This window comes from Henckelia pumila, chromosome 3, assembly GCF_033568475.1.
Source record: "Henckelia pumila isolate YLH828 chromosome 3, ASM3356847v2, whole genome shotgun sequence".
Classification (NCBI taxonomy): Eukaryota; Viridiplantae; Streptophyta; class Magnoliopsida; order Lamiales; family Gesneriaceae; genus Henckelia; species Henckelia pumila.
The window spans coordinates 190,288,261-190,360,349 of record NC_133122.1 but is presented as its reverse complement, the minus strand read 5'-3'; the positions used below and the strand labels follow the sequence as shown (position 1 = coordinate 190,360,349).

Below are 72,089 nucleotides of genomic sequence, written 5' to 3'. Positions count from 1 at the left end.
CCTTCTCCTACTGCAATAATTGGCTATTCTATCTCACAATCTCCAACATACACCATCTAATTTCTTTGCTCATCATCTTTTCAAAGCAGGTCGGTCTCACCACATTGACAAGGGGCGCGCCTCGCTTCCAGTTGTTGTGAGTTCTAAAAAGGGGAAATGGTTGCTTATCTACTCTTGTCGGACTCGTTTGGAGTAAGTTCGTTCTTCTTGTGATCATAACTTGATTTGGGTGGATCATATTCAGCAATTAAGTCTATTGCGGTGTGTGCATATTGAAGTCTTGTGTGATTAATCAATCTGTGGAGGGTGGATTCTATTGGATTATATTTGAAGCTATCATTGTTGTTTGTTAATTGTGGAGTCTATTCAAGTTTGGGGGAGTTGTGGTTGTTGCAATTTGGTTCATTGTTGTGGTTCAGTTGTTTGCATTCTAAGTGTTTGAATAATGGCACCAAAAAAGAAGCTAAAATCTGTTGCATCATCTTCTACTGCCGCTCCGGAGCCTGAACCGGAGCGTTTTTGGAATGAGATTGCAGAAGAGAATTATCAATGATGTCTAGGGAAAACGATACTACCCGAGCGTGGTTTTGATACGACCACCGGATTTGGGAATGATGAGTTTATGAGTCCTATAGGCCGGGCTGTCTCTGGTCGTCAATGGCTAAAATTTGCTCAGCCACCACATGATGCAGTTGTCCCATTAGTTCGTGAATTTTATGCGAACTTGAAAGTAAAACACATGCAGCTTAAAGTGCTTGTCCGCGGGAAGTTGGTGCCTTTTGATGCTCACACGATTAACACTATGTACAATCTCCCGCCAGTGTTTCAAGATGAGTACGCGGAATACAGAGCTAATGAAGTAGATTACACGGCGATTCTGAGCCGTATATGTATTTCGGGCGCGGAATGGAGAATGGGCCGTGATCACTTGCCTTCCGAATTGAAGAAGACCGAACTGATTCCTGATGCTAAGCTGTGGTATAATTTTGTGTGTGGTAGGCTTAAACCAACTGACCATGAGAATGCGGTGACTCGCAAATGCGCTATTCTTGTTTACTATATTTTGGAGGGCAAAGCTATTGATATGGGATAGATTTGCCAAGCAACGATTCAAGGTGCGGCGGCAGGTAAGATGACTGGCGGGTTTGCATTGCCGGCACTTATCACTGACCTTTGTGAAGAGGCGGGAGTAGAGTGGAGCCAGAATGAAGAATTGCTGAAAGCTACTACTCCTATTGTTTGTCACGCTCCATTTCGTATGGTGTCGACTTCTGAGCAAAGAACGCGCGCTGAGAGGCGAGATTTTAATGAGAGAGCAGCTGCACGACGAGGCCCTGCCACTCAACCTCAGGCCCCACCTGTTGCGCCCGACCGTGTTGCTATTCTGGAGGACGAATTGCGATTGCACCGTCAACAGTTTCGGACATTTCAGCAGACTACTGGTGTCTTTATGGACTACACAATGGATTTACAGATGCTTTGCGACATCAGTTTCCACAGGCTGCTAGTTCGGCTCACCCATTCCCTCCGTATCCACAGTGGCCACCCACTTTTGGCCCTTCCGATCCTGCTCACGATGATGCTGCTGGTGATGGCAACGACCACTGACGGTCGTTGTTTGTGGTACATGTCCTTTATGCTTTCTTGTTTTAATTCATTGAGGACAATGAATGTACTAAGTTTGGGGGGATTGTGTCCTTTTTGACATTTTCTGTTTTTGCTTTTGCTTTTGCTTTTGTTCTGTTTTGTGTTTTCTTTTAGTTGTTGATTCTTAGGAGTTGTGTTATGTTGGTATGTGGCTGAATTTGAGAAAATTATGTAGTTGTGGTTTTAGGTGAATGCTGTTGAGAAGTCATAATGAAATGGATTGATGGCCAATGGTGTTAACTTTTTGTTTTGTAACTGAAATCCATGAATACCTGCCTAGCTGACAAAATTTTGAAATAAACGGAACCAAGTGAACAATTGAACTCCTATACACTCTGGGATTTTTCTTGAATCTGAATCTTGAGACAGACAAACATAAAAATGATTGAGGCATTGTTTGGACTTTTTGGGCCTGAATTTTATTGAATCAATGTATCCTTAGTTGCCCAGTTGAGCCTACACGTTTATTAGTACATTGAGGTACGGAAAAATCTGAATTGTTGTGAAAATCATCTTTTACTGCTGATGATTAGTCTTTTCTGCACTGATTGGAATTTGTATGACTTAATTGTGGATTGAGACTTGTCTAGAACTATTTCGGACATCCCTCGAGGCGAAATACGGGCATAACTGTGATTAGAAATGATTTAGGCAATTTTTCTGAAATCGTTTGAGCCTTTCAAGCTACCCAGTAATGCATGAATCCCTAGTACCTTGCTTGAGCTTTATTGAAAATCGAATGGCATGCGTGTAAACGTGTGATAAACCCCCATTCGTCATTGTTTCAAGGTCCTACATTGACTACCTGATCAGCCTATACACTATTTTCTACCTTTAAGGGAGTAATTTGAATACTAATATGTTATATGATCCTAATTTTATTTGTGAAAATGGAATGGTGTGGTGGATGCATTGAAAAGAGAAAATGAAAAAGGTAGTAAAAAAAATGTGGTTGAAAAGTTGTGAAAAAAAAAGGAAAAAAATTGTTGGTATAAAAAAGAGAAGAATGAAGAAGTTGAAAAACAAAAATCAATGAAGTGAATTGAATTAGAAGTGAATTTGTGAATGAAAAAGGAGTTGAAATTAGAGCATGCATCAAATTACTCCTTATTTTGAATTCTTAACCCTTTATTTGTAGCCATGAGCCAGGCCTGACATTATAAGCTGATTAAGTCCTATTGACCGAGTCACAATTGCCCAATATACTAGTGGAGAGGGGTTGAAAGAATTTAGCCTATGGATTGTTGATTGAAACTTTTAATGATTATGAATTCTTGATCGAAACACGCACACACTATTATTCATTGCATTACCCTAATTGTGAGTGTTTTTGATGATACCTCCTTGAATTTGATCCTGTGCTACCATAAAAGTCCTCATGATTTGTGAATGTTTGAATTGATTTAAGAGAAGAGTATTTTGAACTGTGAGTTGCGGGGTTTCTGAGTTTATGAGGTTGAATTATTTTTCTGGCTAACTTATTTTTCAAGTGTTAGTAGGTTAGATATGATTGGATTTAAATTTTTTTGAAATTCCAAACTGAGGTCAATAATCCATAGTAATTCTTGATAGTTATCGTTCTTGCATTTGAGTGGAGTTTGTGTTAGTTTTGCTCAAGACGAGCAAAAGATCAAGTTTGGGGGAATTTGATAAGTGCATTTTATGCACTTAATTTGTATATGGCTTTACTTGACTTTTGGAATTTATTGGTAGATATTGCGTGAAATTGTTGTTGTTTTTGTGTTTGTAGGAAGTTATGGACTTTGATGAGAATTTAAAGGAATTGAGCCTAAAAGATGGAAGTTAAAGGAAGAATCAAGATTGAAAAAAGAGAAGAAAAAGGCCAACTTTGAAGTGAAGGCGCGCCCGCGCTGAATGAGGGGCGCCCGCGCTGTCATTGAGGATTTTAAGAGGAGAAGCCGAGCAGAAGGCGCGCCCGCGCTGCCGAAGGATTTTTTGAGCGAAGTGGAGGCGCGCCCGCACCGCTGAAGAAGGTATTGAAGAGTGTAGTTGCAAACTTAAGGCGCGCCTGCCCTGTTCCCTACGCGCCCGCGCCATCGTCTGTGAGGAGATTTAGAGTCCAAGTATTTATGGAAACTTTGGGGTTTTCTTGGGATTATTTTTGGACGATTCTTAGGTCATATAAAAGGAATTTTTCTGAGTCATAGAGCCATCTATCAGCCGCCAATACATACAATATTGGTATAAAAAAGAGAAGAATGAAGAAGTTGAAAAACAAAAATCAATGAAGTGAATTGAATTAGATGTGAATTTGTGAATGAAAAAGGAGTTGAAATTAGAGTATGCATCAAATTACTCATTATTTTGAATTCTTAACCCTTTATTTGTAGCCATGAGCCAGGCCTGACATTATAAGCTGATTAAGTCCTATTGACCGAGTCACAGTTGCCCAATATACTAGTGGAGAGGGGTTGAGAGAATTTAGCCTATGGACTGTTGATTGAAACTTTTAATGATTATGAATTCTTGATCGAAACACCTGTTGGAACACGGTCGTTCTCCAGATCGAAAAAGAAAGTGATACCCAGTGCAGCGGAAGTTTTAAAATTTTATATGGAACGATTCCATATGGGTATAAAATTCCTACGATTAAAATTAATAACATAAAATTTAAACAATATAAATTTTACCTTAAAATCTCGAAGCGAGATTATGGACACCAACAGATTAATCTGCTCTTGTTGTATATCCCAGGAACTGATGAACGAACGTTTCTTCAATCAGGTCCACGAACGGAAATTTAATCCCTCTGATAGACTGCACTAGAAAGTCTATTAGAAGTTTCTACGAAGAAAAAATTAACAGATTTGATCCGTTAAACCAGACTGCAAATTCAAAATTCACAGGCTGGATTTTTCGAACAGAGAGAGGAGAGGGGGCGGCCACACCTAGAGAGAAAAACTAGGGTTTTCGAAAATTTTGTGACCAGTTGTGTGTAATTTCTGTACTGCAATAACTTATTTATAATATGGGCTGCTAATAGCTTAGGGCCCATTAGTCATAAGTTCAAGCTTGACAAGCAAAGCCCGCATGTTCAGAAATTAATATAAAATTCATCGTGACTCAGATTGATAAACCAATTTTACCAATGTGCACAGAAACCATTTCTGCATCTTTTAAAGTCAAGATAAATTTTCTGAATCCGAATTCAGTGGTTTCCAAAAATGTCCATCACTATGTCATTTTAGGAAATATTACTCCCTCTACTTTTAAATAAGAAGTCCCACTTCTTTATTCACTAAATTTAACTCTTTAAATTTAATTATCTCAACGGGGATTAAAAATCCATTACTTGTGTGACCCTCAATGGTTTAGGGATACAGCTAGCCGTGGGCTCACAACTCCTTGTGACTCGAAACAACAATTTCCGACTTGCCCATCGAATCATGGTAAGAGCGCCTAGCAACATCGCCCCATGATTCCTTAGGTATCACTGATAGTGCCTGCAAGAACCAATAGATTTTGGTTAGCGTACAGTATGGTCCTTTCATCCATATATCCCGATCGAATCAACAACCATTGGTAAATCGAGAGTCATTCGAGATTCGATAACTATGCAATGCATATTGAAAATCAAATAGTGACATCGCATGTGCTACTAGGAAACCAAGTAACCTAAAACGCATCATGTACTCTGGCCAGAGATTCGTCACACTAATATCTCCTCAGATTGCATAGGATATCCACACTCGCAAGTATGTGGTGAATCCTTGACAACAAAGCATCGACTCCTATATGTGTCGTAACTGTACCAAATCCCGACACCTGATGACTCCAATAGAGTCGGTAAACGAGTCAAAATACAGTACTAGCATATAGAGTCTCAATGATGTTTCAAGTAGTAAGGACTAATGGTGTACAATCAAAACCGCGGACTTTATCCACTCGATAAGTGATAACCACTTGGAAAGTCCAGATAGGGTAGTTCGATCATTCATCATATGAATATCCATTTGCATGCTTTGAACATCTCTATGTTCTATACCAATGAAACGTGGTACTTGGCATGTAGTGGCCCGTATCCAAAACTAATGATTAATGAGTAATGAGTAATTAAATCGTATAATCATGTCGGGATTAAGTAAAACATGATTAAGGAAATTCCAGAAGGGTTAACGGATTCCAGAAATGGATCCAGGACACTCGAAAATGGCTTAGAGGGTTTCATGACTCGAGTGGGATCGGAACCACCGATCCAGGATCGGAGCCTCCGATCTTGGTGAGTTCGGAACCACATCGGAAGCAGGGAGATCGGAACGTCCGATCAGGATCGGAGCTTCCGATGGCTGTCGGTGACAGGTGTGTGGTTGCATGTGGACCGAATTGACACGTAGCGAAACGTCCGATCAGGATCGGAGCTTCCGATGGCTGTCGGTGACAGGTGTGTGGTTGCATGTGGACCGAATTGACACGTAGCAAACGGAGCTTCCGATCGGGGGAACGGAGCTTCCGATCTACACGTTCGAAGCTTCCGATCGAGGAACGGAGCTTCCGATCGATGCCTATAAATATGAGGTCTGAGCTCCTCATTTCTTGCCAATTCCAAGTTCCTCTCCTTCGCCTAGTAGCTCTATTTTAGGGCTTTGGGTACTCTTATTTTAGAGTTGGAGTAGGGAATATATTTTTAAGTATAGTCAGACAGTGTCTGACATAGTAGCGGAGCAGTGCTCGAGTAGCGGAGCATCGCTTGTGTAGCGGAGTAGTGCTCGAGGCTGTGGAGCAGCAGCTGGGGTGTGCCCCTAGTTGCGGGATAGTCGCCATCAGTGGGCTGACGACGGACGCAGGTATAGCTATGGTCTCCTTAAATTATTTAGGAGTATGCAATAGCTTAGTTAAGGCTTTTAGCGCTTATTGAATGATGCATGGGCGTTTGCATTGTAGACTTGATGATAGGCTTGGAACCTAGAGTGGGACTACTAGACTGCCTTAGAAAGGTACGTAAGTACTGACTGAGATTGCCAGCGGATATGCATGCTTATATGTTGCATTTATGTGTTTGCATGTTATTATTGTTATGCGGCATGTGCATATCATCTTGTGCCTGTACATCTGTATATCTTTCGAGATGAGCCAGTTAGGGTTGCTCAGCCCTGTTAGGATGTTTGATATCGAGTACCCTTAGGTACTGATACCTCGAGGACTCCGCGGTCCGCGTCCGGGATTCGGGAATGAGTGGTCGCACACAGTGGTTAGCTACCCCGATGTGACGAGCTTATATCCCAGGCGCCAGTTTGAGCAGTTTGTATACAGTTATCCCAGATATGGATACCCTGTCATTTGCATGCATCATATTTGTATGTTTATCCGTATTTGCGTATTGAGCTTAGAGCTCACGTTCAGTCTTTTCTGTATATCTGGACACCCTATTCGACGGGGCATATTTAGGTGCAGGGTTTGAGCACCAGGAGCTTGGAGTAATCAGTGACCTTGAAGACAGCAGGATTAGCTGTAGGTTTTATTTAAAGTTATTCGATTGGGCTGTATGATCGAATCTATTTAGCCGGTTGTATTTCGCCGGTCTTTTTGTATTTACGTCTTCCGCAGCGATGTTATTTACTGCATGCTTTATTATGCTCTTATCTCTGATTAGGTAGTGGATCCGGGATGGGTCGCTACATGGCATCGCAAATGCTAGTATCAATCTCGAGCGGTCCTTATCCTTATTAACGGATGGCTCAATCGGCTAGGAACTGTTTAGAATATACAGTGACTATAAGATGTGTTTCATGATAGCCATCCCCATGTGCTACCACATCTTACATACACTATAGTATATTCAAGGTCTTCATCTAAACATTTTATAGTATGTCACAACATAATAATATGATAAAAAATAAAGTAAATGCCATTATAAAAGTGTAAATTATATTAAACAAAATATTGTTTATACATTGAGTCATAAAAATCCCTTAGCCACAAGTTGGCTCACCGGGCACCCACTCTTTCAATCTCCCACTTGCCCTAAAGCCAACTAGTCATACTACGTAGTCCCATTGCTTTGCGATGTTTGTCAAATAATGGTCCTGGCAAGGGCTTAGTAAGTGGATCAGCGATATTGTCTGCAGAGGCCACTCTCTCGACAGTGATGTCTCCTCTTTCCATGATCTCCCTGATGATGTGGTCTCAGTACGTGTTTGGATATTTGATGAGACCTTGGTTCCTTTGCCTGAGCAACGGCACCCGTGTTGTCATAGTACACCGGGACTGGACCAACAGCTTCAGGAATAACGCCCAAATCTTGGACAAAATTCCTCATCCAAACGGCCTCTTTAGGAACAGCTGATGCCGCAATGTATTCTGCCTCAGTGGTGGAATCCGCTGTGGTGTCCTGCTTGAAACTCTTCCAAGAGACGGCACCGCCATTGAGCATGAACACAAATCCAGAGGTTGACTTCGAGTCATCCACGTCACTTTGGAAGCTAGAGTCGGTATAGCCTTCCAATTTCAGTTCTCTTCCTCCATAAACCATGAATACATTCTTAGTTCTTCTCAAGTACTTAAGAATATCCTTCACGGCTTTCCAATGCATTTGACCGGGATTGGCTTGATATCTGCTCGTGACACTCAGAGTAAATGCCACATCCGGTCTGGTAGATATCATCCCATACATGATACTCCCTATGGCTGACGCATATGGTATGTGTGTCATTTTTTCTATCTCTTCGTCAGTCTTGGGACACATAGACTTGGATAGAGAGACTCCATGATACATAGGTAGATGTCCTCTCTTGGACTCATCCATTGAAAACCTTTTCAATATAGTGTCGATGTAGGTAGCTTGAGTAAGTCCTTTCATTCTCTTAGATCTATCTCTATAGATCTGTATTCCTAGAATATAGGATGCCTCACCCAAATCATTCATCGAGAATCTACCTGACAACCATATCTTTGTTGACTGCAACATCCCTACATCATTCCCAATGAGTAAGATGTCATCAACATAAAGTACTAAGAATGTCACAGCATCCTTAACTACTTTCTTGTACACGCACGGTTCCTCCGGGTTCTTGATGAAACTAAAATCCTTTATTGTTTCATCAAATTTCTGGTTCCAACTTCTTGATGCTTGTTTGAGACCATAAATTGATCTCTGAAGCTTACATACCTTATGCTCGCTTCCCATGGATGTGAATCCCTCAGGTTGCATCATATAGATCTCTTCCTTAATGTTTCCATTAAGAAATGCAGTCTTCACATCCATTTGCCATATCTCATAGTCATACCATGCAGCAATGGCAATAAGGATTCTTATGGACTTGAACATTGCGACTGGTGAAAAAGTTTCATCATAGTCAACTCCTTGTCTTTGAGTATAACCTTTTGCCACCAATCGTGCCTTGTAGGTCAGTACCTTTTCATCAGGCCCAAGTTTTCTCTTGTAGATCCATTTACACCCTATTGGAACAATTCGATCGGGAGGATCTACTAAAGACCAAACTTGGTTTGTATGCATCGAATCTATTTCCGACTGCATAGCTTCAAGCCATAAATTCGAATCCGCATCAGAAATTGCTTCCTTGAAGTTTCTTGGATCACATCCAATGTCGGGTTCACTTTGATCCCCTTCAAGAAGAAGACCATATCTAATAGGAGTCCTAGAAGTCCTCTCGGATCTTCTAGTAATAGGCGTGTCTTGTGATGATTCTTGAGGTATAGAATCGTTATTTTGCTCGGGTTCTTCTTGAATTTCTTCGAGTTCCACCATCTTGCCTTCCTTATCCAATAAGAACTCCTTCTCCAAGAAGGTGGCATTCCTTGAAACAAACACTTTTGTTTCAGTAGGATGATAGAAATAATATCCGATTGAATTCTTCGGATATCCTACAAAATAACATAAGGTGGATCGACTATCCAACTTATCTCCCACTGTCTGCTTCACGTAAGCAGGACATCCCCAAATCCTCAAGTACGAATACTTAGGAGCTTTGCCATTCCATAACTCGTATGGTGTTTTGTCCACTGCTTTAGTGTGGACGTTGTTCAACAACAATACCGCCGTTTCAAGAGCATAGCCCCAAAACGAAGGTGGGAGCTCAGTGAAGCTCATCATAGATCGAACCATGTCCAACAAGGTTCGATTGCGATGCTCCGAAACACCATTCAGCTGAGGTGTCATAGGAGGAGTCCACTGAGAGAGAATCTCATTCTCTTTTAGATAATCCAAGAACTCGGTACTTAAGTATTCTCCACCTCGATCTGATCGAAGTGCTTTAATACTCTTACCTAGTTTGTTTTCTACTTCAGCCTTGAATTCTTTGAAATTTTCAAATGATTCAGACTTATATTTCATCAAATATAAGTACTCATACCTAGAATAATCATCAGTAAAGGTAATGAAGTAGGTGTGACCAAATTTTGTACCAATACTAAATGGTCCGCAAACATCTGTATGGATCAAATCCAATAGATTTTGACTACGCTCTGGCTTCCCTTTGAAAGGAGATTTAGTCATTTTTCCTTTGAGGCAGGACTCACAAGTAGGTAGAGAGTTAATATCAGACATATCAAACATGCCCTCTCCCACTAGCTTGTTCATCCTCCTTGAAGAAATATGACCTAGCCTAGCATGCCAAAGGTTTGCCGGGTTTTGATTATCAATTTTCCTTTTATTTGTTGTTACCGGTTTATCAACATAATTAATTGGAACGTCTTTTAATTTTAAGTTATATAGATCGTTTTCAAGTTGTCCACATCCAATTAAACATTCATTCTTATAAATATTGCAAATCTCATTCACAAAATTGCAAAAAAAACCATCTCTATCAAGCATAGAAACAGAAATAATGTTTTTAATCAAGTTTGGAACAAATAAAACATCTCTTAAAAGTAACTTAAAATCGTTCTGCAAAATTAAATAAACGTCTCCCACAGCTTTGGCTTCAACTCTAAAACCATTTCCGAGCCTCAGCTGGGTCTCACCCATCCTAAGCTTGCGACTTCTTGTCATCACCTACAAATCATTGCAAATGTGAGATCCACATCTGGTATCCAATACCCAAGAAGTAGTATTAAGTGAAACATTTATTTCAATATAAAACATACCCTTCGCAGTTCGCAACTGCTCAAGATATTCCTTGCAGTTACATTTCCAATGACCGGGTTTCTTGTAATGATGGCAAACATCCTTGGATTTTTCCACGTTTGAAGCCTTTGTCTTGTTCTTCTTCTCGGGTCCGGTTTTCTTGGATGGGGCAGAACGTTTCTTACCCTTTGTACTTGGCCCCTTCTTAGCAGAAGAAGAGGAGCCCACCAAGAGAACCGGTTTATCCTTCTTTAAAGTGGCTTCATAAGTTACAAGCATATTGACCATCTCTTCAAGGGAGGCCTCTATCTTGTTCATATTGAAATTCACCACAAAACCGTCAAATGATGAAGGAAGAGAGAGAATTAATAAGTCCACATTGAGTTCATGCTCCAATACCAATTCAAGCGTTACCAACTTCTGAATGAGCCAAATCACGCGTACCTCATGATCACGGACCGAAGTCCCTTCACGCATGCGACACGTCATTAACTCTTTTACAGTAGCGAACCTTTCAGCTCTCGATTGAGCCCCAAAAAGTTCCTTGAGTTGTGCGTGAATGTCAGCAGCATTCACGGTATCCTCAAATCGCCTCTGGAGTTCATCAGACATCGAAGCTTGCATATAGCATTTGGCCTTGATATCATGGTCCCACCATTTATCAAGTTTGGCCAACTCTTCCGGACTTATATCAGCTGGTGCTTCCTTCGGAGGAGATTTTTCTAACACGTAGAACATCTTCTCCGAGGTCAAGACAATCTTCAACTTACGGAACCATTCCGTATAGTTTGCGCCAGTCAGTTTGTTTTGTTTGAGAATAGAGAATAGTGGATTGCGCGAATTCATCTTAATGAAATACTGAAAAGAAATAGACAATAATCAGTGATTGTTTAATTAATTTACTAAGACATAAAATAAGGCGAAATTTATTTTATGAATCTCACTCCCACTATTTTAACGATTTCACTACCCTCTAGTGAAAACGAGAAATATTTTCTTTAGTGGGAACATGGAGTCCAATTGACAAACTATAGTCCCGAATAATATCAGCCAACCATAATTTTCAAATGGTAGAGCCCAATTGCTTCCAAAGCAACCTCCATGTTTTTACCTCATGTCCAATAAGGGCCCAATAATATGACGCCGTTTATTGTGACACGTCAAGATGACCCATCAATATTAAGTTGTGATGGACGGTCGCCATGTGGATCCCCAATAATATGAGCCAATCTCATGGGAGTTCCATCCAACTTACAACATATGTCGATCCAATGTACAGCTTTTCGACGAACGGGTCCCCCAATAATATGAGCCGGACCGTATCCGCGGGTAGCATCTCATACATTGATCGTTGATGGAAGGTAGGAACATTTAAACAATATTTAAATGCCCTTTTGTTTATCTTGATATCAATTTTAAATCATATTTAAAATGAGGGATTTTAATTTCGAAAATTTGTCTCATTATTTAAAATTTGTATGCTTGCGGGATTCATACAATTTAGTCTAAACATGCATACAACAATAATATCATATATTATTTTAGGATGATCGATTTCATTACTAATTGACCCGTGGTTGCCAATCATGAGTCTAAGTCCAATCCTAAGTAATATGCAAGTATGCAATGCAATCCTATTACATTGAGCTTCCAATTTACATTTCTTCGGTCTTTATTGTCTGCTGGGCCCACCTTTGTCTTCAAATCTTCATCTCCCACTAAGTCTAAAATTTACAATAAATTTCGATGACAAGCAGGGGATACATATTTAAGGGGTGGGAACAGGCCATAAACCAGGCCCACTTTTATTACATATGACAATTCATATTGGGCCATAAACCAGACCCATTAATAAATCCAACAACAATTAAAACCAAATGTAAACAACCTAACATACACCTATAATATTGGTCATGGCAATCGATCATCCTTATCCAATAATATTTAATTCAAATTAATTCATTGGATATCATGCAATGACAATAAATTTAAATAGATAAAATCATATTTCATATATAAAATCTTATTTTATACATAAAATCATATTTTATCTAGTTTATCCATAAAATCATATTTTACATATAAAATCCAATTTTATACATAAAATCTTATTTTATTATCAATTGTACCAAAGTTATTAATTTTATAGATTTAATTTATTGGATTAAATTTATAAATTATCAAAATTCAAAATTTATCCAAAAATTAATTTTCTTAAAAATTTTGGGCTCAAACAATTTTGACCCATTGCCTCGTGGACCAACTGAAACAATTTTCAATTGGGCCAAAAACTGGGCCCAAAACCATTTTGGGCTAGAATTCATAATTCAAGGAAAAATTTATTTTTAATAAAAAAAATTTCTGGGCATCCCGGGCTGCCTGCCCGTCGCTAGGCTTGACTCGTCCAGCCCAGCTGCGCGGGCTAGGGCAACGCTTGCCCTGGCTCGCGCAGGGCTGCTGCGTGCAGCTCGCTGCCTTCGGGCAGCGGGCAGCCCCGAAAATAATTTTTTTTTCTTTTTCGTTTTATTTTTCTGAAAAATCGAGGCTTTGTACAATCGATAAAATTTTAATCGTAAAATCCGAGAACAACCTGTCTCTGATACCACTGTTGGAACACGGTCGTTCTCCGGATCGAAAAAGAAAGTGATACCCGATGCAGCTGAAGTTTTAAAATTTTATATGGAACGATTCCATATGGGTATCAAATTCCTACAATTAAAATTAATAACATAAAATTTAAACAATATAAATTTTACCTTAAAATCTCGAAGCGAGATTATGGACACCAACAGATTAATCTGCTCTTGTTGTATATCCCAGGAACTGATGAACGAACGTTTCTTCAATCAGGTCCACGAACGGAAATTTAATCCCTCTGATAGACTGCACTAGAAAGTCTATCAGAAGTTTCTACGAAGAAAAAATTAACAGATTTGATCCGTTAAACCAGACTGCAAATTCGACCAAGTAACCTAAAACACATCATGTACTCTGGCCAGAGATTCGTCACACTAATATCTCCTCAGATTGCATAGGATATCCACACTCGCAAGTATGTGGTGAATCCTTGACAACAAAGCATCGACTCCTATATGTGTCATAACTGTACCCAATCCCGACACCTGATGATCCCAATAGAGTCGGTAAATGAGTCAAAATACAGTACTAGCATATAGAGTCTCAATGATGTTTCAAGTAGTAAGGACTAATGGTGTACAACCAAAACCGCGGACTTTATCCACTCGATAAGTGATAACCACTTGGAAAGTCCGGATAGGGTAGTTCGATCATTCATCATATGAATATCCATTTGCATGCTTTGAACATCTCTATGTTCCATACCAATGAAACGTGATACTCGGCATCGCAAATGCTAGTCTCAATCTCGAGCGATCCTTATCCTTATTAACGGACGGCTCAATCGACTAGGAACTGTTTAGAATATACAGTGACTATAAGATGTGTTTCATGATAGTCATCCCCATATGCTACCACATCTTACATACACTATAGTATATTCAAGGTCTTCATCTAAACATCTTATAGTATGCCACAACATAATAATATGATAAAAGATAAAGTAAATGTCATTATAAAAGTGTAAATTATATTAAACAAAAGATTGTTTATACATAGAGTCATAAAAATCCCTTAACCATAAGTTGGTTTACCGGGCACCCACTCTTTCAACACGCACACACTATTATTCTTTGCATTACCCTGATTGTGAGTGTTTTTGATGATACCTCCTTGAATTTGATCTTGTGCTATCATGAAAGTTCTCATGATTTGTGAATGTTTGAATTGATTTAAGAGAAGAGTATTTTGAACTGTGAGTTGCGGGGTTTCTGAGTTTATGAGGTTGAATTATTTTTCTGGCTAACTTATTTTTTAAGTGTTAGTAGGTTAGATATGATTGGATTTAAATTGTTTTGAAATTCCAAACTGAGGTCAATAATCCATAGTAATTCTTGATAGTTATCGTTCTTGCATTTGAGTGGAGTTTGTGTTAGTTTTGCTCGAGACGAGCAAAAGATCAAGTTTGGGGGAATTTGATAAGTGCATTTTATGCACTTAATTTGTATATGGCTTTATTTGACTTTTGGAATTTATTGGTAGATATTGCGTGAAATTGTTGTTGTTTTTGTGTTTGTAGGAAGTTATGGACTTTGATGAGAATTTAAAGGAATTGAGCCTAAAAGATGGAAGTTAAAGGAAGAATCAAGATTGAAAAAAGAGAAGAAAAAGGCCAACTTTGAAGTAAAGGCGCGACCGCGCTGAATGAGGGGCGCCCGCGCAGTCATTGAGGATTTTAAGAGGAGAAGCCGAGCAGAAGGCGCGCCCGCACTGTTCCTTGGAGCGCCCGCGCCGCCGAAGGATTTTTTGAGCGAAGTGGAGGCGCGCCCGCGCCGCTGAAGAAGGTATTGAAGAGTGTAGTTGCGAACTTAAGGCGCGCCTACCTTGTTCCCTGCGCGCCCGCGCCGTCGTCTGTGAGGAGATTTAGAGTCCAAGTATTTATGGAAACTTTGGGGTTTTCTTGGGATTATTTTTGGACGATTCTTAGGTAATATAAAAGAAATTTTTCTGAGTCATAGAGGGATAATTCCTAATTTAGTCCCTCATTTAAGGTTGTCTTCCTAATTTGTCATCCGTTTTTTTTCGTTGACCCAATTTAGTCCTCTGTTTTTCAACGTTTTTTCGCAATTGATCATTCCGTCCAATTAAGTGTTAAAACTAACAGATTTATCTGCTTAGCCCATTGAAGCTTTGCTTCTCACCTCTTCAACTAGTCAACTCATCTTCATCAATTTCATTCTCTCCCATAAACCCTTAATTTTCCAGACAACATAATCGTTCCGCTTCGAATTTTCCAAGAATGAAATTATAAGCATTTGTTTGCAAATTCAACACAGGACATCTTTTCTACTTCTCGCATCGATGGTCTGCTTTTTGTGCCTAGTTAAGCGATTCCTAGACCCAATGTATCTCTAATTTCGCTACTTTGAGAAGCCCAAAGTCCGTATATTGAATCCAATAATTATATATTTTCCATTAAAAATCCTTTTACCAATCCCGATTCCCCGAAACATTTTGAGTGGTGTCCAAATCCCCAATTCTCTTGGCTTGAAGCCATAATTTCACAAATTCATCAGTTACGCCCCTCACAGTTGCTCCAGTCGTCGCCGCAATGCCATGACTGGTCGTGCGCCGCCTCTCACCTTCCTGCGCACCTCACACTAGCCGTAGTTCATTCTATTCTTGCAACACATGCAGTTCTCTCCTTTGTGCTCGTGACCAACTTAGCTCGCTTGTCACTGTCATCGCGTACGGGCCAATGAACGCGAGTCACCCAGGCTTTGCACTTCCGCTGCCGCAACCCCAGCCAACTGGTTAGCAAAGTTATGACGTTGACCAAAGAATGAAATTGATGAATATGGGATGACCGGTTGAAAGGGTGAGAAGTAAAAGTTCAACCGGTTAAGCTGGTAAACTTGGTTAGTTTTAACATTAAATTGTACGGAAGGATCAATTGCGAAAATATCATATATGCTGAAAAACAAAGGACTAAATTGGGTCAACAAAAAAACGAAGGACCAAATCAAAAAACGGTATAAAATGAGAGACTAAATTGGGAATTATCCCATAGAAAAAAAAAAAACTTGTCTGTATATTTAACATCTACAATTTAAAAAAAAATAATCCCTCCGTCTCGATTATATAGTTTTACTTTTTTCACATAAATTAAGAAAAAACTATTGAGAAAACAAATTTTATACAAACTTACTATTTTATTCCTACTTAAATTATTAAAAAATGATTGCATAATTTTTAAAATGTAGTTAATAGAAGTATATTAGTAAAAGAGTGTAAAAAATATTATTAAATATAATATATGACTATATATTTAGAATAAACAAAAAAAAAAACTTAAATTATATAATTAAGACGAAGTATATATAATGCATGCATTCACTAACACAAAACGCAGCATCTAACTTTGGGCGTTCCAACTCCCAACCTCTTCGGCTTTTAATTTTCTTGGTCAACCGTCCAACACACAAGCTACGGGGTTCCCACCACTACATGCATGCTTTGTCATTATTACTTTATGCGACTGTTTTACGTACCTAATATTTTCTTTCCTTTTTCAATCAACGTCATCATTTATTAAAAACGACGGTTTTTCTAACTTCAATTTATAAGAAATAGACATCTAGATTAAAAAAATATATATTAAAAAAATTAAATTTTTGGTCATCTATGTTTGTTATACTATGTGACATTTATATCATTAAATTTTAATCTTATTCACGTAACTTTTAATTTTTGATACTTTTAATCATTATCGATCGACATAATATCTATCGACATAGTTGATATAGTACTTCAAACGTCGATAGGATATCAGTCTGTCTTGATGTCGCATATGTGAAACATGAAAAAAATGATTAAAATTATTTAAAAAATTATATAACAAATTAGGATCGATTGAAATTCAATTTAAAAGTACATAAAAAAAAAATCAAAACCACACATTTAACAAATATACAAATATACAAGACAGTCCCTTCTATGATAAGTCAAAAATGAAATTAGCAGCGACTCTTCTGCACTATGATCGTAGACTTTTTTACATTGCAAGACTACTATTGGTACTATATATCAGCAATTATGCTTCATTAAATAACTGTCAGATATCATTTAGTTCAACATTAATTATATATATATATAATTTTGTAAAACATATACTTGAAAAATATGTGGAAACCAGATGCCAAAGCCATGTACATATATTGAGATTCGTGTCAATGCAAATCCCAAGGAGGATTAGTTAAGCATCAAAAGGACAAGAAACAAAAGCAATAGCACACGACAAATTAATTAAAGAAATATAAATAACCCCACCTTCTCCTTTTTACAAAAAAAGTTATATATATATATATTTCAAAATTTTACAATACATATTGTACCATACAGACATATTCAATCCGAATGGAGATTATTTGTCCCGTCCCGGTTCCCACACTGTATAAATCACTCAAATCCACCATTGACCATACTTGTTTTTAGGTACTATTTGGTTCGTGAATAAATAATATTTGGATAAATAATAAAATGTAATAAAAATAAATAAATAATAATAGTTAATAAATTAATTGATTTGATTGATAAATTATTGTTGATTTGATTTGATTTTGATTTGATTAAATTTTATATAAAAATGATAAATTATTATTTTGTTCTTTTAAAAATAAATAAAATATAAATAATATTATTTATAGGGGTAATATAATAATTTAAATTTAATGATTTGATTGATATAAGATAAATAGTTAATGATTTGATTGATGTAAAATAAATAATTAATAGATAGATAAATAATATGATGAAAAAAACGAGTGATTGAATATGATAAGTTATACATGAACTATTTATACTCGAGCCAAATGGAAGGCAATAAAACGCTAAAATACATATAATACAAGTTGATAATCGATCGTACAAATTAAGAAATAAAAGAAATCAACTCATAACCTCGGCCGAAAAGATGCCATTTGACAAATTAAGCCATAAACCCCAAATATATGTCGAGTGTTACTCATATGCTATAGCATAAATTCAATCGAGTAGGTACGTACCATGCACGAGATATATATTGTAATTTAGATTAAGAAGACTCTAAAATCATGTTACTAATATTGGTTTCAGCAATTGAGGGAGAATGATTGTGCTCGCCTTCATAGGTGACGATTAGCATTGTTGGATCGTCCAAAGCTCTCTCCACATGTTTTCGGGCCGGGCACCCTCGAACACTACTGCACTTGTAGTAACCTCTGCAATTATTTGTTTTTAATTTCTATGTTCGAAATCATAAAGTTGTTAATACCACAAGCTTTAAAAAAAAAATAAAGAAAGAAAGGGCAGATTATTATATCATCAAGTTTTGGTTTGGGGTTTGTGAGTCTTCTTTAATTCATATTACACAATTAAATAACAATTCATTTAATTAATTATACACATGAAAATATTTCAAATCAAATCTATTTCAATACACAAAACCAATGTTGTTTCTCTCTCCACAGTTAAAGGATACTTTTTCTGTTCGTTCAGGGAATTAAGGCAATTTTGAATGCCCTTAGTTAAACAGCTATATTGGTAGATTCGGTTGATGAAACACCATCTCACTTCATTAACGTGTACGTGATGTGTGAAAATGCTGCTCAACTAGTCAAATAGAAGTTGGATTTTTTGTTATGCGTTTCCCTCAAAATTGCCAAAAAAAAAACATTTGCTTTTCCATTGACAATATATATATAAATAATGAAATGACTCCTCGATCTGTATCAGAATCCCATGCGTCCAAAATTAGGGATTTAATTAAAGATTACTATAATATTTAATTATGATCAGAAAATTTAAAGATTTAACACTTGTTTGATCAAAAGTTTGGTTTATAATTTTTTTTTTTAGTTTTAAAAAATATAATATAATTAATTAGCACAAATATCTATATATTAATGATGACTAATGTTTTAAAAAAATATATAAAAATGCCATAAATAAAAAAAAATATTTTATTACTGGAAATGAAGATGCGTTTGGTACCTAGGATGTGGGGAACCTTTGATGGGTTTCTGGCCGTATTTTCTCCAGGAATAATCATCGGGTGGAATATCAGACATCTTCATGCTAATCGCAGGGATCCTGATCACCCTCTTTAATTTCAGTTTCCTGCCATTAAAATGAAATATATATATATATATATATATATATATATATATATCAAAGCTAAATATTATGCTGATGATCAAGAGTTTAAAAGGTCTTGTGCGCAAATACTCACTTTCTTTTTGAACAGTGGCAGCGGCCGGAGGAGGCACTGCACTTGCCGGAGGCGGCGTTTTCCGACGAAGTGCATTTCCTTTTAAAAGAAGAACAAGAAGACAGAGGAGGCTTCGAAAGACTACTAATCATGTGAAGCGCCGAGGAAGAAGATGTTTGCTGTGGCTTGGTTTGAGCAAGATCGCCGCCGGCCAAGGACGATATAAACGAAACCATTGGAGAGTAAGAGAAACTAGTCGTCTTAGACCCCGATTGTTTGCCATTTGTCTTCAGAACATATAAATCTGGCGGTGGGACTTGTTGAATTGGTGTAGGACATGAGTAGACTAATTTGGCATAACTTTGAGCTTCTGCTCGAGGGTAGTTTTCCATAACCACAGAATTAGGAGACGAGTCCGGATTACAAGTAGTTGTAAGAGGAGCTCTTCTGAACCGAGCATGGCCGGTTCGCGTCCGGCCAAGAAGAGATATAGCTCTCTTAAACTTGTTCACCGCAACATCCGCCACCGCCGCGTAATCCATCTCCATTTCATCTGGCTCTGACTTGAACAGGTTCAAAAGCTTTTCAACACTTTGCAGGCCAGAAGCAGCTTCTTTCTCAGCGTATTCTTCTGACGACTGTGATACAAAACTACTGTAATTCATCATGAGCTCCACAGCCATGGCGATCAGAATCTGTGTTTCCCTTTTCGATCGGTCTCTAATGTAGAGAGTACAAAAGAAAAAATAATAAAAAAAAGGAAGGAAACAAGTCTGAAATGGGAATAGAATTTATTAAAGTGAAAACGAAACCGGAGACTATATTGGTGAGTTAAAAATTAAAAGAAATGGAGTGGATGGTAAAGTAAACAGTAGGCCACTGACCTGTGCTGTCACTTTATCTGCATCGTCAAATTTAGGTGAGAATAAAGAAAGAATATCACATCTTGGATCATATTATAATTATATCCAATCTAGCTTGTGCCACAATACTGGCTCACAAATGCAAATCTAGACAATACTTTTTATTATTACTGTGTTAAATCACATTAATAAATTCCTTCTTTCAAAATTATCACCTACGTATAGTAGTTCTCTAATATTTCAATTTGTTTAAGAAATGGTCACATGATGAACTTATGTTTCAATCAAGACAAAGGGAAAAGGAAGAAACTATGCATCCAAGACCTTGACCTTTTCGGTGTAAGGGTCCAGTTGAAACATTAATTAGGAATCAGTCGTACCCTATTATTTCAACCCAACTGAGATTATGCATGATTCAAATTATATTTATGAAGTTGATTAATTGAATTTTATGTGTAATAGATCAGTAGTTTATACCTTTATGGGAATATATTAAAATGGAGAAAAAAAATTATGAAAATTTACTCTCAAGTTTAAGATATCGATGATAAGTGAAAAACATTTAGGAAAGATATGATAGATAATATAAAAATGAAACAACGTTGAGAGAGAAAGCGAAGAGGTCAAACATGTGACTACGGATGCCGTCCCGGCCCGATACTCATATATTGAAAGACGTGTGTGGGGATGAATGATTGGTGGTTTGTGTTGACTTTGAATAAATGGAGAGCTGGACTGGGAAATCGGATCCCTAATTCCCTATTCCCTCCATCAACTCCACTCTTGTCCTTTTCCTCTTGGTTTCACACTATTTTACTACTTTGATGACTTTCGTTAATTTTAGTTTTTTTTTTCAGTCGCATTATTAGTATTATTGATACTTTATTCACCTTTTATTCCACTCTGGATCCTTGACTTCTAAATTATGAGAGATATTCAGGATGGATTAAACCGTTTCTTCTTTTTTTCTTTTTTTCTTTTTTTTTAATCATAATATTAGGGGCGAGAGATTTTTTTGCTTTTCACATTAAAAAAAAATTTATAATAGACAACGAATAAAATTCGTTGCCTATAAAAAAGAAAAATTGTAGTAATCTTAATCTCGTTTTTGCGTAATTAAAATAGCTAAACATGTTTAAAATAATAAAGTATGATTAATTGATTTTAATATGATAAAACAAAGTGGAAAAACGACTCCAGAATGTTCCGAAATGGTCCGTAGGATAAAATGGGCTCGAGTAGTTCGGAGAATCCGAACTGATTGGATGAACGCGGTTCGGAAGCTTGGGATGAGTTCGGAATATTTGAACGTGAGATCGGACCTTCCGAAGAGTATTATGCCATACATAATTGAAGTGTCAAGCGTGTATAGACACGTGGAGATCAGAACGTCCGAAGTAAGTATCAGAGCTTCTGAAGTGAAGATCCGAGCTTCCAATCAGTAGCAGTTTGAGACGTGGCAAGCATGCGAAATTTGGACCTTCCGATCTCCGCCTATAAATACGTCGCGAATTTCTCATAGTTGATGTGTGTTTTGAGGTGTTTTTTGTTGTTCCGGTGTATATTTTGGGTGTTACCAGACATTACAGGGCTTTTAGCAGAGCTGTGCTTGGATCAAGGCCTTCGACATCAGCAGTCTGACGACGGACGCATGTATAATTTTAGACTCTTAGTAGCTTTTCGGAGTAGCTATTAGTCTAGTTAAGGTTGTTAAATTTTGGGTGTTTCTAGTCATGATGGGGCTTTTAGAGCTATGCTTGGATCAGATCCTTCGACATCAGCAGACTGACGACGGACGCAGATATAGGTTTAGAATCTTAGTAGCTTTTGGGTGTAGCTATTTCTCTAGTTAAAACTTTTAGATAAGTTATAGTGATATGATATTGTCTTGACTTGTAGGCTTGGATTGTAGATAGTTGTATAGCCAGACTAGTAGTTGAGGTATGTTTAAGTTGCCGGTGGCTTTAGTTTAACTTGATTTCTGGTCACTACAACAAATATGTTAATTAACCATACTAAAAAGACAACAGTTTTATACACAAACTGTTGTCTTTTGGCCTTTAACAACGGTTTTTACAAAAACCGTTGTCGTTGGCCGAATTTTAATGAACAACTACAACGGTTTTTAAACAACCGTTGTCTTATTAACTTATATGTGTCAAAGACAACGGTTTTTTAAAACCGTTGTCTATGAGCGGGGTTTTTATGGCCTACGACAACGGTTTTAATTAACCGTTGTCTATGAGCGGGTTTTTGGGGATCTACGACAACGGTTTTAAGACAACATTTTTCTTGATCCATGGTCTTTACTTTTTTTTTTTTTTGTTAAAAACATACATATACACATATACCTACAAAATAAAAAAAGAAAACCCAAGCCCTAGTTCTCCCCTCCGTCTCCTTTCTCTTCCCTCCGCTCCTTTCCTTACGCCGCTGCCTCTCATCCTCACCGCCCTTTTCTTTCCCTACTTTGTCTTGTTCAACGTACGAGGAACAGGTTACATGGGCAAGATGCTTGTCAAGGCAAGCTTGGCGGAGGGCCTCCCTACGTACATCCTCTGGCACTCTGAGATCGGCCTCGACATCGATAAATTGCAGCTGTTGTTGGAGTTCAGGCAAAACGGGGTGGAGCTGGTGGAGGGATCCTTTTCCGACCATGAATCGCTTGTTTTTTTCTCGTTTCTGCCCAAACATGAGCACTTTCTGCGACCTATTTCCGGGTAAATTTTCAATCACAAAATCTTTAAAACTTTGGGAGCTTTCTGGTTGCCGAAGGATCTGTTTATGGATGATCAAGCGCCGATGGATTCGGGTTTCTTTCGTTTCTAGGCAGCTCTGATTTTGTGTTATTTTTAAAAGCAAAAACCATTGGGAGATTTGCTTTTACGGCCACGAAATGATGTCTGTGAGTACTGTATTTGAGTTTCTAACTTATTATGCTTCACTAGAGTTCATGGACCAGCTACATTGAAATGATTTATTGTTGTAACTATATACTTTATAGTTGATTTGTGTGTTATGTTGATAGACCTGCCCATAATTGTTACAGTTTGTGGCAAATATAGTGTTTCTGTTTCTTATGTTTCAGCAATACCGGACTAATACATCTTTATGTGTCTACCCAGATAAAACTTGACACTTGCTCAACAAGGGAAACCGATTAATCTTGCACCGTGTTTAGTGTTTAGTGATCGGCATCCGTCAACTGTTTCAATGACTGTACTTGTGGTTGTCGAGATGTTCAATGCATTGAACAACCTCAGTGTAAATCAATCGTTTTTGTTAGTACCTAATAGTATTTCTAGTTTTTTTAACTTTAAAACTCTCAAGTCCAACATTACAAACTCATACTTTTTTCCACGCAAACATGCACAGGCGGTTATGTTGTGTATATACACATAAATTATTTGCCACAGTTACTAACTTACTATGCAAATCCATACAAATGAGCGTACGACTTCCTTTTTCTTGTTAAATTCAATTATCATCTTTGCGCGCAATAGATTAATTTCTTTGGGTGTTCAACTTGTAGGGATATCCCACCCTGTTGTAATTTATGGCTCCTCGGATCAATTGTCCTAACAATGCTACTTCATGTGCTCATCCTTTATGTGCAACCACTTTCTGCCCTTTTCTCTGCAAGTTAACATTCTCTTTCTTTAAGCAAATCATTATCGTTTTATCCCCTTTTGGGTTCAGCAGAGAACCATGTTCGTCTTTTTCACGTTGCTAAATTATTGTGCTAGGTTACACCACTAAATTGGGTAGAGTGGACTGTTGTTTTGTATCTGTATTTTCTTGTAAGTATGTGTTCCGTTAAAGTTAAATGATTCTCCTGTAAGCTTGTGGGTTGCTTCAACTATGAAGTGACTTAAGAGGGGGATGTAATGGATGTTTTGATATTTGAAGTGTTGACTGTGAAACATTTTTGACTCGTCTTACCTAGCACGTCTCTCTATTGCAGATGATAATAATTGATGAGATACTGAAGTTTCTTTCAAGAAACACAATTCTTAATGATCATTCTGATTATCCCCCTCCAGTATCTTTGGCAATTTGTAATTGTCAAATTTATAGTTCATGCAGTCCTGATATTGGCCAATTTTTATTTCATTACAGGCACTAGGTTTAATATCAGATTCAAGAGAGTGGATTTACTTCCCAAAAGAGAAGTTCGCTACAAATGATGGAAGAAAATTCTATTGCCGTCGTGTAATCACAGGAACATTAATATGCTTCCTGCTGGGCTTGCAAAGATGAAACATATATAGACTAACTTGAGGAGTCACGACCAACTTTTGGATTGAGATATGTTGAGGTAAGTGGAGCTTCAAACGCTCTAAAAGTTTTGTTTTGTTGTACATATGCCTTTGGGACGTCATGTAGTACTCTAAAAGCTCGGAATAAGAATCAGAAGTCTAGTAATATATTTATTGTTTTATCTCTAAAAATATTTTTATAGAGCTAGTAGTTGTTGAAATGTAAACTTATTTTTAAAGCAATTTTTAAAATATTTTATAAAAAAATGTAAAAAATATTTTATAAGAAGAATATTACCACATTGCTTAAAGATTTAAGACATGCATGCTCTCTCACAAACAGCTTATTGTTCTTCTATTTCAAAGCTGAAAAAGAAGGATTTAAGACATGTATTGGAGATAAAAGGAACACGTGTTTATAGCAAACTAAAATATGAATCCGGTCTTCAGCGTGTTCCCCAAACGGAAGCTCAAGGTCGTGTTCACACATCTACTGCAACCATTGCTATCATGCCAGAGGTAACTCCTTTCCTAATGTAATAAGTACATTAGATGTCAAAATTTTACCTCGGGTTCGGTCTGGTAGAATGGATCCTCCAATTCCTTTATAGAGTAGGTCGGGTCGGGTATCAATGAAATCTGCGCAAGCAACAGCTAGGTCAAGGGGCGCCGAAAGTGTTTTCGGCGTGACCCTCCGATGCCTAAGTCAGTATCTTGAAGGCAGAGGGTATGATTAATGCGAAAACTGAGAGATATGAGTGCGTGAATGTAAAAGTAAGAGTGAGCGTTGATGAATAATGAATACTGAATAATACAACCATAACAATACCTGTATTTTATAGGAAAAAATAGAGTGAGTTACCTAGTCGAATTATAACATGTCTTGGACTAGGACTCTTCATCCATTGGTCCCTTTGTAAGCTTATCTCTATCTCGTGAATATTTGAAAAGATCCAGGCTTATCTCATATATATCAGAGTCCTACTTGAAGTCGAAAAGAATACTTGCGGCCCATTAGAAACAGCCTAGATCGGCCCATAATGACCAGCCCTGGTCAAAGTCCAACATAGTCCAAACTGGGCTGGACCTTGACATGTTGGGCCATATCAGGTAGACCCATTATAAACGGGCTCGGGTTGAAATATTTTCTCGGGATAACATTATCTTTTTTTGCATTATTTCCCTGCACGGTACCCGTTTCCTCAAAATATCAGGGTTCTATGTTTCTGCTGTCTGCAATTACGGAGTATAGTCACTAAACGTGCTATCTGATGTATTGATGTATGCCTTTGTGCATAGAACATTGACTGATTTGTTATGGGTAGATATATACCTACACGTAATTTCCTTTCATATCTCTATGCTTCAACTTGGATCTATGAATTTCTTCCACATCGATATGATTTTCATCCCACTTCTGATTTTAGGCTGATGAAGTGGATGTGGAAATCGATCCAAAGGATATTGAACTTACAACTGCGAGGTCTGGTGGCGCTAGAGGTATGGTACACTCAATATGTTCTTGTTATGATTTTTTCCTCTATTTATAAGCTCTTTATTATTAACAATTGTTGTGTATGATCTACAATATATATACCTAGCTTTGCCCTTAAAACAAAATTGTCCCTTTTCTTCTTCTTTTTCTCATGTATCAATTGCTACTACAGGGCAAAATGTCAACAAGTTTAGAGACTTCTTGTCGCTTTAATTGACCGTGTATTATTTACACGTGTTTAATTGATCGGGTTAAGGGTGAAGGGGTTTACTTGGTATTTGATTTAATTCACCAAAAAGGTTAGCCTTGGGTATTTGTTGTCCGGAGAATAGTTGGTATTATGGTTCATAGTTCTTGATCTGTTGCGAAGGAAATGATTGAGGCATGTTTGTTTTCAAGTTAAAGTAGTGGGATCCAGGAACCTACACCACTGAGTCCAATTAAACTTTTTATATGTTTGCTTATTAAACTAATCATCTTTGTGAACTTAAATGGTTTGATCTTATCAATTATGATTTTTCCTCACCACATAAACTATACGATTATCAGGTGAAGGGTGAAGCTAACATAGCCTACATTTGCTCTCGTTACTATCGTGCTCCAGAACTCATATTTGGTGCAACAGAATATTCAACATCAATTTAATTGCAGTCGTTGGTGTTGAACGAGAAGTTCCAGCATATCTGCGTGTGCAGAACATGAACGTGGATGGGAAACAGAATATCATGTTCGCTTTGTTCACGCCTCTGGTCCTTAGTTTTTGAACTTTTTTCTTATTTTTCTGTAGTGTGCATTGAATTAGAATTTAATTTCGAGTGATTTGTAATACTAAAAAATTGTATATTAAATTTTATTTTTAAAATTTTAAATTTTGGTTTATTTATAATATTGAAATTTGTATATTATTTTTTAAAATTTTTTTGTTTTTTATATGGAAAATGACAACGGATAAAATCTGTTGTCGTGGGGGGTCTAAAACTGTTGTAACTGATGGTATTGTTAAAAGCACGCCCCTACGACAACAGATAAAATCTGTTGTCGTTTTTCTCAAAGACAACGGATTTGTGCCCTCAAAGACAACGTCGTAGGGGCGTATTTTTAACAACACCATTAGTTACAACAGTTTTAGACCCCCTTATCCGTTGTCTTTTTGCGTTTTTCTTGTAGTGGGTATTGTATTTGATTTGGATTGAGTTGTATAACAGCTTTGGGTTTTCAGTTATCCGGTTGTATTCTACCGGGTTAATATTTGTTTTAAGTTTTCGCATATTACTCTGATTATGTTTACCTGCTTAAGTTAATTTCATGCATAATTTTTTGATTAGTAGGTGATCTAGTTAGGTCACTACACTTATGATATAAGAGTATGTATTAATATTTTTGGGACATAGTTGTTGTTATTTGGGTTCATGATTGTTGTTTCTTTTAGATGGCCGAATACGACGATAGTAGTATCCATGGAAGCGACGGATGTTGGGTTGATGAGAATTCCCAGAGACATAACCCGAGGGCGTTGTCATCGCCACGAGGATGATCGTCGTAGGTTTAATCTGAATAGGTTTATTCGGATAGGAGTTAAGTCGTTGGTCGGAAATGAAACCCATGAGGCGAGGATTGGTTGGAGCAAATGTAACGATGTTTTTGATATTTCCATTGCTCGGAGGAGCACAATATGGAGGCCATTGAGTTCCTGTTGGAGGGACGAGCATGCAAGGGCAATGGAATTTTTGAGCTTGAAGCAAGGGAAGATGCCGATCAATGAATACCAGCAGAAGTTCATTGACCTGTTGTCGTTTTGTCCCCACATCAATGAAAGTTCAACAACTAATATGACCATTTCCTGCAAGGGTTGAATCAGGCGATTTTAGATCGCGTGTTTATTTGCGATAATCCGTATTCTTACAAGAGTTTAGTGAATCGGTGTAGGCAATCTGAGATCAGTATTGCGAGATGGAGGTCTTTACAGATTGGTGGGACTCCGAGTGTGTTGGCACCGAGAGGATAGTCATTTAAGATGTCCGGATCTTCTTCATCTCTAGTACCTGGTGATACTTTCTTGTTTTTCAAGAGGAAGTTGTTTTGTGACCACTATGGGAGAAAGCATCTCACTAAGAATTGTCGTGCAACTTTTGGAGAATGTTTTGTCTGTGGTGGTTTGGCTCATATGAAGAAAAATTGTCCCAAGAGTGGAGGACGGAGTGGTCAAGGATATAGGATGGGATCTTAGGGTAGTAGATCAGCTGAGGCATCAGTGCAGCAGAGGGCCTAGGGTATGAATCTTGGAGGCGGTTAGCAATCTCAAGAGCAGAGTCAGATGTATGCATTCGGAGAGATCAGACGCAAGCTAGGATGGAAGTAGATGCTCAGGATGATTTTGACGGTTGAGTTTGTATGGGTATATTTGGTTTGGTTTTTGTTTTATTAACTTTGTATTGTAATAAGAATTGTACTGAATCTTGTTTCTTGGTTTAATGATTCCAGTGTTTGTTTTTAGTGATCAACTCTTGTGATTCTTGGATTATTTGGGTAATCTGATTTGATGAATTTTAAGTACTTTCCAAACGATCAGTTCTAGGTGATTCCCTATATTAGTTGGTTAAGTATGCAATCTTGATAATTGTTACCAGGGATGACTAGCTGCATCAATGGCACAGTTGTGAAAGAGTATCAAGTGCTGTGAACTGTAATGTTTTATGATTAAACTTTTGAGGGAGTGTGACCCTATGCTAGTATTTTCTCTGGAAGCCTTTCGTGCTTTAGATATTTGTACAGGGAAGACTACCTCAGTCTTGATGTTGTACGTAGTCACATAATGTATAAATAACTAGGAACATTCCAATGGTGAATGGGTTTTTCATTTTCGAAAGTTTAGAATTTCCTCAAGCGGTGATAGTAAGTTTGGTACTAAGTTTAGTGCTAAGGTTAACATGTGTACTTATCGTCTCACTTCGTCAGGGATACTGATGCAATCGTGGAAAGCTCGCATGTGGATCGTGTTGCGGGGAAGGTTCGAGATCCATTGGAGTTGCCAATAGGACCAGTGACGAGGATTCGAGCTAAAAAGTTTAAAGAAGCACTTCAAATATTGATGCTAAATTACCAAGATGAATTTGGAACACTTGAAAATTATTCTGGAAGATGTTTATGCGTCATTGAAGTGTTAAAAAGTGAGGAATTAAACATTCGGACAGAAATTTTCTCGCCCGAGCGCAAAAACCTACTGCTCGAGCGATCCTCGTGAAAATTTTTGGCCAGAGACTTTCTTGCTCGAGCACGAGTTCTTACCGCTCGAGCGAGCCTTTAAGAAAGTTTGGGACAGAGTACGTCTCTCTCGAGTGCATGTTTCTGCAGCTCGAGCGAGGAAGTTTTTTTGAAAAAACACACACTCGGCATGTTAGTGTGTGTTGGGGAATTTATTGTTATTTTAATATCTTTTGCCTATTTTTGAGTGTTTTAGGTCTACTAGGAAACTTTTAAGTTATATATTTTTGATATCTTTGCAATATCTTGCATTATCTTTTATTTTGGATTTGTAAACTATAAACACATTATTATTATTCATTAATAATAGTTTTTTAGTTTTATGCATATTTTTGCTTGAAATTCTTTCAAGAATTTTATTGAAGTTTTGGCTTTGTTCAAAATCAAACTTATCAAAGTTATAAACTTTGTGGCGTTTGTCAATTGTTTTTCATTGAAAATTTTCAGATACAAGTTATCTGAAGGTCTCCTTGAATTCAATTGTTCTGTAATTTTTGTTGTTAATCGTTTTATTGATTAAAGGTGAAAATTTACTTTTATTTTTTTGTTAATTTTACGTGATTTTATACTTGTCTTATAAAGATCGCAAACATCAATTGAGTCTTGTTTTTAATTGATCTGAGGGCACGAATTGGATTGTTTTTGTGTTTGATTTTCATCAATCAACCAGATTCATATCATTTGGTATCAGAGAACAGTTTTCTTTGAGACAAGTAAGTATTTGTTCTTATCTGTTCTTTTTTTTTTCATCTTCGTTCTTCGTTCTTCTTCTAAAAATCTATTCGTCATCAACTATTTGGTGTTTCTATCTTGTTACCCAAGTCTCTGTCTTGTGCTACAAGTTACTTCAAAATTAAAAAAAAAAAGAAAAAACATATCGGTCAAAAAAAATAAAAGGGCCAAAAATTTTGCTTCAAACAAAAAGATATATATATAAGGAAGCAATAATTTGTGGCAATTTTTACAGTCTTGTGTCTAAGTTCATCCTTGGGTACCAGTTTAATCGACTATCCATAGAATTCTTTTCACTTGTGTCTGTTCGATCTTTCGTGAATTCAATTTTTCGGCGTTTACAAGTGTTTAACTTGAAAGTTTGATCTTTACTCCACAAAGCAAAGCCTACCATATATCTGAGTGAAAAAAAAAAATTAGATTATTTGAGTGATTCGTTTGGAGTGACTTGTGAGAACTTGGGTGAGGATATTTTATTACTAACCTTTTCTTGCAGGTACAATGAATCCTAATAAAGAATTAGAGGAAAATTCAAGCAAAGAAATTTCCAAAATTCAAATGTAGGCGTTGTTGGGTCATATGACTAGGATGATGAGGTCGGAATTGGAGCCACTATATGAGCGGATGAGTAAATTGGAGGAGAGCAGTAGTAGTGGGGGAAAGAGTAAAAATAAATAGGGGATGGATGATTTTGATGGTGAGGGTGATGAGAGTCATGATGATGATTGGGAAAGGGAAAGACGAGAGCGTGGGGTTGGTAGAAATAGGCAGGAGACGGTGCGAGGAAGACATACTGAATGAGGTACAAAAGATGGGAATATTAGCAGTATCAAAATGAAAATTCAGTCGTTTAATGGGAAGTCTGATCCTGAGGCGTATTTAGAGTGGGAAACACGGGTAGAGTTCGTGTTTGACTGTCAACTCTATTATGATCTTAAGAAAGTGAAGTTGGCAGTGGTGAAATTTGTAGATTACACATTAATCTGGTGGGATCAACTTAGTACCACTAGGAGAAGGAGTGGTGAACGACCTATTGAGACATGAGATGAAATGAAGCGAGTCATGAGGAAGCAATTTGTGCATGCTCACTATTATCGTGAGATGTTTAGGCAACTGCAAACTTTGAAGAAAGGGTCTAGGAGTGTGGAGGATTACTTCAAAGAGTTGGAGACCACAGTGATCCGGACTAATATTGAGGAGTACAGTGAGGCTACAATGGCACATTTCATGTGTGGGTTGAATAGGGAGATCCAAGATCAAGTGAAGCTTCGTCATTGCTTTGATCTGGATGAAATGGTACATGCCACCATGAAAGTGGAGCAACAGCTCAAGCGAAAGGGAGCTGGTCGAGCTACATCCGGTGGAGCGTTGTCGACTTCTTGGCATCCAAACGTTGCAAAACGGGAGGATAGCAAATCGGTGTCCAAACCAAAATCTGACACCAAACCGGAGGCTCCAAAGCAAGGTAAATCTGAAACTTATTCTAATTGTACTAGAGATATCAAGTGTTTTAGATGTCAGGGTCTTGGACACATTGCTAGCCCATGCCCAAATAAGAAGTTGATGATTGTTAATGTTTGTGGTGATGTTGAGTCTGAGAGTGAGGAGGATATTGAAAATTATGATGATATGCCTGCCTTGGAGGATCTCGATGATGAGGGATATGGTGCGGTGATTGGTGAATTGTTGGTAACTAGGAGAGTTTTAAATGCACAACCTAAGGAGAAGGAAGAGAGTCAGCGAGAAAATCTTTTTCATGCACGTTGTTTTGTGAATGGGAAAGTGTGCAGTCTCATTATTGATGGTGGGAGTTGTACAAATGTAGCTAGTTGTGAGTTGGTGGAGAAATTGAGATTGCCTACTTTAAAGCATCCTCAGTCATATCGGTTGAAGTGGTTTAATGACTGTGTGGAGGTGAAGGTGACCAAGCAAGTAGCGGTCCCGTTTTCTATTGGTAATTATGTTGATGAGGTAGTGTGTGATGTGATACCTATGCATGCTTGTCATATCTTGTTGGATATACCGTGACAGTTTGATAGAAGGGTAGTACATGATGGGTTTATAAATAAGTATTCTTTTACTATGAAAAAAACTTTCATTGTACTGTTACCCATGTCTCCAAAGCAAGTGTTGGAGGATCAAATGAAAAAGAAAAAAAGAGATGAGACCGAAAAAAAGAGTGAAAAAAAAGTGAGATGGCCTTGGAAAAGAAAAGTGAGAAAAAAAAGATGAAAAGAAAAAAATTGAAAGAAAAAAGAGTTATTTGAGAGATTTTAAGCATTTTCATGTTCCACTTGTGTTGATGTTTATAAGGAGGTACTCCTTAACACAAGTGATATAGCCAGAGATCTTCCGAGCGTTGTTACATCTCTTTTGCAGGAGTTCGGGGAGTTGTTTCCGGAGGAGCTACCTCAAGGGTTACCACCTTTGAGAGGGACTGAAATCGACTTCGTACCCGGGAGTGCGTTGCCGAACCGTCCAGCTTATAGGAGTAATCCGGAGGAAACAAAGGAACTACAACGATATGTAAGTGAACTTCTAGATAAAAGTTTTGTGCGTGAGTCGATGTCACCATGTGCAGTTCCTGTGTTGTTAGTACCTAAGAAATATGGATCTTGGCATATGTGTGTGGATTGTAGAGCTATAAATAACATTACCATCAAGTATAGACATCCTATTCCTTGATGTTAGATGAATTGCATGGCTCTAGCATTTTTAGCAAGATTGATCTTAAGAGTGGTTATCATCATATTAGGATGAGAGAGGGAGATGAGTTGAAAACTGCGTTTAAAACAAAGTATGGGTTGTATGAATGGATGGTTATGCCTTTTGATTTGACAAATGCATCAAGTACATTTATGCGTTTAATGAATCATTTTGCATGCATATAGTGGAAAATTTATGGTGGTATATTTTGATGATATATTGGTATATAGCAAAAACTTGAATGATCATGTAGAACACTTGAGATTTGTACTAATTTCTTTGAAAGTTGAACACTTATATGCTAATTTGAAAAAGTGTGTGTTTTGTACAAAAGAACTCATGTTTCTTAGGTTTGTTGTAAGTGCACAAGGTGTAAGAGTGGATGAAGAAAAGGTAAGTGTCATTTGAGATTGGCCGACGCCTACGTCGATTGGTCAAGTTCGAAGTTTCCATGGGCTTGCAGGATTCTACCGGAGGTTTGTGAAAGAATTTAGCACATTGGCAGTACCTATGACTGCAGTGATAAAGAAAATTGTCCCGTTTCATTGGGGGGATGAACAGGAGAAGTCTTTCAATTTAATCAAGCAAAAACTAATTAATTTTCCTTTATTGGTTTTGCCTGATTTTTCTAACACCTTTGAAATTGAATGTGATGCTTCAGGTGTAGGAATCGGAGGAATGTTGGTGCAAGGAGGGAAGCCAGTGGCATATTTCAGTGAGAAGTTGAATGAAGCAGCGTTGAATTATCCAACATATGACAAAGAGTTTTATGCTCTAGTGCGAGTGCTCGAGACATGGCAGCATTACTTGATTCCAAAGGAGTTCGTGATTCATACGGATCATGAATCGTTGAAGCATCTCAAAGGACAACAAACGTTGAATAAGAGACATGCAAAGTGGGTGACATTTGTGGAAACGTTTCTTTACGTCATCAAGTACAAGCAAAGCAAGGAAAATTTAGTAGCGGATGCGTTGTCACGAAGTTACGTTCTCTTAACTACTTTAGATGCTAAGTTTTTTTGGTTTTGAGCATGTGAAAGAATTGTATGCTAGTGATAGTGAATTTGGTAAAGTGTATAAGTCATGTATGCATAGTCCTCAAGGGAAATTTATTTGCATGATGGCTACTTGTTTAAAGAAAATAGATTGTGTATTCCTAGAACTTCAATTAGGGAGTTGCTTGTTAGGGAATCGCATGGTGATGGTTTAATGGGTCATTTTGGTGTGGCTAAAACATATCAAGTTTTGCATGAGAATTTTTATTGGCCACAAATGAAGCATGATGTAGAAAAAGTTTGTGAGCGGTGTGATACATGTAAGAGGGCAAAATCTAGAACACAACCGCATGGTTTGTATACTCCAATTCCAGTACATAGTGAACCTTTGGTGGACATTTCTATGGATTTTTTTCTTGGGTTACCAAGGTCTAAGAAGGGGAGGTATTCTATTTATGTTGTGGTAGATAGGTTTTCTAAAATGGCACATTTTATTGCTTGTCAAAAATCAGACGATGCTTCGCATGTTGCAGATTTGTTCTTTAATGAGATCGTTAGATTGCATGGCATGCCTAGGAGTATTGTTTCTAATAGAGATACTCGATTTCTAAGTTACTTTTGGAAATCACTGTGGTGCATGAACTAAGTTATTTTTTTCTACTAGTTGTCATCCTCAAACTGATGGACAAACTGAGGTAGTAAATAGAACTTTAGGGACTTTGTTGCGAGCTATCATTAAGAAGAACTTGAAAAATTAGGAAGAGTGTTTGCCATTTATTGAGTTTGCTTATAATCGTAGTGTACATTCTACTTCGAATTATTCATCTTTTGAAATTGTTTATGGATTTAACCCATTGACTCCGTTGGATTTGATGTCGTTACCTATGAGTGAAAGGGTTAATATGGATGAAAAGAAGAAAACATAATTTGTTAAGAGTTTGCATGAGGAAGTGCGTGAGAATATTGAGAAGAAGAATTTGCAGTACACTAAGCAAGCGAACAAAGGGAGAAAGAAGGTCGTATTTGAGCCTGGTGATTGGGTATGGTTTCATTTGCGGAAGGAGCGTTTTCCGGAGAAAAGACGTTCAAATTTGTTGCCTAGAGGCGATGGTCCATTTAAAGTCCTTGAGCGAATCAACGACAGTGCCTACAAGCTAGATCTGCCAGGTGAGTATAATGTGAGTACTAGTTTTAATGTTGCTGATATTTCGTTGTTTGATGTAGGTCATGAGCGAGATTTGAGGACAAATCCTTTTCAAGAAGGGGAGGATGATGCGATCGTGGACATCTCGCATGCGGATCGTGTTGCGGGGAAGGTTCGAGATCCATTGCAGTTGCAAATATGACCAATAACGAGGAGTCGAGCTAAAAATTTTAAAGAAGCAATTCAAATATTGATGCTAAATTACCAAGATGAAGTTGGAACACTTGAAGATTATTCTGGAAGATGTTTATGCATCATTGAAGTGTTAAAAAGTGAGGAATTAAACATTCGGACAAATAGTTTCTCGCCCGAGCGCAAGAACCTGCCGCTCGAGCGAGCCTCGTGAAAATTTTTGGCCAGAGACTTTCTCGCTTGAGCGCGAGTTCTTACCGCTCGAGCGAGCCTTGAAGAAAGTTCGGGACATAGTAAATCTCGATCGAGCACATGTTTCTACCGCTTGAGCGAGGGAGTTTTTCCGAGAAAAACACACACTCGGTGTGTTAGTGTGTGTTCGAGAATTTATTGTTATTTTAATATTTTTTTTCCTATTTTTGAGTGTTTTACGTCTACTAGGAAACTTTTACGTTATATCTTTTTGATATCTTACATTATCTTTTATTTTGGAGTTGTAAACTATAAATACATTATTATTATTAATTAATAATAGTTTTTTAGTTTTATGCATATTTTTTTAAAATTCTTTCAAGAATTTTATTGAAGATTTGGCTTTGTTCAAAATCAAACTTATCAAAGTTCTAAACTTTGTGGCGTTTGTCAATTATTCTTCATTGAAGATTGTCAGATACAAGTTATCTGAAGGTCTCCTTGAATTCAATTGTTCCGTAATTTTCGTTGTTAATCGTTTATCGATTAAAGGTGAAAATTCATTTTATTTTTTTGTTAATTTTCCGCGAGTTTATACTTGTCTTAAAAAGATCGTAAACATCAATTGAGTCTTCTTTTTAATTGATCTGAGGGCACGAATTGGATTATTTTCGTGTTTTCTTTTCATTAATCAACTAGGTTCATATCAGATACAGATTGAGGTTTTTTGATAATGAGTTGTCTGGAAAAGGGCATTCCTTGACAAATGAAAGCATTGAGATATTGTTCAAATACAGTTTGTATTGAGATTGTATTGGATGGAGTTCTAAGTTCAGTATACGTGGACAATGACGTCCAGTAGGAACCAAGAACAAGGATCTGTTGCTCGTATCGATAACTTGTTTTTTCGATTCCAGAGTACGTCTATATATGGGAATTTTGATGTGAGACCTATTCATAACAAAGGTAGAGGAGTTCAGGTATTCTGGATTAAGATTTTTCTCTTGTTTTAGTCAAGTGGCAGAGTAGAAACATTAGGAAGATACTTAATTATTTAAGTCTGATTTAACTTGAAAAAGCGGTTTGAATTTTGTTTTACACTTCAGTTACAAAGGTTATTTTGTGGTTGCATTCTCAGGTATGACCTAGTGATATGAATCTTGTTGGACATGAAAAGTTTGTTAGGTCATGCAGAATTGATGTGTCAAGTGTGTATAGACACATGGAGATCGGATCATCCGAAATAAGGATCAGAATTCCGATAAGTAGCATCTGAGACGTGGCAGGCATGCAAAGTTAGGACGTCCTTCCAAACTAGGCGTGGGATCCGCTAGAGTTGCCAGAAGGAACGATAACAAGGGGCCGAAGCAAAGTTTATAGAATAATTTCGAGGACTCGTGATGAAATCTTAGGAAGTACTTATAAGGCTTGAAGGATTTGGAGAGCGTGGTAACCAAATTATAGTACATTTGAACATGATACAGGTTCTAAAAGACTAAGAGGAGACCCAGAGATGCAGCTTAAGTTTTACCGCTGCAGTGTTTAGCCTTGCCGACTTAAGCACCGTAGCTCCTGTTTTTAGCGTCGCAGCGCTGCTGATGCGTGCAGAATATTTATTTCCTATTTTGAGAGACCTATCTTGATAGGAAACTTTTGGATTACTATATTTTTAGCATTATAAACATGTAAAACTAAATAATTACACAGATTATTGAACTTTTATGATTTTTATCATCTATAAAAAAATCCTCTTTAGAATTTTAATGAAGCTTTTGGTTTTCTTCAGAATCAAACTTATCGAAGTTCTTACTTTATGGCGTTTGTCGATTGATTTTCATCGTGTATTGTCAAATACTAGTTCTTTGAAGGTTCCATTGAATTTAGTTGTTAATCTTATGTTTATTTGTTACTAAACTTAATAGTTCAGGGGTGAATATCATAATAATTACTTATTTCAAAGATCGGAAAAATTACTTGGATCCTTTCGTTCCTTGAATCGAGGGTGTCACTACATCAAAGTTCGTGTTTGGTTTTCATGTTCGCGAAGATTTATATCATTTGGTATCAGAGCAAAGGTTTTGAGATAAGTAAGTTACAGTTTCAATATCCTTAGCTTTTCATCGTCTTCGTTCTCCGTTCTTCTTTTGATTCTAGTCCTTGTTGAATCATAAATCGCGTTTTAACAAGATTGTTCTACATTCGTTATTTCTTCGTATTTTCATCCAAGTCTCTTTGTTCCTGGTGCCGCAAGAAATAAAAAAATCAAAAATTAAAAAATAAAATATTGGTAAAAAAAAGGACCAAAATTAAAAAAAAGCCACGTCAGCTGTTGTTCACGTAGGTGCCCATGGTGGTTGTCCATATGATCTAAACTCTTATATATATGAGTTTCGATCACATGAGCTACCACTATGGGCACCTTCGTGAGAAAAAACTGACGTCAATCACTCATTGAATGTACAAGGTGCCACGTTAGCTGTTGCTCACGTAAGTGCCCATGGTGGTTGCCCCTATGATCAAAACTCTTATATATATGAGTTTCCACTACAACAAAAATGGTCATTAACAACGGTTAAAAGACAACGCTTTTTACAAAAAGCGTTGTTAAAAAAAGAAACACAACGCTTTTATGAGAAAGCGTTGTCTTTATTATTTTAAATCCATAAAAGACAACATTTTTTTTGTCATCCACAACGCTTTTTAAAAAGGGTTGTGGATGAGCGTTTTTTTATTTTTTAAATGTATAAATGACAACATTTATTCTATCATTCACAACGCTTTTTAAAAAGGTTGTAAATGAGCGTTCTTTTTATTTCTTTTACAACGCTTTCTTTAAAATAATTTTAAAAAGCCTAAAGACACTGCCTAAAGAAATAATTATAATTAAATATAAAAACAGCTATCCGTCCACTCTCAAAGTCGATTGAACCCTAGATCCCCATCAAAGCTCTCACGGTCTTCGCGACATTCTCCCTCGTCACATCCCAATCTTCAGTTTTTCTGCTGTAGTTTTCAGTAGGCGGCCGAGTGATTCTAGACATTACGAGCTATCCGTCCACTACAATCAGTGTTCCGATGGCGACTAATCGCTGGAGTCTCTGCCGCTTCTTTGCTGAGTGTCGATGCCAATTTCGGCGGCATTACGAGCTTTCTTCTGAGCTTCTCTCCGGAGGAAGCTCGACGCGCTCTATCCTGTTCGAGGCTACAACCGAATATAAATACAATTCTGGGATTTGGTGAGTGAATTGCTTTTCTTATTTTGGTGAATTTAGCTCACTTTCGATCCATTAATCTCTTCCCTTTCCAACTCACGCTATTTGAATTTTTTTAAAGCTTTTACAGTTAAAAAGCGGAACTTTGAATTGTAATCCTTAACAAATCTACATTTACGTTGTGAATTTGTTTTAAACTTTTACAAGTCTTCTCACTGGTCTAGGCTTCCCCTTCTTACCAGATTTGGATTTTACAACCCCTACTGGCTCCTCGACATAGCGAACGTACGCATCGATCGTGAATCGTGATGAACTTAGTAGGAGCTCTCCAAGTCTACTGCCAGCTACTCTTCGCATGTCTTGGAAAAAAAGCATCCGAAAAATGTCCTGATAGTGGATTCATCACTCATGAAATAGGTATCATGGTCCCCTTTCTCAAGTTTTTGTATAACCTGAACTTGTTCCAGTTAGTTTGAGTTTCTTTGAAGCTATTTGGATTCCTTGCATATTTGTTTGTACGAGAAATTATTGTTCTAAATCCTGAATTAGCCATCAGTGCAGAACTTGAAGAGTTTGTGTGATAAAATTTGTGATGACTCAAGATTGCATTATGTGTTCATATTATTTCATAAAATGAGTCTGAGAGAGTTTACTGAAACAGTGTGGCTGGGTGAATGCATTATATTCAACACCATCTATATACATGGATGCAAAACATGCTGCTAGTGAATCTTGGCCCCTGAAAATTGATGATTATTTCTCGTGAGCACTAACTAAAATGTATTCCTATTTTTTTTATTCTGATGTTTAATTTATCTTGATCCAATATACTGTTACTGTTGGTTTGGATATGCAAACAATGATAATTTGAAATCAGCACGTGTCTTATATATGCCAACATGCACATCTTAAATAATCAATAACGTGGTTTGTGATTGTAATGTGAGCTAACCTTACCTCCTACACGGCCTGCTTTCTTCTATGGTGATAATCAAGCAGCAGCGGTGATCAAGCAACTATGAATCCATCGCTGCTACCTGAGCCGCCTCAACGACTTGTTTTCTTCTATGGTGATAATCGAGCTTGACCGACGGATCGAAGGTATTATAAATTCTCATCAAAATTTTCTTCTTTGGATTTTGATTTGATATTTAACATCCTCAACCGATCTTTCACTAGGGCTTGATTGATGATGTTTATGTTAATGTTTGGAATTGAAGTTAGGTTCCAGTTTTTAGCCAGAAATTGAACGAGGCATCCGTTGTGAAAATTGAATAATAGCATTAGTGGGGGATGTTAGTTCAGGGGTTAACGTTTAGGACTCAGAAAATTATATATTTGTTCTGTAACCTGTTTACATATTAGTCTCTTAATTTTGATTGAGAGGAGTTTCAATCACGGAGGTGACATTAGTTGTATCCCAAAATTGATTTAGTACGTATGTTGTCATGAAGGCTGCAATTTGCTGTTGAATTTTGAATTTAGCATAGTTGTCAAAGGGTTTTATAGTCAACCGTATTGGGGTGATTTAATCATAATTCAATATTTATACTTTATATAATTAACTCGATAATTTATCGTGCATGCTGTTAATTATTGTGAATGCAATTTTTAGGTTAGTGAACTTGATTTATAAATTATGGGGCTAAAATTTTTATCACTGTTTGGTTTGTTTAAACATGCATAGATTAATTTTTTTCCTTTTTTTTTAAAAAAAGAAATGTAGATTAGTTTTAATGGAGTCCTCCAGTGGTTATTTGATTAAATATTGATGATTATTAAACTCTTTAGCTTTTCTCATTCTCATTTTTAAATCAGTGGGTTATGCATAAAATTGCTTAATTATGTGTGTGTAACTATCAAATTTGGAGTTTTGGATTTGGTTTGATTATTTTTAGGCTATTTATTTGTATTTCATTAGGTTTGATTCACTTTCACGTTAATTATCCTTCCCAAATTATGTGGCTTTCTAACAACTGACACGTTGCAACTGGGATCATCAGGCATGCTTCCGTTGCATTGAACGTTTGGCAGCCGGAGGTCGTTCGAGCCAGGAAAGAGCAGATGGTTCGGCAATGCACTGTACCTGTTAAATCTCGAATCAAGACAGTTGAAATGGAGCTTAGCTCTTGCAAAAATCAGATTGCATGTCTCCGGAAGAACCTCGTAAGCCACGTGTTTTCTAATTATATAGTGTTGCACACTGTCTCGGATTGGTCACGCCCACTTACCGCTATCATCTCATGCTTTTTACAGGTCACTGAAAAGAGAAGGAGACAAAGGTTTTTGCTCTTAGTAGCAATTCGATAGCTAGCTAGATTTCTTGATATAAATACATAGTTATCCATGCTACTATATATGCCACACACGAAATTAACCTCTTAAAATAATGGAGTCATTCTTTAATATATATATTATATTATATTATTTTATAACGTAATTTTCATAATAAGCACAATTAATAATGAAATTCGATCTCTCAGTTTAATTAGAGACATGTTTATTATATTCCAGTCATTAATGTTGTAATTTTGATCTCTAGAGACAAAGTCCAACCACCACTGTGCCTCAGTCCTTGTAGCTGATTCAATGTCTGTTTCTGGATTAATCCAAGGTCAACTCCTAGAGATAACATGTATATATCTTTTGATTTTTGGTGTTTAATTTCTTAATTAGTTCTAACTTTTTGTCTCCTAATTAAATTGATCGATCTGGGATATATATATGCATGCAGTTGTTGGTTGTAATAAGTTTAGAAACACCGAGTGGATTTCACGGCAAGATCCCTACGTTTGTGTGGATTATGCCTGCTCCAAGCATCGTACACGTACTCGTCATGGTCAGCCCTGCATATGCATGCATCTATATACATACATATATATAAAAATTTATTATTGATTAATGTATTAATTTTGTTGATGCATGCAGGAGGAGGGAGATATCCTACCTTTCAAGAGAAATTTGAGATTACATTGGTACAAGGGTTATTGGAGATTAATATTACTGTCTGGAATAGCAACAAATTGACTTCTGACGATTTTATTGGAAATGGAAAGTAAATATATATATATCTGAATTAATATTTTATCTGATGATTTACATATTAGCTAGCTATTGCAGGGAGTTTATTTCAGGGCTACGACGACAGTTGCTGGCCTTTTAAGGACAGGAAAGGCAGGTATATATGGTCCACGGCGTCATGACTTTCCGATCGATATATATTCAGCATGCATGTAAAAGATTATATTTTTATGTTGTTTGATGTTTTTTCATGAAGCATACATACTTGATGCCACTATTTATGATTTTCAATGGTTACATTTGTTTTTTGAACTTAGTAGAAATTTGGATACAATGACTTGGATTCGTGGTCGTCCGATGTAAGTTTCCCACTGCATTCCTGAATCTACATTATAAGTTATTGACAAGCATTGCGTTTCAGACACTTTATCGTGCAGATTTATTCTACTGTATGTTTTTCATTTTTCTTCCCATGTTCTCTCTGTTTCCCCTCTCCTACAGCTTGAGCAGAAACAGAAGTATGCCACATGGAAAGCGGTAGATATAAGGAAGGCTATAAAAGAAGGGAGGAAGCCTCTGCTAGGCCCGAGAGGTAACAGATGGTTTATGCTTGTAGCATTCGATTCAGCTCCATATATATAATTTCTTTGATAAAAGTGAATCTTGTATTTTGTTCCTCTAAGAAACATGCAGACAGAACTACTGTATTTCTCTCATGAGAAATCTCTGCCTTGTTTTGAATCAGCCAATAGACAGGTTTTGAATCGGCCAGTAGACATGTTTTGATGTGTTTCATATGATTTTTCATTCTATATGGCTTAGGAGATTAAATATAAGGTTTGGATAAATAAATATTGATAAGTTGCATATATTATTCATGAAATGGGATGCTGTTTTTCTTTCGCAAATAGTTGACTCCACACTGTAGTTATGAAATCATTGATCACGGTGGTTGTGAAACTTTGAAAGGAGTATTATAGTGTTTTTTTTTAAGTTCTTACTAACTCAATCAAGTTAACTTTTCTCATGGTTTTATTCTTGTTTGCTGTTATTGTTCAGCACATTCCCAGTCCTCCAAATGGATTTAGCATTCTGAGAGTTGGTCTGATCGCCGACTCCGATTTGAAGCAGAAAGCATAGCGCATGGCCGAGATGAACACGAAGAATTCGATTATTTGTTATATTTGAATGATTTTTGTTATATTTGAATGATTTATAATATTGAAATATTGTCTATTAGATTTAATTTTCAAAAATTTTGAATATTGAGTGATAATATTGAAAATTTGTGAATTATATTTTTTTTTGTTTTTTATTTGAGAAAAGACAACGCTTTTTAAATGTTGTCGTAGGTGGAAAAAGCGTTGTCGTTACTAAAAAAGACAACGCTTAAAAAGCTTTTGAACTACGACAACGCTTATTTGTGACAAAGACAACGTGGAAAAAGCGTTGTCGTTTATAGATACGACAACGCTTTAAAAAGCGTTGTCTTTTCCAGAAACGACAACGCTTTTTCCGCGTTGTCTTTGAGCGTGGTCTTTTACATCACTGGCTACGACAACGCTTTTTCGGGGACATTAACAACGCGGAAAAAGCGTTGTCTTTGGCCATTTTTCTTGTAGTGTTCGATTACATGGGAAACCACTATGGGCACCTACGTGAGAAACAGCTGACGTGAAAATCACTCATTGAATGTACAAGGTGAAATGTCAGTTGTTGCTCACGTAGGTGCCCATGGTGGTTGTCCATATGATCGAAATAAGGTCCACAGAATCTCGATAGTAGTTCCATGAACAATCCTTTGCGGGATTGGATTTTTTTTATAGTGGAAGTGCCATAAAGCGCGAACCAAGATCCATGATACGAAAACAAAAATAAGAATCAAAAAGAAAAAGATATCGTGATGTAAGTCTATTATTCCTTGCATCATAGGTGTTGCTGCGTCTTGAGATCCTAATTGCCATGGTTCTGCTGCATCACAAGGAGCTATTGTGAGGAATAGCCATTCTAGAACAATCATTTGCTTTGGTTCGTTCATTCTTTGACTGCTCTGCTCCCCCCAAGGGAGACTTGTCGGAAATCGCCTTGGTCCAACCAAGAAAGGCATGGGAGTTTTTGGGCATTGCTTGAGCTAAGTCAAGATTAGGTCGAGTGTTGTAAAGACTGGCTACCTAGAAAGTCAACAAGAAAGATGAAAACTTCCGTCACTGCACACTTTGCTAGATTTGAATTTTAGAAATGCGGCTTCACAAGTGAGGAAAGGATCTTAGCCATCGGTGACCGGCTTTCGTAAAAGCACCTTTGGGCGGTGGTTTCTCGATCAACTATCTGAAAGATAGTAAATCAGAAGCGTTTTCTTCTTCTCTTAAGATATTTCTAGTTAGAGGAAAATCTCACTCCTAAAAGAGCGAGAAAGAAAGCACTTTCAAAGAAGCAAGGGACGAGAGGGTATCAAAGATAAAACCACTGTTTAGAAAGATAGCAGCCAGTTCAACTAAAGAGCTCATTATCTCTATCCCACTTCGAACTCCAAGTGTGTTGCGCAGTGGAATTTTCATTTCACCAGAAAGGGATTCGGATCAAGAGAGTAAAGTGACTTCGGGGCTTGGCTAGACTGCTTTCATTTCACAGGCTAAAAGGTAGAGGTGAACACCCGGAATCAAGTACGCGTTCCAGCCTGAGGAAAGCTATACGCCTTCTATTAATTAAACTCGGCCTTCTGGTTCATGAGCATAAAGCTGCTTTTCACATCCTCCAGCAGCTAACAGTCTCCTATGTCATTTCGTGAATTTTATCAATCCATACAAGAAATTCAAATAGTATTTTATTATATAGAAAGGGGGTGAACCGACCTTTCTTTTTGCTCGGCCAAAGACCCCCCTGGACTGTGCATTCGACTCAAGAGAAGAGAATCTTTGTAGTGACCCTTACCCGGATCACCTACTAAACAGAACTTAGGCATGCAATTAACTTAATTAAACAGATATCAGAATAAAACTGCGGAAACCATAAACATTATACAATCCCAAGTAAATGAATCTTTAATTTATTCCAATAATATACAACCAAATTGAATAGCTGTATAAACCCAAACAACAGTAATAAAACCTAGACGAAGCTCCAGCTGGCCAACCACTGACTTTCCCCTCCTGGATCCACCCTCCTCGTCCAATCGCAAACCTGCCCCATGGAATAGGGTGTCCAGAAACACAGAGTACGAGACGTGAGCATAAAACGCTCAGTACGAGAGTATGAGTATACATGCATGCAAAGTGAACTCCCTATAGACTCGAGGTCAAGGATCAGATAACAGAGACAGACCGGGCCCTGGTATGTAGCACGTTGTGCCGTCGCTTCAGGAGGTGGCTCCCATATCGAGATAACCATGGATACGCCGGACCCAAATCGATGGAAGTCCATCCACTAACAGGATAGGGTACAACCCTACTAACAGAAATCTCGAAAAAGATACAGCAAGATGCAAATGAATGCAGCATAATATCATGGCATATAAATCATGCAGTCACATAATACATGCATACTCAGTCAGGATATCTCGAACAGTAATTTCGTACCTCAAAACAGTGCAAGCTCTACCAACTCTAGGTCCACGCCTATAGTCTGCTCTACACTGCCAAATGATACTACTATCATTAAAGTGCTCTAAAAGCCTTAACTAAGCTATTGCATACTCCTAAATATTTATAGGAAGCAAAAGCTATACCTTCATCCGTCATTAGCCCTTTGATGTCGATGCCTCCAGAACTTGGGCACAACTCCGCTACGACTTCCGAACGCCTCACCGACCGCCGGGTCAAGCCTAGGAAGGCTAGAACAACTCGAATAGACTAGAAAGGAGAGGGAAACACTTGGAATTGGCAATTGGAAATGAAGCCTCGGCCCTCTATTTATAGACAACGATCGGAACTTCCGATCCTCGATCGGAACGTCCGAACCTCGATCGGAACGTCCGATCCTGCCATCGGAACTTCCGAAGATCCTGATATGCCACGTGTCAAAATATCACTTGTTGACTCCGGATAGGGGTGATCGGAGTTTCCAATCCTGATCGGAGCTTCTGATCCAACCACACGTCATGCCTGACGTAATAATATCGGTGCCTCCGATCGCTCATCGGAGCTTCCGATCCTGTTCGGAGCTTCCGATCGTGCCTTCGGAGCTTCCGATCCGTCCGATACCCAATTTATTTAATTAGCATTAATCCTTTAATTACTCAATTAGGGTACGGGCTACTACAATCTTTCAGGTTTTTGCCTACATAGGCTTCTTCAACAATAGTTGATTCTATCCGTAAAAAAAGAAAGAAGCAGTTATGCCATTCGCCACCTTCGCCCTAGTACTGGGTTTTTAATGAGTATTTTAGCTGATCACTACGCCAAGTTCTTATTCTTTACTCTATTGGCTGGCTCGCGGAACTACTTGAGCAGTGGAGCCACTCCATTTGATTACTAGTTATTTATGTTGCCCGTCTTTAATGCATACTGATTGAGTTTAGCCCCGGCGGGATTTCTCGACTCAAAAGAGCCATCACAGCTTATGAAAGAGCAGCTTGGAAAGAGACAGATGTAAAGTGTTTCAAACTCCCCTTCCCCATCCTTTGACCCTGCTTACTGGCTTGAATCCAGGGTAAGAAAAATTTCCTTTCAAGTAAAGGCTTGAAAAAAAAGCTTTCATTCAATACTCCAGCTTTCGATACTTCTTATTCCTTCCCGCCCGCCCCTTGCCGAGGGGACGTACGTTCTACTTCCTTCTGGGGCTCCGAGTGGTTAAGGGTGTTAACCGGCTTATCTCCTTTCAGTCGAGCCTCTCCTCGATTCATTTTAGTAAATAGCGGAACCAATGGAAACCACCTTGATGAGAGATTGCCCATCCAATGTCTTTGCGTGTTCTGTAAACAGATAGGGTCTTTCCGGACGTTTTCGAATATGAGGCGCTGTAAAGCCCTCTCCTTCGGCTTGCCTACTGAGGGAAAGGGACTTGCACTCGCTAATGCTGCCTTGAAGCTAAAGAGGGGCGGAGCGAATACAGAGTGAGCGGCCTAAAGAGAGGTTTCACTCTCAGTCCATCTTCCGGCTCCGAAAGAACCAAGGTTTCCTTTGCTTTGGTCGAGCTGAGCCGGAGGTAACTGTGGCCGATCTAGCAAGATTTACTCTATTACAAGGTGAATCAGTGGAGCTGGCTCTGCTTGTTGATCATTTGTCTCCGGCTAAGTAGGTGAGTGATCTGGCACGGAAGGCTTTCGGGGGCCTTTAGATCTTGAGGCCACACCTCCGTAATAGTTCCTCGCGAGCATAAATGAAGATCGACGATCCCTTATTCGGAAATTTACTTCGCTTTGTATCACAAAGGCCATGATATCTTTATTTCTATACGACCAAAGTAAGCCTGGTAGACTACGAAATCCATGTACCATATTTTGTTAATCGTTCTGAAGAGTTTGTGTGAGCCGAGTGGCACATCACTACGGGAAAAGAAAGGGGCTCCATCGAGCTCTTTGGAGAGCGCCCCGGAATAACAACAACTCTATTATTGTACTGCAATTGATGCGCTTTGCCAGGGTGCGAAATCCCATTCCTTCTTTTAGCAGCAAAGATAGAAGCAGGAACTCCTTCTTTTATTCTCCCTGATGGAGCCCGGTCTTGATCCTATATAATAAGACACTTTTGCGATAGAATACAAAGAAAGTTTTCTTTTTCTTACTCTTCCTTTCCGGCTTCTCCCCTTACTGCTACCTCCTATCAGGGTTCATTCCTAACTCAGCACTATACTTTAACAGTAGAGCTTTACTAAAGCTATCTTCTTTTCTAGTAAAGCATAATCTGCTTACCTGCATGCAATCCACTTTGCTGACTCGCTGCTAACACTAGATGCTTAGCTATTAATACTCGCTTTCAATGAGCTTGCTATCAGCTAAGTAAGCTCCCCCTCTCACTACGTTCCTGTTCTAGGATTGCTAGATCTTCTCACCGTCTGATTCATACCTAAAGAAAGATCTCACTTCTGTTTACTCAGACTCCTCTTTCTTATCGAAGACTCTGGCAGCTGGAACTCATCGGCAGCGACTCTTACCACTGCAACCTAGGCACTCAGGCCTTGGAGCTGATCTGTCAGTCCATCATTACCCCAAACCTCCACTTTGAAGTGAAGCGATTTCGTTCATTCCCGAGTCGATAATAGCCAGAGGACGAAACCATATCCCTGTAATGGCACATCAGCTTACCGATTCCAACATAAGCATTCATTCAAGAGTAAGCCCCTTCTATCTCGCGCATATCACGCTGATGAGAAGAAAAGTGTCCATTTCCCTCACTCTTTCAAACCTAAGTTCAGGGCAAAGGTAAAGCCTAGAAATCACCCTGTATCTGGCACCTCAAATACGACATAATGTGCTAAAGCGTCTATAGGTATCGAGCATTAATTGCCTAAAACCCATAAGGTAAGGATGGTACTTTAATAAAGTTTTAATAGATACAGGACTAAGTAAGGTCCACTCTCAATTCATAGACCCTAAAGTTCTTTCTTTGCAAACTCAACTGAACCATTATTGGAAATTTAGGATTTTTGAAAATAAAATTGATCCTTGGATTTTTTCATCCTGGCAGGGGACAACTTAATCACCCTGGATCACCCTCCTGCGCCTCAATAGATCCCGTTTGGACCTCGTTGAAAGTAACTCACCTCACAAGACCGAAAGAAGATTCTTCCTTTGGGGGCTAATCACTCTTCACTAGTTGGTTCAGAGAATGGTAAAAATGGGAATTCTTTATCGACAACCAACAAGGCCTTCCCCAACCAGAGTAAGGTAAGGGTGGGGTGCTACCGAAACTACTTATTGAGGCTCTCTGACTAAGGACGTAGCTAGAAGATCTACTACTAGTGCTTTAGCCATAGTCTTCCTTTGTCTCTGCAGGATCTATTGATGGATCATGAGCATAAGAATAAGACAAGACTGATTATCTTAGGAATAGACTGACTGAGTTCACCTCCCAACCAAGATGAGATATGCCGCTTAAGTACCAATAGTGAGAGAGGCTGGTATCGGCTAAGTTCAGTGTAAAGCGGGTTACGGAATCCGATTTCCATTCTTTGTTCTATAGTTCCAATGTCCAATCTTCTAGGCTATCAAGCATCATATCACGAGACAAAAGCACCCCTAATGAATGGGTTGATCTGACCCTCTGAGTTTTCCTATCGTTCGATGGAAAGCTCGAGAAATGGCATTCCTATTGTATTGGTTGGTCTTGTGCCCCATCATGGAGATACCAACTATTCTCTTCTACACCGGTATAGCAACTAAAAGAAAGCCAATCCGGCAGTAGTAATGCTGTGTATGAGACCACCTATCGTTTGATAGGAGCTACGAGAACAGCCATTCTGTTAGGCTTTGTTGGTGACCGAGTGTTGTTTTGCCAGTTCATAACTGACCTCTGGAACTCTTCCACCTCCGAAGGGGTCTCTAGCCGACTTAAGAGCCTACCTTTCCTTTAGAGCGATCTCCCGTGGGTACTTTTTCAATGTGACCCACGAATACCACCCACTAGGAGTGGATCAAAGAGTTGTAAACGGCAGTTCCATATCGAAGTTAGGTTGGAAGCAATTAGTGGTTAATCGATGGGAACCAACAAGAGATGTAACTCATGTACCGAAGTAGAGTTGTTAGTTTCAGTGTAGTGTACCAGTATAGCTTAGTCGCTCATACCAAGAAAGAGGAATACGGCGCTTACTGGAGATAGAGCAGGAAAGGCTATGTACGGGTAAAGGTAATCGACCTATTCGCCTAATGGCAATCTTTCACAGGAACATAGTAGGTCAGGGTACATGTGGTCTAAGACCTATTAGCATACCGGATATAGCCAAGTAGTTGGGGAGGTTCACATCGACAGGTACAATCTCATTCCAGTTTGCAAAAATCACCGTATTTATCTGGGGTCAAAGTACCAAATATCTATAGAAATATTAAAATTATATAAGAGTTTCAATCACATGGGCAACCACTATGAGCATCTACGTGAGAAATAGCTGATGTGGACATCACTCATTGAATGTACAAGGTGCCACGTAATCTGTTGCTCACCTAAGTGCCCATGGTGGTTGACCATATGATCGAAACTCTTATATATATGAGTTTCGATCACATGGAAAACCACTATGGGCACCTACGTGAGCAACATCTAACATGGAAATCACTCATTGAATGTACAAGGTGTCACATCAGCTGTTGCTCACGTAAGTGCCCATGGTGATTTTCCATATGATCGAAACTCTTATTTATATATATATATATATATATATATATATATATATATAGTGGTCAAAATTTTAGTACCCATATATCATTGGAATTTTTCCGTTTACTTTTTGTGTTGAGTCATATTTTGATCTTCCAAGTCTTTGTTTTTGTGCGATCCACGTGAGTTGGTTTATAAGTGTCTACAATTTTGGACTTGTGAGTTTGATGCACATAAGCCACAAAGCCTAAGCTAACTCATAATGTGATTTCTCAATTTGAGTGCAAAAATACTTGAGTGGAGTGTTCTTTATTGGAGTGATTGTGAGGTATTTTTGGTGAGGAGTAAAAAAAGTGTGAGTGATTTTCTTTGGAGTGACTAGTGAGATTTAGATGAGAAATAATTTATTACTAACTTTTTATTGCAGGTACAATGACTGGTAGAAAATCTGATAAATAAGTGGGGGATGGTTCAAACCAAGGACTTTCCAAAGTTCAAATTGAGGCATTGATTGGCGATATGACTAGGATGATGAGCGCTGAATTAGAACCATTACATGAGAGTATGAGTAACACTACAAGAAAAATGAATTTTCATGGCATGCAATGTGCACCGCGGAATGTTATCCACAGCGTGTAGTGCGCGCTACGGTGCACGTTGAAAAATTATAAGCCATTGTAAGTAAGGCACTATCCGCAGCTTGCGATGCGAGCCATCGTTAAACTTAATAAAAGTGTGTACCGCGTGCCATTAAAAGTGAGGCACTATCCACATCGTGTTGTGCGTGTTGTCGTTAAACTTAATAGCAGTGTGCACCACGTGGCATCGAAAGTGAGGCACTATCGGCAGCATGCGGTGCGCGCCATCGTTAAAATTAATAACATTGTACACCGCGTGCTGTCGAAAGTTATGCACTATCCGTAGCATGCGGTGCACGATGTCGTTAAACTTAAAAACAGCATGCACCGCATGCCATCGAAAGTGATGCACCATCCGTAGCGTGCGGTGCACGCTGTAGTTAAACTTAATAACAACGTGCACCGTGTTGATGAGATATTTATATTAAATTTATTTATGGTGAACAATATACATTGCAAATATGATTTTTCTCGGTGTAAGAAATGTGATGTTAATGAGATGTTTGTATGAAATTTTTTTTACAATAAATAATGTACACTATAATTAAGCATATTAACCCAAATTGAAACAATAAAACCAAATCTTAAACAAATTATCATACCACACACTTAACCCCACACTTAAAGAAAAATAATAAGATACCATAAAAACTAATTAAAAAAATGACATTTCTCATTGATCCAATTAGAAGAAAAATATAAAATGTAAGTTGTTCCATTGGTGTGGTGATGGAGTTGTTGCAGAAGATCGAATTGCATATATATATATATATATATATATATATATATATATATATATATAATAGACATGGTAGAATTAATAGTTTGTATCATTTATATGTCGTCAAATTTGAAGAATGTCAGTCATTGAGATATTCTTGAAAATACAAAATGTAAGTTGTTTCATTGGTGTGAGATGGAGTTGTTGCAGAATATCGAATTGCATCAACAGATCTAACAGTATGTCTATTATATATTAGTTTGTATCATTTATATGTCGTCAAATTTGAAGAATGTCAGTCATTGAGATATTCTTGAAAATACAAAATGTAAGTTGTTTCATTGGTGTGAGATGGAGTTGTTGCAGAATATCGAATTGCATCAACAGATCTAACAGTATGTCTATTATATATATATATATATATATATATATATATATATATAAATATATATAAATGGTTTAGATAACACATAATTTGAAGATAGTTATCTGGGCTGCAACTATATATATATATATATATATAAATGGTTTAGATAACACATAATTTGAAGATAGTTATCTGGGCTGCAACTTGATTTTGGTTAAAATTATCAACATTAGTAATTTTTTTGGGATGATTATTATCACAACCTCTGTCAATATCATTCACAAGGCTGCTACCTCCAACACTAGCAACTTACATATTGAGATAAAACAAAAAACTTTTCTAAAACTTAGGCGTATTTATTAATAACATGACACATTTCTAACAAAAAATTTGCAGTATATCTCATGTCCATAAACACAAATACGAACACAAACAAATTAACCAGTTTCAAAAACTCCTGGTGAATCGAAGAAAATACAATTATCTACATGTTTTATGTGAATTTTAGCTTCGAAATATGCTTTGATCAAAACCAGATTTCGAAATGACAGTAGGTACAAGAAATTATTCTTCATACATAGCAATTGCAGATCTCAATCCATTTCGTACTAGGCTAGATTTTAACTCATAAATTATTCCATACCAAATCAAATTACTCATATCATACACGGTTGGAAACCTAACTCAATTTCTCACATTCAACAGAAGACACTGAAGTGAAATTAGCTAACCCATTGAGGCTAATTTACACCAAAACAGAATTGAAATCAGCAAAGTCACGACATAATTCCAGATTCGTCAGTCGGTAGTATAAAAATAATAAGTAATTCATCTTTGATTCAAAATAAGTTCTATAAATTGAAAATGAAATAACTCAATTTTCTACATTTCATCTTCTCAAACCTTTCCAAATAAGATCATTCAATGAGTCAAATTCCTTCTGCAAGAACACACATAAAACCCGAGTGCTATGTTTCCTGAATATTTGAGTAGTTTTTGTAGAAAAATCATATAAAATTCATTTTACATTCAAATGACTTGTAACTAGTGGCAATTAGAAGAAAACATAATCATATACAACTTTTATTTGAACTTAAAATTTGAATTATGTATATAATATATATCAGATCTCAACAGGACAACAAACCATTGTACAAAATCGACCGGCGTCAAACTCAATCAATATCAGATTTAAATCCATTTTGTACTAGACTAAATTTTTAACTCATAACTCATTCCATACTAATTCAAATTACTGTATCATACACGGTTGAAAAAATAACTCAAATTCCCACATTTCAGCAGAAGACACTTAAGTGAAATTTGTTCACCCATTCAGGCTAATTTACACCACAACAGAACTGAAATCATCAAGGATACACCATAATTCCAGATTCGTCAGTCGATAGTATAAAAATCATAAGTAATTCATATTTTGATTCAAAATAAGTTCTGTAAATTGGAATTGAAACTAACTCGATTTTCTACATTTCATATTCTCAAATATTGTCCTAATAAGATCATTTGATGGGCCAAATTATGTCTGTAAAAATACACATAAAACCCGAGTGCTCTGTTTTCTTGTACATTTGAGCAGTTTTCATGGAAAAATAATATAAAATTCATTTTACATCCAAATGTCTTGTAACTGGTGGCAATTCGAAAAAATACAATCATATACAAGTTTTATTTGAACTTAAACTTTGAATTATGTCCCATAGTTGTTCAGATCTCAAAAGGACAACAGATCATTTTACAAAATCGACCAGCATCAAACTCAATCAATACTAGCAACTCGGCACACGCGTTGCATGTATAGCCAAAACAAATATGTATTTATTATGTTTGTATATTTTTAAAATTTAAGATTTAAGATAAGATTAATTCAATAGTTAATTCCAGTAACTTTGTTGATTGCATCAACAATATATGAAATTGAAAAACATAATAGTTGGATATCAAATTACAAATGACTACGACAACAAACTTTAAAAATTTGTAGTGAAATCGGGGGTTGCCCCAATGGTTTCATCTTGTATTTTTCATGAAATGGCTCGGGTTCGAGCCTTACCACCCCCTTTATTAAAAAAAATAAAAAAATATGTAGTCATAAAATAAGAAATTAAATACATGCGACGTGAACTCTAATAAAAAATTAAATACTCGATATTTAACCTAAATTGCAACGAAAATTTTACAAATTCGCTGCCTAGAATCCCATGACTTTTAGATGGAAAATGAGTTTCCCTCTTGAATGCCATAGCTCTACGTCAACGAACGTTGCAGCCATAAGGGGTTAGGGCTTGCATATCCTCGGTCTGTTGAACGTGCTTGAGATTAGAACAATGAAATCTCAATATTTCGGTGCAAATTTCAGTATATCATTCACCATTTCAAAAATTCAACCAGCAAGTCCCCTTCAAAATAACCAAGAAATGAAAAGAAAGTTTATACTAATAACCCAACTACAAATAAAGCCAACTGGAAGAAATTTTTTGAATTTAATCAAACATTAATCCAATTTGTCCAAATCATCAAAATAATAATAGCTCAAAATTTGAAATGACACAACATTACGCTCACTCCATCATTCTTGAATTAAATGTTGATAGAAGAATACATTTATGCAACTCATACTTGAAAAATATATGAAAAATGGTAATCTGAAACCACCAGATCTATTACAAAATGAATAATACATCGAGTCACATAACAATGACATCCATATATATATATATACAAAAATTATCCACTTAACAATGAGGCTAACTCATATTTTCATGCCAAGAAAAAAAACGCAAAAACATTATTCCAAATATCGAATACGAAAAGCACTTAATATCATCTTTTCCGGTATTAAAAAAACATTTGTAATCCGAGACCGTATTGGTAAACACGTCATATTTCAGGCCTTCAGCTTGCATTCTTTTTGCAAAGTTATTTGTTACTTGACATGGGAAAAGTACCAAGAGAGATGTTAAATCTAATATTTATGAAAAGTTATATAGATAGCAGTGTAAAGCAGAAGCACTTGAATATTTGAAAGCAAGCATATCAAACATAAACAACATTACAACCATTCCAAAACACAAACTGAACTATTGGGGAACAAAAAGTTTGATCAGAACTCAAATCCTAACGTAAAGAAATAACAAATAGTATACATTCAATGACAAAGTGATTGAATGGAATTTTTTAAAGTAAGTTTGGTCATAAAAGGTAAAAGTTTGAAAACCTGACATATAAATTTTAAAGACAATAAAACAGTTATCCTATTAATTTTAAAATTGACATACAACACATAATATTTTCAAGTACCATAGATATGACTATGACAACTATGCGTTCCGGTAGTTGGAATATTATCGAAAAATTGGACAAACAATAGAACCCAAAGGGGTGGGACAAAGATTATGAGTAACCTAATGGAAGCTAAAAAGTTGCTATAAACAATGTAAAGTTCAGTGATGTTAAACAATTACCTAATAGAAATCAAGTTCTTTGGTCTAAGGCAAACCAATATAAATCATACAACCACTGATACTCTCATCTGACCCCTGTTATCCAAATGTAGTCACCATCTTGGTCATGCCTATTGGGTTCGTCATCTGTTCAAATTAAATTAAAAAAATCCAAATAAACAACACAAAGCATCCTCAAATTAATGGTTTTTGTGAGATATGAACATAAATTTCAGTTTTAACCTAAATTATGAATAACAAATAAGTGAGGCAACGGAAATTAAATTCCAAAACATACTGTAGTTGAAGAGTCACTTACATGAACAGACTGCGGCCTTGTAGGATGATCGACGTGCGGCCCCGTAACCCAATGAAGATCGTGAAAGTCGCGGGTAAAAAATAAATTTCAGCTTTTCTGCTTAGATTTGAAATAGAAAATCAATAGATGAAAGAATTAGCTGAAAAAATCAACAACTAGTGTGAATTAAATAAGAAAATAGGGCGTTGTTAAAGAGATTCTTACATGACGATTTTGGCGTTCTTTTCTTTGAAATACATTGAAAAGTTCACGCTACAATAGGGTGTGGGTGGGTTAAAAAATTGGTTCTGCTTGTATGATCTGTGATAATGGGGTGGGTTTTTGTTGGCCGGAAGAAAAATAAACAGACGATAGAGTTGATTTTTTTTTCTGGAGGCAGAAACTGCCATGCTTGCTTTGCGAGATTTATGTGCAACTATTTTGGGGAGATTTTTGGAGAAGAAACTGATGCTTTTTTATTTGAGAGAGAAAAAGAACGTGGGTAGATATGACAAATACAAAGGAAAGTGGCGGAGGGGTTTTTTGGAAAATTAAAAAACAGACCAAGATACCAAAGTCAGTTTTTATGTGATACTTAGACTTAATAAATAGTAAAAGATAATATTTCAATATATTTTGTACTAGGCTATATCTTTAACTCATAACTCATTCTATACTAATTCAAATTAGTCATACACGGTTGGAAACCTAACTCATTTTCTCACGTTTCAACAGAATACACTGAAGTGAAATTCGATAACCAATTGAGACTAATTTACACAAAAACATAACTTAAAACAGTAAGGTCACAACATAATTCTAGATTCGTCAGTCAATAGTATAAAAATAATAAGTAATCATCTTTGATTCAAAATAAATTTTGTAAATAGGAAATGAAGGCTAACTCAATTTTTTACATTTAATCTTCTCAAATATTTTCCAAATAAGATCATTTAATGGGCCAAATTCTGTCTGAAAAAACACACATAAAACCCAAGTGCTCTGTTTCCTGCAGATTTCAGCAGTTTTAGAAAAAAATGGGCATATATCTTTCAATTTTAAGCCGAATAACCTGATTATATCACCAAATCAAAGCTATTAACATAGCTATTAAATTCTCTATAAATTGATGAGCAAAATTTTTAGAGACCATACCTATGTTAAGCCACTACCGTTGAGAGATTGAGTGATTAAATTCAACGAGAAGTCGTTGAGCAGTTATCCCCTAAGCGATTGAGTGAAGTAAGAAGAGTGGTTGAGCAATTCAGAGAAGGTGAGAAGATCGATTTAGTGAAGAGGAGAGACGATTGATTTCTCAATTCAGAGAGAAACGAGAATCCCATGAGCAATTGAGTGAAGCGAGAATAGAGATTCATCAAAGGTGAGAAGATGGATTGAGTGATGGCAAGAGATGCACAATCGATTTCTCAATTAAGATAGAAGGGGAGGGGTATAGAGAAAATAGAGAAGGGCGTGGAGGTTGAGAGAAAACAAAATAGGGGTGCCCAGATATGTGAATGGGATTTGGGAATTTGGCGTAATTCTTTTTTGTTTTAGTATTATTATTAATAGCAGGCTGAACACGCTGTAAATAATAATTTTAACAGCACACCTTTAATTCGCTAAAAAAATAAATATTTACAGCGTGCTTTTTATAGTAACCCGTACCTCGATTTAAGTAATTACATAACGAATGAAGGCTTAAATGGATGTTTAAGCAATCGGAAATTTCGGTAGGAGATCGGAGCTTCCGGTAGAGAACGGAAATTCCGATGCAGGATCAGAGCTTCCGATGGATATTGGAGCTTCCAATGTAGAACCGAGCTTCCGATGACGTGCACCTATGACTAAGTTTCAGATTTTGACAAGTGTCGCGCATGCAGAGATCAGAGCTTCCGATCCCGAATGGAGCTTCCGATCTCCGTTGTGAAATTTGCCTATAAATAGGGGCATTCAGATGTTAAATTTGATAAGAAAACATTCCGAGTGTTCAGTTTATAGTAAGCAGCAGTTGAGGGCCCTATCGGTACATAATAAGGTTCTGAAATAACCTTGGCGTGGTTATAGTCATTCAGAACTAGCGTTCTCAAAGGGCTATCGACGGACGAAGATATGGTCCGGAAATCTATTTAAGTTTTGGGAGTACTTATTAGCTTAGTTAAGGCTTATAGAACTTGTGTATTAATACGGTGAACTTTTGAATATAGGCTTGGAACCTAGGATCCTATTAGACTCAAACTAACCTAGAGGTATGTACACATTGACTGAGATTGCCAGCGAGTATACATGTTTATATGTTGCATTTATTTGTCATTATTATGTGGCATGATGTATGTTTTACCGCTTTATATACTCATATATCATGTGCTCATACACGTTGAGCCTATACCTTGATATACTTGTTTATAGAGCCGCTCAGCTCTATACTCGATAGTCTGTGACTAAGAGTACCGCGATGACGGAAACATGTATGTCTGACTACTCTGGTGTACTAGACGAGTGTGGTTGCACCCAGAGTTTGATCCGTGCAGTGGCAGCACTCATGTGGCGCCGGTACTGAGCATGACTTTTCAAATGACCCTTTACCAGTCATCATGTTGCATGCATTATATACATATATTTAATAATGTTTATGTACTGGGCGTTAGCGCTCACGTCCTAGTTATTATCTTGGACACCCTATTCCATGGGGCAGGTAGCAGGAAGGACGGAGCAGGTAGCTTGAGGCAGGACTAGGGAGCCGGAGCTTTTCTTGGGATTTTATACAGCAGGATTTGTTTAGCTATATAAATGTTTTAGACAGTTTATTTTAAGCTTTTCAATATGGTTGTATCACTACAGTATTAAGCCTGGACTTGCTTTACTAAGCTGATATGTAAATTATGGATTATGTTTCCGCACATTTTACTTTGTTAAGCATTCTTGCTTTATTAAGTTTAATGCATGCTATTAGTTGTCAGTTAGTAGGTGATTCAATGCAGGGTCACTACATTTTTGGTATCAGAACATGCTTAGATTTTGGGATTAGTACTTGGGATTTAGTCTAGTCTTGAGTAATTATTGCGCATTTGGGATTTTAAATGTGCAAATCTTTTCAGGATATGGTCGGGAGAGGAGATGAGAGCCATGGTAGTGTTGGACAGGAAGGTGGTCATCATCATCGTCACCATCTTCATCATAATGAGGATCGACATCATCCTCATAAGGGTAGACGTCGCTATACTATCAATAAATTTATGCAAGTAGGACCGAAGCCTTTATTGGGTGGCGAAAATCCTGAACAAGCGAGAGGATGGATGTCCAAACTTGAGAGTGCTTTTCGAGATTTTGATTGCACTGAAGAGCAGAAATTGGAAGTTCTAGAATTTGTTCTAGAGGATCGAGCACGCTTATGGTGGGATGCTAAGGCTACTCAGGCACGTACGGAGAGAGGACAGTTGACTTGGGGGGATTTCTGTCAGCAGTTTCAGAAACTATATTTTCCTCCAGCAGTTTTCCAGGCACAATCTATGGAGTTGCTGACTCTGAGGCAAGGATCAATGATTATTGATCAATATCAGCAACGATTTCTTTATCTGCTACCTTTCAGTTCTCATATCAATGACAGTGATGCGTCCAAGTATGATATCTTTCTGCAAGGCTTGAATCAAGATATCTATTCACAGGTTGTTGTCAGTGATGATCCGACATCTTATGAAACTTTGGTGAACCGTTGCCGTCAAGTGGAGAACAGCAATAGGCGGGCACTGTTGATGATGCCAAGACAGCCTATTGGATCTCTTGGGCCTAGGGCTCAATCTGTTGTTCAATCTGGACCTATGTCTTCTTATACTACTACTTCGTCTGGTTCTCATGTCTCACGAGGTACATTCCATTTTGGGAAGAAGAAAAAGGAGGAGTTTTGCAGTCACTGTGGTGGGAAGCATCCTTCAGCTTTGTGTCGAAAGGCTACTGGTGCTTGTTATATTTGTGGTGAGCAGGGATATTTGCGGAGAGATTGTCCTCAGTTTATGGGATCTGCTAGTGGATCGGGATCACAGGTAGGATCTCAAGCTTCGACTTTTACACATCAGCAGCCAGCACCACAGAGTTCTTCTGGTTACCGTCCACAGACTCAAGGGCAGGTATTTGCTATGTCTCAGGAGCAGGCTATTGAGGGAAGCGATCGCATGTTGGCAGGTACCTTTTTGTTATGTGGTATTCCTGCACTTGTTTTAATTGATACTGGAGCATCACATTCCTTTATTTCTAGTCGCTTCATTAAGAGACATAGATTACCTTATGTATCATTAGATATGGATTTAGTTGTATCTACTCCGTTGGAACAGGAGGTAGTAACTAAGCGTCTAGTGATGGGTTGCCTTTTAGAGTTTGAGGGTCATGTGTTATCGGCTAATTTGATAATCTTAGCGATGATAGATTTTGATTGTATTTTGGGAATAGATATGCTGATTTTGTATCACGCTACTGTGGATTGTTATCAGCGTCTGGTACAGTTTCATCCGGATGAGGGTGATAGCTGGTACTTTTATGGTGAGGGTGTGCGACCTCCGATGCCACTTGTATCGGCTCTGAAGGCATGTCATGTCTTAGAGTCAGGTGGGTAGGGCTACCTCATTTATGCAGTTGATATGTCCACGAGTAGTTCGGGTATTGATCAGTTACTGGTTGTCAGCGAGTTTCCTGATGTATTCCCCGATGAGATTCTTGGTTTTCCTCCGGTTTGAGAGGTTGAATTTGGTATTGATCTAGTACCAGGAACAAAGCCTATATCCCGAGCACCTTATCGTCTAGCACCGTTAGATATGAGGGAATTGAAACAGCAGTTGTAGGATCTGCTTGATAAGAGATATATTCGTCTGAGTGTTTCTCTGTGGGGAGCACCTGTTTTGTTCATCAAGAAGAAGGATGGATCAATGCGATTGTGTATTGACTACAGGCAGTTGAATCGTGTCACCATCAAGAATAAGTATCATTTGCCACAAATTGATGATCTGTTCTATCAATTACAAGGTACTTCTGTCTATTCCAAGATAGATCTGAGATCTGGATACCACCAGATGCGGGTACGAGACTCAGATATTTATACGACTGCTTTTAGGATCAGATACATGCATTATGAATTTTTGGTGATGCCATTCGGTTTGACGAATGCATCGACAGTCTTTATGAATCTGATGAATCAAGTATTTCGAGAATATCTTGATAGATTTGTCATCGTCTTCATTGATGATATTCTTGTCTATTCTCATGACAAGGATGAGCATGTACATCATCTGAGAATTGTGTTGCAGACGTTACGGGATAAGCAGCTGTATGCAAAATTGAGCAAGTGTGAATTCTGGCTTGATCGGGCAGTGTTTCTCGGTCATGTGATTTCTAGTGAAGGAATATCTGTTGATCCAAGTAAGATAGAGGCAGTGCTGAACTGGTCTCGTCCGACGACGGTTGCTAAGATTCGAAGTTTCTTGGGTCTAGCGGGTTATTACCGTCGGTTCATCGATAATTTTTCACAGTTTGCAAAGCCTTTGACTCAGCTTACACGAAAAGATGTTGCCTTCATATGGTCCTCGGATTGTGAGGAATCACTTCATGAGTTGCGTAGATGTCTTACTACTGCATCTAGGCTAGCTCTACCTTCTGGATCAGGAGGTTATGTTGTCTATACTGATGCTTCTGGTCAGGGGTTAGGATGTGTTCTGACACAACATGGACATGTTATTGCCTATGCTTCTCGACAGTTGAAGACGCATGAGAATAATTATCCAGTGCATGATCTGGAGTTAGCCGCCATTGTATTTGCGCTCAAGATCTGGAGACATTGTCTTTATGTGAGAAATTTGAGATATTTACGGATCACAAGAGTTTGAAGTATTTATTCACTCAGGCGGATTTGAATATGCGACAGAGATGCTGGATGGATTTACTGAAAGATTATGACTGCGAGATCAAGTATCATCCAGGTTCTGCTAATCTTACTGCTGATGCCTTGAGTCGGCATGTGAGACTTTCTGCACTTTAGACTAGTGATTTATCTCATATGGTTCAGGAATGCTGTTCATTGAGTTTTACGCTCAAGCATAAAAAAGAAAGAAATGAGATTCGCTTGTATACTATTTTATCTGATCCATCATTGTATCCTCGGATCAGAGAAGCTCAGATATCTAATGTTAAGACTCAGCGTTTGACATGTCTAGCCAATGGAGTTAATACATCTGGATTCCATTATCAGACAGATGGTTTATTGTGCTTATCAAATTGAGTGGTTGTACGTGATGTTACAGAGCTCAGGAATGATATTATTTCTCAAGCTCACAGGAGTTGATTTTCAGTTCATCCTGAAAGCATGAAAATGTATAAGGACTTGAGAACTAGATTCTGGTGGAAGGGGATGAAACGAAGTGTATATCAATTTGTTTCTCGATGTTTGGTTTGTTAATAGGTCAAGACTGAACACCGAAGACCAGGTGGATTACTGCAGAATCTTGAGATTCTCGAATGGAAGTGGGAGCACGTGCCTATGGATTTTGTCACCCACTTGCCTATGACTTCACGTCAGTGTGATGCTATCTGGGTCGTTGTTGACCGTTTGACGAAATCAACACATTTCATTCCTTACAACCGAAATATTCTTATGATTGCATGGCACGCTTATATATCCAGGAGATAGTGCGATTACATAGGATTCCAGTGAGCATAGTCAGTGATAGAGACCCGCGATTTACCTCACGTTTCTGGGGTAGTTTTCAACAGGCGTTGGGTACTACTCTGAGTTTGAGCACTGCATATCATCCGAAGACTGATGGGCAATCAGAGCGCACTATTCATACGCTGGAGGATATGCTACGTTCTTCTGTCATGAACTTTGGTTTATCTTGGTAGGATCAGTTACCTTTGATCGAATTTGCCTACAATAACAGTTATCATCGTAGTATTGATATGACACCTTTTGAGGAATTGTATGGTCGATGGTGTCGTACTCCGCTATTCTGGGATAAAGTAGGGGAATGGCAAGTTGAGGGTCCCGAGTTGGTGCAGCAGATTATAGACAAGGTTGATTTGATCAAGAGGAGGATTAAAGCTGCTCAAGATTGGCAATCCAGTTATGCGAATATTCACCGTTGGCCATTGCAGTTCGAGCCTGGTGAATATGTGTTCTAGCGAGTGTCACCTTTTAGGAAGGTGATGAGGTTCGGTGTGAAAGGCAAGTTGTCACCTCGTTTCATTGGGCCTTTCCAGATACTGGAAAAAATCGGAGATGTTGCATATCGTTTGGCGTTACCGCCATATCTTTCCAGTATACATGATGTTTTTTATGTGTCGTTACTTCGACAGTACATAGCTGATGAGTCACACATTATCCAGCCTACTGACGTTCAACTAGAGCCAGATCTGTCGTATGTTGAACGACCAATCCGTATCCTAGACAGAAAGGAGAAAGTGTTTCGAAACAAGACTATACCACTTGTGATGGTACATTGGCAGCGCCGAGGAGTTGAGAAAGAAACTTGGGAGACAGAGAGTCGTATGCAAACATAATATCCTGAGTTGTTTTCTTTATACTTTTGATTACCATGTAAAAATGTATTTTTGGTTGTTGTAATAAAACATGGTTTGAAGTATTAATTTCTTGTTTTGCTTTAGATGTATTTCACGGACAAAATATCTAAAGGTGGGAAGAATTTAGTAACCCGTACCCCGATGTAAGTAATTACATAACGAATCAAGGCTTAAATGGATGTTTAAGCAATCGGAACTTCCGGTAGGAGATCGGAGCTTCCGGTAGAGAACAGAAATTCCGATGCAGGATCGGAGCTTCCGATGTAGAACAGAGCTTCCGATGACGTGCACCTATGACTAAGCTTCAGATTTTGACAAGTGTCGCGCATGCAGAGATCGAATCTTCCAATCCCGAACGGAGCTTCCAATCTCCGTTGTGAAATTTGCCTATAAATAGGGGCATTCGGATGTTAAATTTGATAAGAAAACATTTCGAGTGTTCAGTTTATAGTAAGCAGCAGTTGAGGGCCCTATCGGTACATAATAAGGTTCTGAAATAACCTTGGCGTGGTTATAGTCATTCAGAACTAGCGTCCTCAAAGGGCTATCGACGGACAAAGGTATGGTCCGGGAATCTATTTATGTTTTGGGAATACTTATTAGCTTAGTTAAGGCTTATAGAACTTGTGTAGTAATACGGTGAACTTTTGAATATAGGCTTGGAACCTAGGATCCTATTAAACTCAAACTAGCCTAGAGGTACGTACACATTGACTGAGATTGTCAGCGAGTATACATGTTTATATGTTGCATTTATTTGGCATTATTATGTGGCATGATGTATGTTTTACCGCTTTCTATACGCATATCATGTGCACATACACGTTGAGCCTATACTTTGATATACCTGTTTATAGAGCCGCTCAGCTCTATATTCGATAGTCTGTCACTGAGAGTACCGCGACGACAGGTACATGTATGTCTGACTATTCTAGTGTACTAGACGAGTGTGGTTGCACCCAGAGGTTAATCCGTTTGGTGGAAGCACTCATGTGGCGCCGATACAGAGCATGACTTTTCAGATGACCCTTTACCAGCCATCATGTTGCATGCATTATGTATATATGTTTACTCATGTTTATGTACTGGGTGTTAGCGCTCATGTCCTAGTTATTATCTTGGACATCCTATTCCACGGGGCTGGTCGCAGGATGGACGGAGCCGGTAGCTCGAGGCAGGACTAGGGAGCCGGAGCTTTTCTAGGGATTTTATACAGCAGGATTTGTTTAGATGTATAAATGTGTTAGATAGTTTATTTTAAGCTTTTCAATATGGTTGTTGTGGGGCCTCGGGTTGCTAATCTCAAATCTTAAGGGCAATTCATGAATAAGCAATCACCAAGCATCCGAAGCTGTAACAAACGATTTTTTTTTTTTTAAAATAGGCTGCGCTCGAGCGGCTGAAAAGCGCCGCTCGGGCGCGCCATGCTCAAATCGAAGAGCAACTTTCTGCCCCGGGCCGCGCTCGGGCTGCTGTTTTCTGTAGCTCGGGCGGTGCCCTGGACAGCTTCTTGCCCGAAAAATACAGCTCCCAAACCTGATGTTTTGATATGAACACAAGCTTATACATATAAACAGTGTCTCAAGCAAGTATACATGCATTTTATTACATCAACCAAGCCGCTAAAGAACGATAAACGACCCAAACTATCTCAAGTTTCATACATGTATTCCAAAACCTACAAGTTCTAAGGTTCCTTGCTTCTAACATTCAAAACATCATCTACAACCCGAGTCCTCACGTGCTAGACTCTCTCCCAGCTGTCAATGACGTCGATGATCAGCTCCTGCCCTCTCTGTTGTCATGCACACATACAAAACAAGACAACAGCCGGATAAACTCCGGTGAGATACAAATCTCAGTATAACCAACATATCGAAAGCGTTAAATAAATCATAACGACTCTATTTAAAACTCAACTCAAAAAATAGAGTACTCAACGCTTTAAAGACAAATTGATTTACATAACTTCGAAGCCATCAAGATTCATAACTGATCTTGACATGGATATCCATCTAACGAATTCGTAAACGACTCGCAAATAAGGTTAACCGCAACCTTGGCTTAGATTCAATTCGATATAACATCATATCAACTCAAATTTAAAGATCCACTACCTGAGATGGATCGACAACACCACAATCAAATCAAAACATAAACAAGTATGTGATTTTTGCGGGCCAACTCAAAGATAATCGTTTTTGAGTTTCAAAGTCCCTACTTCGCGATGTCGTCATTATACCTTCGTTTATCGAGGTTCTGAACTCTTCAAATCTGTAAGATATAATCAAAATACATATATCAAACTTCATATCAATCTATCATTTCAGAAACGAGTCAAAACCATCAAGAATTCATCAATCAATCGCATTTCAAACCTCAACTCTTTCTTCGTTCGTTCAAGTCGGCGTCTTGTGTCGTTTATCGTTCAAACTCAACTGAAACTAAATAAGAAAAATACTATAACCTTCATAACATCTCAATAACAACTTCAACTCAGAATTCGGCTATCAAAACAGTTCCAAAACTCGATTAAACGACGTAGCGATTCAAAATCGGTAACCAACGTAATCCCGACTTCGAAACTTGTAACTCAAAATCATATATCAGCATATATTTTATCAAATTCAATAGAATAAAATCATAACAGCAGATATAATCATCGATATACATGCTACAAATCATAATCAATCCCTTCAATCATCCAACTTTGATCCGGTGTCGAAACTAGACGCAATACAAATTGCAAAACATGATCGAAAACTCAATATCTGATATCTGTCAATTTTCGAAATTCAAACCATGCTAAAAGATATAAAATCTTACACCAAATCTAAGCCCTTGTCGTAAGGATTCCAGAACACTTTTCGGAATCGAAATCGGATACCCGGAGCAAAAGTTATAAGGGTTTGAAGATCAAAAACTCAAAGAAAAATGGAAGAAATCGAGCTCTCTGTTCTTGGCTTCAAAATTCTGAACAAAATTCCATGCTTACACGTTGCATAAGATGAATCTTACACTTAAAATCTGATAAGTTATAAGAGAATTGCAATTTGGTCCCTCAACTCTTCAATAATTGCAATTTAGTCCTCGGCCCTTATTTTAATTCAATTTCAATCCTAAATAATTTAAGAATATTAGAATTTAAATCAAAACTCTAAATACTCCCAAATTAAATATACTCGAATTAAAATTAAATAAATTCGGATTAATCTTAATTAATCCCGGGCCTTACAGTTGTATCACTACAGTATTAAGCCTGGACTTGCTTTACTAAGTTGATATGTAAATTATGGATTATGTTTCCGCACGTTTTACTCTGTTAAGCATTCTTGCTTTATTAAGTTTAATGCATGTTATTAGTTGCCAGTTAGTAGGTAATTCAATGCAGGGTCACTACTCTTTTACTGCACGCTGTTGTTTGTGTGAGATCTAATAATATTAAGAGTGTGCATGTACGTTCACATCGTAATTAATAACATTAATATCGTGCTTTTAATGTGCTCCGTTAATACCGTGCCGCAAAAACTCATATTTATTGTAGTGTAAGTTGGAGATTAGTACTAGGGGACTAAACCTAGACTTAGGACAATGGATGATGATTATGACATATGAGCTGATGATGAGAGTCAAAATGAGAATTGGAGAAGAGATAGGTGATACCAAGGGTTTAGAAGAGGAAAAGAAAATTTGTACGTGCGAGGTACAATGAAGGGTCGAGAGAATATGGGAACTTGAGTAGTATTAAGATGAAAATTCCTTCATTCCATGGTAATAGTACATGAAGCATACTTAGAGTGGGAAAATAGGGTAGAATTTTTGTTCGACTGTGTCACCATTATCCCAAACTCAAAAAGGTTAGGTTGGAGGTGGTTAAATTTATGGATTATGCTCTTATTTGGTGGGATCAACTTGTGTCCACTAGGAGGGGATATAATGAGAGGTTTATTGAGCATGGGAAGAGATGAAGAGGGTTATGAGGAAGATATTTATACCCAATCATTTCTACCGTGAAATGTTTAAAAGGCTGCAAAAATTGAAGCAAGGTACTAAGAGTGTTGAGGATTACTGCAAGGAGTTGGAAGTAGCCATGATTAGAACCAATATAGATGAGTATGGTGATGCTAGAATGACTCATTTTCTATGTGGTTTTAATAAGAAGATTCAAAACCAAGTGGAGCTTAGACACTACCTTGACTTGGATGAGATGGTGCAAATGACTATCAAAGTAGAGCAACAACTCAAGAGGAAGGGAATTGGTCGCATCAATCTGATTGGACGTTCATCAACTTCTTGGCGTTCAAACTCCGCAAAACATGAGGATGGCAAGGTGGTGGCGAAGCCTAAAGTTGAAGCCAAGCAAGAGATACCTAAACAAGGAGTGCAAGGTAAATCTGAAACTCATATTAATCGTTCTAGAGATATTAAATGTTTTAAGTATCAAAGGGCTGACCGTATTGCTAGTCAATACCCGAACAAAAGGGTGATGATTGTGAATGCCCATGGGGAGTTTGAATATAAAAGTGAAGAGAATATTGATGATGATGATATGTCTGAGTTGGAGGATCCTGATTAAGGATGTGATGATGTTGTAGGTGAAGCACTTGTAACTAGGAGAATTATGTGTGCAACCTAAGGTTGAGGAGACTGACCAAAGGGAGAACTTGTTCCATACTAGATGTTTTGTGAGAGAGAAGGTTTTTAATCTAATCATAGATGGAGAAAGTTTTACAAATGTGGCTAGTTGTGAACTTGTAGAGAAATTGGGTTTGCCTACATTAAAGCATATTCAACTATATAGATTGCAGTGGTTGAATGATTGTACTGAGGAAAAAGTGGATAAGCAAGTTTTAGTGTCTTTTTCGATTGGGAAGTATGTGGATGAGGTGTTGTGTGATATTTTACCCATGTCTGCTTGTAATATTCTATTTGGTAGGCCGTGGCAATATGATGGGATGGTGGTACATGATGGCTTCAAGAATAGCTACTCCTTTACACTAAAGAAAGAACCTATTGTATTACTTTTTTTTTGTCTCCAAAGAAAGTTTTGGAAGATCAATTAAAGAAAAATAAATAGAAGATGCCAAAAAAAAAGTGTACAAAAAAGTGAGATGACCTTAGATGGAAAAAAAAGAGGGAAAAGAAAAGGAGAGAAAAGAGGCCAAGAAAAAAACATATATATATGATCCAAAAGAGTGAGTTAAAAAATATTTCACAAACACATGATCCGCTTGTGTTAATTATTTATAAGGAGTTTTTACTAAACACAAGTGATATAGCCGGATCACTTTCGAGCATTGTTGTTTCAGTTTTAAGGGATTTTGAAGATGTATTTTTGGAGGATTTGTCTCAAGGACTACCACCAGTAATAGGAATTGAGCACCAAATTTGGTGCTCGGAATTATTTGCCAAATTGTCCAACATATAGGAAAAATTCGGGAGAAACTAAAGGGCTTCAAAGGCAAAAGTGAACTCTTAGATAGGAGATTTGTGCGTGAGTACATGTCATCATGTGCGGTACCGATTTTATTAGTTCTTAAGAAAGATTGGTCATGGCGAATATGTGTTGATTGTAGAGTTATTAATAACATTACCATGAAGTATAGACATCTCAGAGTTAGGCTAGATGATATGTTAGATGAATTATATGGCTCTATCATATTTAGCAAAATTGATCTAATAGTGATTACCATAAAATTAGGATGAGAGAAGGTGACGAGTGAAAAATTGATTTTAAAACTAAATATTGTTTGTATGAATGGTTGGTCATGTATTTTGGATTAACTAATACTCCTAGCATTTTTATGAGATTGATGAATCATGTTTTGCGTGCATATATAGAAAATTTGTTGTGATATATTTTGATGATATCCTAGTATATAGAAAGAGTTTGTATGATAATGTTGAATATTTGAGACTTGTGCTAGTCACACTTAGGGCTGAAAAATTGTATGCTAACCTAAAAAAGTGTGTATTTTGTACAAAAAAATTTGTGTTCCTTGGTTTTACTGAAAGTTCTCAAGGGGTGTGAGTTCATGAAGAAAAAATGGGTGCTATTTGAGATTGGCCAACTCCTACAACCATTGGTCAAGTTCGAAGTTTTCATGAACTTGCAAGATTCTATAGAATGTTTGTAAAGGATTTTAGCACATTGGCGACACCGATGACTGCGGTGATCAAGAAGAATGTCACATTCCATTGGGGCAAAGAGCAATATAAGTATTTTAATGATATTAAGCAAAAATTGATTAATTCTCCTTTACTTGTTTTGCCTTATTTTTATAACACCTTTGAAATTTAATGTGATGCATAAGTTGTAGAAATTGGAGGAGTCTTGATGCAAGGAGGATGGCCCATTGCATACTTCAGTGAAAAGATTAATGGAGCAGTGTTGAACTACCCGACCTACGATAAGTAGTTCTACGCATTGGTGAGGTCTCTTGAGATGTGGAAAAACTATCTTAGGCCTAAGAAATTTGTGATTTATATGGATCATGAATCTCTAAACACCTTAAAGGGCATCAAAATCTAAACAAGAGACATGCAAAGTGGGTAGCGTTTGTGAGATGACCCTAACCTCTACTATAAGTAAAACTTAAATAAAAATACGGATTTTAAAAAAAAAAATTCGTCATGACCTATCTGCAACTCTTAAAATCTACCTATCTCAACAACACACCAAAGATGCAATCAAACGAGACAGAAAATCGAAACGAGGAACGAGCATGAAAATAATGAAACTGGTTCGAAAACACAAACATCAATGTTTAACAGTTGAATAGTTTACAGGCCAACATAACAATTCGCAAGGAATGCACATCCTGCCATCTAACTCTGAAAAGAAACATAATGCTACAAATTTAATTATTACAAATAACTCAATGCAAAAAAGGAAAGCAACGATCGAGGGTTTAGCATTGTCGGGTACCGTCAGCCCAGGATATCTTGCCCGTCAGTACCTACATCGTCCTCACCTGCACCAAGCAAAGTAGTGAGTCTTAAGACTCAACAAGTATAAAACATGAAGTAACGAAAGATACATAATACATGCACAACACTTTAAAATATTTGTACTCAAAATACTTTGAAACTTTTCTCGAAAAAATTCTTGAAGTTAAAAATAGACAAGACTTGGAATTTTAAAGAAATAGTATACAATGAACTCACTCAACTTTAACTCAAACTTACGCTTGAAACTTTAACTTTACTCATGCCTTTAAACATAAAATTTCATAAACTTTAATAACTTGAACTTTCCTCTAAGAATTTAGATTCTCGATTGTGATCCTATTTTGTTTGATCGATCAATGACTACAGTACTATACTGGCAAGGATGTCAAGATTTCTCTCGACCCCACATTTCCCTTCTATGGAAAAGAAACCAAGATTTCTCCCGATCCCACATTGCCCCTCTATGGCAAGAAAACCAAGATTTCTCCCTGTCCCACATTGCCCCTCTATGGCAAGGAAACCAAGATTTCTCCCGGTCCTACATTGCCCCTCTGATTTGGTAGGAAAACCAATATGTCTCCTGGCCCCTCCCTACACTTCTGATTTGGAAAGTGAGCCGAGACATCCCCCAACCTACATTGCACGTTTATTGTCACAATCATCTCTCCTCATTCAAAACTTTTACTTTAACTCAACATCAAACTCAAACTTTCACTTGTCTCACAAACACAAAAGTCTTGTACTCAACTTGCTTAAAACTTAACTCAACTCAAAAGAAGATTTCTTTAAACATAACTCACTCAAATACTCAACTTTAGATGATGAAAACAAGTTTTAGATCAAGAAAAAACAATGGTTAAGTGGCTGCCCCTAGGCTAATCTAATCGACTACAACTCCTCTTTCTCCTCAACCAAGACTTACCACAAGTGTTCAAACCAAAAAACTCATAACTCGACCTTTCCTTAAACGAATTGACGTCCGCTTGAACCGACATCTTCTACACACAATAAATAACCCAAGGACCAGACTCTAACTTTCGGAGTAAACCTGATCAGCCTGATCTAATAGGATTCCCGGACAGCCCTTTAACTCCACAAAAAATCTGCACTAACCATACTAACTTGCAATATTCCTAACTCAGTCATAACTAACCCGAATTGCTCTCAATTTGAACCGACATGCTCCTCACATCCTATATTTTACCTGGAACCAGACCCTTAGCCAAATCCTATGTCTAAGCTTGACTTAATCACCAATCTCCCAACAGCTATGAACACAACCCAAAAATCTGCACAAGTCCACTACTAACTTAGCCCCTTATGAACACTTCACCGCACGAATTTCCCAACTTTCAGCCCACATATCGACTCTATTAACACCACTTAGACCATGTTGAAACCTCAATCCAAGCCCTCACACCCGAAGCTAGCTCAAAGTCCAACCCTTAACCGACTTGCCCCGTCCGGAGCCCCCTACTACACAACCACACCTACAGCCCACAAGCGCTCATATACATCCATTCTAACCACCTTAAACCTCATCCAAAACACCAATTAAACTCCAAATCAACTAGCCAAGGCATCCCCTTAAGCATCATTCAACCACATTTCAGAAATTGAGCTCAAACACTCCTAGTAACAAGCTGAAATTTTTGTAACAAGCTAGCACCTTCAAGAATAAATAAACACACAATACATAGCTCATTTCAACACCAAGAATACATATAAATCTCGAAATTTAGGCATGAATCCTACTGATTTTTATGAAAAATTCGAAACCCTTGCTCAAAAATTCACAAAAATCGAAATACAGGAAGGAAATTAAAGCATACACGTAATATATTCACTTGTGGCCAAAGAATATGTTTATACTTGCCTTAACTCAATAAAAACCAAGAAAAAGGGGCTGGAATTCAAAGGAATGAAGTCCTTGCTTCCTTGGGAGTGAGCTCTGGCCGGTGAGGAGGCGGGACGACGACGACGCCGGTGGCGGCTACTGTGGAGGAGGAGGTGGCCGACGGGTTTGGGTGTGAGAGGGGAGGAAAATGGAGGCCAAGGAGAGAAAATGGGGGGAAGGGTTTCTAATTTGATGAGTTCTAGGGTTTGGGAATAAAATGTGGGAATTAAATTTTGTGTGTGTGTGTGTAAAAATCTTAAAGTTCTACTTTAATAACTTAAAAAATGCTACTAGGTGTATTACAACTCTTACACTACTCACACCAAATCCCTTAAATTCCCTATGTTTGAAAAGTTAAGAA

General features: G+C 37.6%; 2 protein-coding genes and 1 long non-coding RNA gene across 5 annotated transcripts; 1 reads left to right on the top strand and 2 right to left on the bottom strand.

The window, feature by feature from the left end:
- Positions 1 to 18,142: 18,142 nt before the first annotated feature.
- On the bottom strand, positions 18,143 to 20,550 carry LOC140887982 (probable WRKY transcription factor 15). 2 transcript variants are annotated; one of them, XM_073295637.1, is made up of 4 exons: positions 20,399 to 20,550; positions 19,536 to 20,234; positions 19,298 to 19,423; positions 18,143 to 18,525 (listed from the first exon to the last, which is right to left on the bottom strand). In XM_073295637.1, exons 2-4 carry the CDS (start codon positions 20,195 to 20,197, stop codon positions 18,360 to 18,362), a joined length of 954 nt encoding a protein of 317 aa, XP_073151738.1. In that variant the 5' UTR covers positions 20,198 to 20,234; positions 20,399 to 20,550; the 3' UTR covers positions 18,143 to 18,359. The 2 variants fall into 2 exon arrangements, with proteins under 2 accessions (XP_073151738.1, XP_073151737.1); XM_073295636.1 differs by lacking the exon at positions 20,399 to 20,550 and having other exon boundaries at positions 19,536 to 20,365.
- A 10,636-nt stretch (positions 20,551 to 31,186) lies between these two features.
- LOC140890206 (uncharacterized) lies at positions 31,187 to 42,726 on the top strand. Its single transcript, XM_073297965.1, has 8 exons — positions 31,187 to 32,095; positions 32,438 to 32,681; positions 32,816 to 32,974; positions 33,492 to 33,613; positions 42,088 to 42,178; positions 42,332 to 42,342; positions 42,498 to 42,557; positions 42,646 to 42,726. The coding sequence occupies exons 1-8, from the start codon at positions 31,187 to 31,189 to the stop codon at positions 42,724 to 42,726; spliced, it is 1,677 nt and encodes a 558-aa protein (XP_073154066.1).
- Positions 42,727 to 53,591: 10,865 nt separating this feature from the next.
- LOC140893025 (uncharacterized) lies at positions 53,592 to 56,806 on the bottom strand. Of its 2 annotated transcripts, none has more exons than XR_012152975.1 (4): positions 56,476 to 56,806; positions 55,342 to 55,437; positions 55,044 to 55,169; positions 53,592 to 53,978 (listed from the first exon to the last, which is right to left on the bottom strand). It is a non-coding gene; the product is annotated as an uncharacterized lncRNA (long non-coding RNA). The 2 variants fall into 2 exon arrangements; XR_012152974.1 differs by lacking the exon at positions 56,476 to 56,806 and adding an exon at positions 55,546 to 56,459.
- Positions 56,807 to 72,089: the final 15,283 nt, after the last annotated feature.

What these genes read in the sequence shown, in the direction of transcription:
- LOC140887982 (XM_073295637.1), bottom strand. Translation starts at nt 20,197, where the DNA reads ATGGCTGTGGAGCTCATGATGAATTACAGTAGTTTTGTATCACAGTCG. An exon ending in TGCCACTGTTCAAAAAGAAA is followed by an intron (nt 19,424 to 19,535) that starts GTGAGTATTTGC and finishes TTTTAATGGCAG; the next exon opens with GAAACTGAAATTAAAGAGGG. An exon ending in AAAGGTTCCCCACATCCTAG is followed by an intron (nt 18,526 to 19,297) that starts GTACCAAACGCA and finishes AAATAATTGCAG; the next exon opens with AGGTTACTACAAGTGCAGTA.
- LOC140890206 (XM_073297965.1), top strand. Translation starts at nt 31,187, where the DNA reads ATGAGGAAGCAATTTGTGCATGCTCACTATTATCGTGAGATGTTTAGG. An exon ending in TGATTTGACAAATGCATCAA is followed by an intron (nt 32,975 to 33,491) that starts GTACATTTATGC and finishes GTGATGCTTCAG; the next exon opens with GTGTAGGAATCGGAGGAATG. An exon ending in AGTTTTATGCTCTAGTGCGA is followed by an intron (nt 33,614 to 42,087) that starts GTGCTCGAGACA and finishes CCTCTCCTACAG; the next exon opens with CTTGAGCAGAAACAGAAGTA.